Genomic DNA, 65,089 nt, shown 5'->3' on the forward strand with positions numbered 1-65,089 from the left:
AGGGTCACTGGTTTGATTCCTAGTCAGGGCACATGCCTGGGTTGCAGGCTGAGTCCCTGGTGGGGGATACATGAGAAGCAATCACATGTTGATGATTTCCTTCTCCCTCCCTTCTCTTCTGTCTAAAAATAAATAAAAAAAATTTTAAATATATTTTATTGATTATACCATTACAGTTGTTCTATTCCCCCCCTTCATTCCCCTCCACCCGCACACTCCCTCCCTCACCATTCTCTCCCCCTTAGTTTATAACCATGTGTCTCAAGTTCTTTAGATTCTATATTTCCCCCACTATTCTCGCCCTCCCCCTATCTATTTTCTACCTACCATATATGCTATTTTCTGTGCCTTCTCCCCCCTTCTCCTCCTCCCACTCCCCTGTTGCTAACCCTCCATGTGTTCTTCATTTCTATGGTTCCACTCCTGATCTAGCTGTCCTCTTGGTTTGCTTTTGTTTTAGGTGTGGTTGTTAATAACTGTGTGTTTGCTGTCCTTTCACTGTTCATATTTTTCATCTTCTTTTTCTTATATAAGTCCCTTTAGCATTTCATATAATAAGGGCTTGGTGATGATGAACTCCTTGAATTTGACCTTATCTGAGAAGCACTTTATCTGTCCTTCCATTCTAAATGAAAGTTTTGATGGATAAAGCAATCTTGGCTGTAGGTCTTTGGATTTCATGACTTGGAATACTTCTTTCCAGCCCCTTCTTGCCTGTAAGGTCTCTTTTGAGAAATCTGCTGACAGTCTGATGGGTACTCCTTTGTAAGTGACTGTCCCCTTATCCCTTGCTGCTTCTAGGATTCTCTCCTTCATTTTAGTCTTGGCTAATGTAATTATGATGTGCCTTGGTGTGTTCCTTCTTGGGTCCAACTTCCTTGGCACTCTCTGAGCTTCCTGGATTTCCTGGAAGTCTACTTCCTTTGCCAGACTGGGGAAGTTCTCCTTTATTATTTGTTCCAATAAGTGTTCCACTCGTGGCTGTTTCTTTCCCCCTTCTGGTACCCCTATAATCCGGATGTTGGAATGTTTAAAGATGTCCTGGAGGTTCCTAAGCCTCTCCTCATTTTTTTTGAATTCTCATTTCTTCATTCCTTTCTGGTTGGATGTTTCGTTCTTCCTTCTGGTCCATTCCATTGATTTGAGTCCTAGTTTCCTTTCCATCGCTATTTGTTTCCTGTGCATCTCCCTTCATTTCAATTAGTTTAGCCTTCATATGTTCCTCTAATTTGTGAGTATAATCAACCAGTTCTGTGAGCATCCTGATAAATAGTGTCTTGAACTGTGCTTCTGAGAGGCTGGCAATTTCTCGGTCACTGAGAGTTATGGGCTCTGGGACTTTGAGTTCTTTTTGAGCCATCTTTTGGGCTGTTCGTGTCTGTTCCATAGCAGGATCGGAACCCTAAAGTGTTCACTAGAGGAGGGCAACTAAGTCGCTGGGTTGTGATGTTGTATGTGGGGGCGGGGTCAAAGAGGGACAATGGCTTCCTGTCTGCTGCCGAGAACCCCACCGGCGCCGCAGCCACCACCGTCACCAGGCCCACGCGTTTCATTCCACTGCACGCGAGTGTGCCACTGCGTCAGCCCTCCACCACTGGGTTCGCCCCCTGGGGGCAAACCCCCCGCGCAGGGGGCGAACCCCTGCGTGGTCTGTCTCACTCTGCGCGAATGTGCGACCGCGGTCAGTCTGCCCCACACCCCGACTGGTTCCGGGCTACCTGCGCATCTAGGTCGGGGGGATCTGTCCTGCCCGACCCAGCTCCGCTGCTGGCTTCACCTCTCTTACCGTCCCCGTTGAATGGTTCGTAGTTGTCGGACTTCTGTATAATTCAGTTTTCCGTATAATTCAGGTTCTCCAAACCTTTGTTGTATTCAAACTTGGTTGTGGGAGAAGGCATAGTGTTTCCACCTATGCCTCCATCTTGGCGGAAGTCCTAAAAATAAATAAAATCTTAAAAAAAAACAAGTAGAGAATAAGAAAACTCTGGGACATCTCCAAACATGTCGACATCTGAATCATAGGGATGCCAGAAGAAGAAGTGGAAGAGCAAGAAACAGAAAACTTATTTGAAAAAAATAGTGAAAGAAAACTTCCCTAATTTGGTGAAGGAAATAGACATACAAGTCCAGAAAGCACAGAGAGTCCCAAACAACTTGGACCCAAAGAGGACTACACCCAGACACATCATAATTAAACTGCCAAAAGTTAAAGATAAAGAAATAATCCTCAAAATAGCAAGAGAAAAGCTGAGAGTAACCTACAAAAAAGTTCTCATAAGACCATCAGCTGATTTCTCAAAAGAACCTTTGCAGGCAAGAAGGAGCTGACAAGAAGTATTCAAGAATAAGGTCCTACAACCAAGATTACTCTATCCAGCAAAGCTATCATTTAGAATGGAAGGGCAGTTAAAATGCTTCCCAGATGAGGTAAAGCTAGAGGAGTTCATCTGATGAGGACACAGGCCCACAGTGTCCGCATCATTATGAATGAAATGAGACATTCCTGTGGACTACTGAGTCCAGTGGAGGAAAAGGGACAGCATGGCTTTTCTCTCAAGGGGAACAAAAGCCTGTGACCTCTGCCATGACCAGCCATTATTGGGTTTCTCTGCACAGTATATGATGGTCCTCATTGACTATGCACAGGTTGCTTTAGGTGGTTACCTTTTACAGACAACAAAGGAGCCAGTGTTGCTAAACACAGCACAGAGGAGGGATATTCGCAAACGAAAAGGGCAAAAGTGGTTGGACCGGTTATACTGGTCCTAGGAAGGCTTAGCATGGATTTTAGGAAGTTACTTTGCAGTAAATGTTTGCCACAAATCTGGGTGAGGGAGTTTTTAGCAAAAAGCAAGACTCAAAGTGGCCTAGGCATATTGCAGGCCTGATTACCCATGGAAGAACCTATTCATGGGCGTCGGTCCTATGCATCTTTGAGTGGGAGCTGGGCCCACACCACACAGAACGGTCTCTTACATTCATCATCACCAAGCCCTTATTATATGAAATATTAAAGAGACTTACTTAAGAAAAAGAAGATAAAAACTATGAACATTAAAATGACAACAAACACATAACTATCAACAATTGAATCTATAAAACAAAAACAAAAATAAACTAAGGAAACAGTCATAAAGAAATAGTTATAGGTATGGAGATCATCTAGAGGGTTATCAGCGAGGAGGCGGAAAGAAGAGAAAGAGGGGGAGTATACAAGGATTAAGAAGCATAATTGGTAGGTACAAAATAAACAGGGGGATGTTTCCTAAACATTATAGGAAATGGAGAAGCCAAAGAACTTATATGTACAACCCATGAACATGAACTAAGTCGGGAGGGATTGCTGGAGGGAATAGGTGTGCTGAGAAGAGGGAGCAAAGGGGGAAAACTGGGACAACTCTAATAGCATAATCAATAAGATATACTTAAAAAACAAAAACAGCCCTGGCTGGTATAGCTCAGTGGATTGAACGCAGGCCTGCGAGCCACATGATCGCGGTTCGATTCCCAGTCAGGGTACATGCCTGGGTTGCAGGCCAGTTCCCAGCAGGGGATTCATGGGAGGCAACCATACATTGATATTTCTCTCCTTCCCTTCCCCTCTAAAGATAAATAAATAAAATAAAAAAAAACAAAAACAAAGACAAAAAAATTAATGATAAGGAAAGAATTTTCATGGCATCTAAATAAAAGAAGATGGCATTTTATAAAGAAAATCCCAGTAGATTGTTATTGGATTTTTCAGCCACTATATACAAGTCTGTCCAGAAGGTATCCAGCCATATAATATGAAAAAGAGACATTTATTAAAGAAGATACAAGATAGAAGAAACACTGTACATAGGATGCCTCAGTCCCCTTCAAAGTCGACACCTTGGGACCTCACACAGTTCTCCCAGCCACCATTGGTTGCTCTGTCGTATGTTCCTGAATCTCATCAATGGTTTGAAATCTCTTCCCTTTCAAAGGTGATTTTAGTTTTGGGAAAAGCCAGAATTCACAGGGTGCCAAATCTGGGCTGTAGGGGGGCCAGGTCACCTAGGTGATTTTATGTTTTGCCAAAACACTCTGTATGTCATGTGATGCATGAGAGGGTGTATTGTGATGAAGCTGCCAATCACCAGTTGCTCACAGCTGCAGCCTTCTGAATCATCTGAATAGTTTTAGCAGAGGAATGTCCAAGCTTAATGCAAAATCAGATGCAGATTTGTTGCTCTACTTTCTCAGTCATATTGAATGCGAGGGCCACACAGTATATATGTTCACTCAGCGGTATCTGTTGCTCCCACTGGCTAGTACAATGAAGCCATTATTGTTCACTCACATGCATTCTAGTTCACTCTCCTTGGATACCAGGTTACATTGATGTCGTGCAAACCATTCTTGTTATATTGACAATGACGACTTTTTCTGGACAGACCTCATAAGCTAAGAGAGAGTGGAAGAAAGTATTCCACCATTGAAACTATTGAAAGAGAGAAATTACCAGCCAAGAATAATATGTCCAGCAAAGTTATCCTTTAGATAAAGGAGAAACAAAGACTTTTCCAGATGTACGGAAGCTGAGGGAATTTGCTACCACAATACATGCATTACAGGAAGTACTGAAGGGGGTTATTCTACCCGAAAGAAAAAATGAAAGGATACAAAACCATGACTAAGATCACCAATGGGCAGAAAGAAGCAAGATATTACAACCCCTTTTTCAGAGTAGGGCACTGTATACTTGGATATCACATAAAGGTTAAAGGAGGTGAAAACATTTAAAAAAAGAGAGGAAGAAGACAACAGCTACTGCATTTCAGAAATAACATCACAGCATTAAAAGGAATAATTTGTGACAACAAAACATAAAAGGGAAGGGGATAACATTTTGAATTTATACAGGGGAATGGGAATTAGATGCAGTGAGAGGATAAAGGATTACTATAAATAGGAAACCTTCTTTTACATAAATCTAATGGTAACCAAACACAAAAATCTAGAACTGAGACACATAACATAAAACAAGAGAAGACAGGAGAAAAATAACAGGGGGAGTTCTGGCCATGATGGAGGCCTAGATAGAAATGATTTGCTTCCTCGCACAAACAAAAGGAGGATAGCAACTGATCTAAAATCAATAAACAGAAGTGCCAGAAAATCAAACTTCATGGAACTCTGACAACCAAGGAATTAAAGAAACAGTCAACCAGACTAACTAGGCTGGTAAGACAGGCAGAAGGAGAGAACCTGCAGCAAGGTGGTGAACCACATGCGTAGGGCTGACTGAATGGGAAACTGAGACTCAGTCCACTGATTGTGGAGTATGGTGGGGTTGCCATTGTGGGAGAAACTCCTAGTCTCATACAAGCATTCTTTGGAAGGTGCAGCTAGAGCTGAGCAGGCCAGCTACATTGTTCCCTCTCTGATCTCTCCCCTACAGACAACGCTGCAGAACAGCAAAAAGGGTTGCCCTGTGTAGGTGAATATCTAAGGTCCCACCCTCTACAACTTAATGGGTGCACCAAGATGAAGAAATAGGGCCCAACTGAAAGAACAGAGCAAAACTCCAGAAAGAGAGCTAAGCAATGAGGAGATAGCCAACCTACCCGATGGAGAGTTCAAAGCCACAGTAATCAAAATGCTCACAGAACTGATTGAGCTTGGTTGCAGATGAAAGAAAAAAAATGAAGGATACCCATAGTGAAATAAAGCAAAATATTCAGGGAACCAACAGTGACATGAAGAAAACCAGGACTCAAAGCAACGATTTGGAACAAAAGGAAGAAATAATCATACAATCGAAATGGAATGAAGAAATAAGAATTAAAAAAAAAAAGAACTTCCGACCAAGATAGACATACTGTGCCTCCTTGCAAAACCAAAATAAGGACAACAAAAATTTAGAAACAAAATAACAACCAGAACTGACAGAAAATTGAACCATATGGAACGCAGACAGCCAAGGAGCTGAGATAGACACATTCATCCAGACTGGTAGGCGGGGCGGAGTCAGGCAGCTGAGAAGAGAGAGGTTGCAGCACAGGAAGCGGTGACACTGGACGTGCAAGGCACCCCAGGAGGGTGCGCAAAATGCAGCAGGTGGACCCTGCACGCACAAGGCGGCTGGCTGACTGGACGGTCCGACATTCCTGTGCAGATAACTGGGGAGCGAGACAAACTATNTGAGATAGACACATTCATCCAGACTGGTAGGCGGGGCGGAGTCAGGCAGCTGAGAAGAGAGAGGTTGCAGCACAGGAAGCGGTGACACTGGACGTGCAAGGCACCCCAGGAGGGTGCGCAAAACGCAGCAGGTGGACCCTGCACGCACAAGGCGGCTGGCTGACTGGACGGTCCGACATTCCTGTGCAGATAACTGGGGAGCGAGACAAACTATGCAACCCAGTGTCCTAGCTCTGGGAAATAAAACCTCAAAACACTGGTTCGAAATACCTGTGGGGGTTGAGGCATAGGGATAGAATCCCAGCCTTACAGGAGAGTTTGTTGGAGAGACCCACAGGGTCATACAAGGCACACAAGCCCATCCACATGGGAATCAGCACCAGAAAGGCTCAGTTTGCTTGGGGGAAGCAGCACAAAAAACTGAGGTCCAACAGAGAGCAGAGAAACTGCCATTGTTTCCTCTGAAACCCACCCCCACATACAGTGTCACCACCCAGTGACTGGGTTGCCCCACCTAGGTGAACACCTAAGGCTCTGCCCCTTACTATGTAAAAGGCATGACAAGACAAAAAAAAGTGGCTGAAAAGAAAGAACAGATCAAAGCTCCAGAAATAATACAATTAAGTGGCCAAGAGATAGCCAGCCTATCAGATGCACAGTTCAAAGCACTGGTGATCAGTATGCTCACAGAACTGGTTGAATTTTATCACAAATTAAATGAACAAATGAAGGCTACACTAAGTGAAATGAAGGAAAATGCACAGGGAACCAATAGTGATGGGAAGTAACTGGGACTCAAATCAATGGAGTGGACCAGAAGGAAGAAAGAAACAACCAAACAGAAAAGAATTCAAAACAATGAGGAGAAGCTTAGGAATCTCCAGGGCATCTTTTTTTTTTTACAGAAATTAAAAAAAAATTTTTATTTATTTATCTTTAGAGGGGAAGGGAAGGAGAGAGGGAGAGAAACATCAATGTATGGTTGCTTCTCGTGAGTCCCCTGCTGGGAACTGGCCTGCAACCCAGACATGTGCCCCGACTGGGAATCGAACCATGATCGTGTGGTTCAATCCACTGAGCTACACCAGCCAGGGCCAGGGCATCTTTAAACGTTCCAACATCTGAATTATAGGGGAACCAGAAGTGGAAGAGGAAGAGCAACAGGTGGAAAACTTATCTGAACAAACAATAAAGGAGAACTTCCCATATCTGGCAAAGGTAATAGACTTATAGGAAGTCCAGGAAGCTCAGAGAGTTCCAAAGAAGTTGGACCCAAAGAGGAACACACCAAGGCATGTCATAATTACATTAGCCAAGACTAAAATGAAGGAGAGAATCCTAGAAGCAGCAAGAGATAAGGGGACAGTCACCTACAAAGGAGTGTCCATCAGACTGTCAGCGGATTTCTCAAAAGAGACCTTACAGGCAAGAAGGGGCTGGAAAGAAGTATTCCAGGTCATGAAACCCAAAGACCTACATCCAAGATTGCTTTATCCAGCAAAGCTTTCATTTAGAATGGAAGGACAGATAAAGTGCTTCTCAGATAAGATCAAATTCAAGGAGTTCATCATCACCAAGCCCTTATTATATGAAATGTTAAAGGGACTTACCTAAGAAAAAGAATATAAAAAACATGTACACTAAATTGACAGCAAACTCACAATTATTAACAGCCATACCTGAAACAAAAACAAACTAAGCAAACAACTAGAACAGGAACAGAACCATAGAAATGGAGATCACATGCAGGGATAGCAACAGGGGAGTAGGAGGAGGAGAGAGGGGGAAAAGATACAGAGAACAAGTAGCATAGACGGTAGGTAGAAAACAGACAGGGGAGGGCAATAATAGTATGGGGAATGTAGAAGCTAAAGAACTTAAGACACATGGACATGAACTAAGGGGGTGGGATGCTGGAGGGTTGGGGGCTTTAGGGTGGAGGGGAGAAAGGGGGGAAATTGGGAAAACTCTAATAGCAGAGTCAATAAAATATACTTAAAAGAAGAAAAAATAACAGAAAACCATCAAAGTAAAATAGCAGACAGAAATGCAAGGGAAATTAAACAATGGAGACTCACACAAAAAAGATAAAATGGTATAGGAAATCATCATACATCAATTGTCACCCTAAATGGAAATAAACTGAACTCACCAATAAAAGGCATAGAGTAGCAGATTGGATCACAAACCAAATCCAATCACATACTGCATTCAGGGGACACATCTCAGCTGTAAGGACAAATATAGACTCAACATGAAAGGGTAGAAAAATGATACTCCAAGCAAATATCATTCAGAGAAAAGTGGGTGTAGTTGCACTTATATATGACAAAATATTAAAAAATATATGTTATAGCCCTGGCTGGCGTAGCTCAGTGGATTGAGTGCAGGCCTGTGAACCAGAGGATCACGGTTTGATTCCCAGTCAGGGCACATGCCTGGGTTTCAGGCCAGTTCCCTGCAGGCCAACTCCCAGCAGGGGACACACAAAAGGCAACCATACATTGATGTTTCTCTCTAAAGGTAAATAAATAAAATAAAATAAAAAAATATATGTTATAGATGATGCTATTGTATTTGTCCCATTTTTTTCTCTTTGCCCCTTCCATCCAGCACCCTCTACTTCCTCCAGCAATCCCCCCTTCATTGTTCATGTCCAGGGGTCACGCATGTAAGTTTTTTGCTACTCCATTTTCTATACGGTACTTTATATCCCCCTGGCTATTCTGTAACTACCTATTTGTACTTTTTTTTATTTAAAAAATATTTATTTACTTTTAGAGAGAGGAGAAGGGAAGGAGAAAGAGTGGGAGAGAAACATCAATGTGTGGTTGCCTCTCATGTGTCACTCACCAGGGACCTGGCCTGCAACCCAGGCTTGTGCCCTGACCAGGAGCAGAACCGGTGGCCTCTTGCTTCAGAGGCCTGTACTCAATCCACTGAGCCACACCAGCCAGGGCCTGTTTGTACTTCTTAATCCCCTCACCTCTTCGCCCACTGTCCTCTGCACACCTCCCATCTGGCAACCATCTGGTAGCTAACTTCTTTCCTCTTGCTGCTTTCAAGAGTCTCTCTTTTTAAAGAGATTTTGTTTATTTTTAGAGGGAGGGGAAGGGAAGGAGAAAGAGGAGAGAAACATTTATGTGTAGTTGCTTCTCATACACCTTTTACTGGGAACATGGCATGCAACCCAGGCATGTGCCCTGACTGGGGATGGAACCAGCAACCCTTTGGTTCACAGGCCGACACTCAATCCACTTAGTCACACCAGTCAGGGCAGTGGTCTCCCTTTATCTTTATGCCTTGGCCTTTAAATTATGATGTGTCTTGAAGTGGGTCTCTTTGCATCCATCTTGTTTTGGACTCTCTGTACTTCCTGGACTTAACATGTCTATTTCCTTCACTAAATTGGGGAAGTTTCCTTTCACTATTTTTTCAGATAGATTTTCAGCTTCTTGCTCTTTCTCTTCTCTTTCTGGTACTCCTACAATGTGAATGCTGGACTTCTTGAAGTTGTCCCAAAGGCTGCATATACTATTCTAATTTTTTTTGAATTTTTTTCTTCTTGTTTTGTGTGGTTGTTTTTTGCCTCCTTATGTTCCAAATCATTGATTTGATTCTCAGCTGCATCCACTCTTCTCTTCTGTAAATTGTTCTTTATTTCAATGAAGTGTATTCTTCATTTTTGACTGAGTCTCTTATGCTGCTGAGGTCTTCACTAAGTTCCTTGAGCATCCTTATAAACAGTGTTTTAAACTCTGCATGTGATAGATTACTTATCTCCATTTTGTTTAGCTCTTTTTCAGGAGTTTTGATCTGTTCTTCTATTTGGACAATGTTTTTTTGTCTCCCCATTTTGGCAGCCTCCCTGTGTTTCTTTCTGTGTATTAGGTAGAGCTGCTTTGGCTCCATGTCTTGGTAGCAGGGCCTAATGTAGTAAGTGTTCTCTCGGGACCAGTGGCACGGACTTTCCTGTCACTCAAGCTGGGTACTTGAGGTTCACCCTTTGTCTGGACTGAGTACACCCTTCTCTTGTGGTTGAGCCTTGGTTGCTGTTGACAGATAAATGGGAGGGATTTACCCAGTTCAGTAAGCTGCAAGGACTGGCTGCGACCATTGACCACCAACCTCCATTGTCTGTGGAGGATCAGCTGTGCATGGGGTGGGATGTGGTGCTCTGATATGTTCTGTAGCTGTCTACTGGGTGTGCTGGCCCTAGGGTTATCGGGTGCTGTAGATCAACATGAGCCCCCACCCTTTTTTGTTGCCTGGGGTTCCCTGCTTGAGCTGTAAAGCAATCTGAGATTCTGCTACTTGTGCTGGGCTAGGAGATTCCCAGGTGAAGCCAAGCTGTGAATCTAATCTGGCTGCTACTAGGACTCATTGAAGCTAGCTGTTGCTTGTTTGATAGGATTAAGGAGACAAGATCAGCCATTATCATGGAAATGCAGATTGGGTGGGTCTATAAATTGGGTGGAGGAGAGCCTTTGGGGATCTCCGAGACAGGTCAAACATTGTCAGTCAGGTTGCTGAAGTCCTAGACGTGACACCACCTTATCAGCTCTGTGGTGTGAGGGTTTAGCAAAGGGACAATGGCCTCTGCTTGCCTTGATATGAGACACTTCGTTTTCTCCCTGTATAGCATTGGTGCCTTTTAAGCTGCTACCCCAGAGCTGGAGTTCAGAGGGAGTGAGCCTGTGTAGGTGAGTCCATGTGTGTGTTCTATAAGAGGAAGTGCTTGGGGCTTCAGCAGTTTCTTACACCAACTCAATCCATACTGTTTTTTTTGCAGCCAGAGGTTGTGGAGATTTACATGTCTGGCACTGGACTCCTGGGCTTGGGGGCCTGGTGTGGGTCGGGGACTCCTCACTCCCAAGATATCTCTCCTGAATTTTTACCCACATAGGTGTTGGACCAGCCTGTTCCACATCAGTGCCCCTCCTACCAGTCTGGATGGATGTGGTTTCTTTAATTTTATAGTAGTCATACTTGCATTCAACTCATATTCATAGTTGTCAAATTTCCATTCCACTTGATTTCTGATGGTTCTGAGTGATGATTGCTCTATGTTTTAGTTGTAATTTTGATGTGGTTATGTGAAGAGGCAAGCCATATCTGCCTATACCACCATCTTGACTGAAAGTCAGGAAGTTTTCTTTCATTATTTTTTCAAATAAGTTTCCATTTTTTGCTCTTCCTCTTCTTTTCTGGTGTCTCTATAATTTGGATGTTGGTACATGTGGAGATGTCCCAGAGTCATCTTATTCTCTCCTCGTTGTTTTGAATTCTTATTTCTTCATTCTGTTCTGGTTGATTGTTTATTTCTTCCTTGTGTTCCAATTTTGCTATTTGAACCCTGGCTTCCTTTTTTCACCATTGGTCCCCTGTGGATTTTCTTTATTGCACTAAGTGTAGCCTTCATTTTGTCTTGTATACTTTTGCTATATCCAGTGAAATCTCTAAGCATCCTTACCATCAGTGTTTTAAACTCTGCATCTGATAGGCCTTCAATCTTTGTTTCTCTTAGTTCTTTTACTGGAGTTTGTTCTGTTCCTTCATTTGAGCCATATTTCTTTGTCTCCTCAATTTGGCAGCCTCTTTGTGTTTGTTTCTGTGTATTAGGTAGAGCTGCTTTGATTCCCTATCTAAGCACACCTGTTACATTGTATGGCTCAGAGTGTTAAGTAATCAGCAGGGTAAGCGCAGCCTGCTTCACTGCTTCGTGGCTTTGCTTGTGGGGGAGGGGTCAGAGAAGAAGCAATGCTGCTGCATGACTACTGGAGCCTTTTTTGGCACTTGCCCTGCTTCCAGTCACTTATATGACTTGAGTGCATCTAGCTATTGCCCTGGTGGTGATTTCCAGAGTGAGCGAGTTTGCCTGTGGGCCCTTTAAACAGACTCTCCTGAGAGACATGTAGTTTCTTCTGCTGCTCCAACCCTGAATAGTTTTTATAGCCAGGAGTTATGAGGCTTTATTTTCCCAGCATTGGAACCCTGGGCTGTGCAGTCTGGCCTGGGGCTCACTCCCCTGGTATTCCTCACGAGGGACCTCCATTCTGCCAGCCACCACTGGAACTCCCTGGTCACCACCACCTTTTTGCCACCACACCACATCATCTCTGTCCCAGTTCTCTTTCTCCTACCCCTCCTACCGGTTTGGATGAATATGCCTTCTTTAAATCCTTGGTTGTTAGACTTCCATACAGGTAGATTTTCTGGCAGTTCTGGGTGGGTTTTTTCTTTTTGAGATAAGTTTTAATCTTTCGTATGGTTACCCAGAGGTGAAAGCAAGCCCGCCTACACCTCCATCTTGACTGGAACTTGTACAATTTATTTCTTTTTACACTGTTTAATCATTAACAAATTATTGTAGCTATAGTTATTTTAAATACCTTAGTCCTTTAACCTTTAGGCTAGATTTCAGTGATTACCAAACAACTGTATTACAGTATTAGAGTGTTCAAATTTGACTATATGCTTACATTTACCAGTATGTTTTATATATTCTTATGTTTTCATGTTATTAATTAGTATCCTTTGATTTCAGCCTTTCCTCTAAGTCATGTCATGTGGTAATAAACTTCCCTAGCTTTGGTTTGTTGTGTGGGAAGGCCTTTGTCTCTCTTTCATTGCTAAAAGACAACCTTACCAAGTAAAGTATTCTGGTTGGCAATTTTTTCTTTTGGCACTTTGAATTCTACTCTCTCTGAGTCTGCAAGGCTTGTGCTGAGAAATATGCTGAGAGTCTTATGGGGTTTCCCTAGTATGTGAGGATTTTTTTCTGCTGCTGCTTTTAAGCTTCCTTCCTTGTTATTGATCTTACAATTTTATGTAATGTGTATTGGAGAAAATAATTTTGAATTTTTCATTTTTTTGAAAAATTCAAAAAATTTCGAATTTTTTTTGGAACGTCTAAGATTAATGAACTTGGATGTCCATGACTCTCTCCAGATTTGGGAAGTTCTCAGCCATTAACTTTTAAGATTTTTTCCCCACTCCCCTCTCTTCTTTTTGAGACTCCAGTAGTGTGTACATTGTTTTTCTAAAAGGTATCCCCTAATTTACATAGGCTTTCTTCACTGAATTTCATTCTTTTTTTTTGTTTGTTTGTTTTTTGGCTACTCTGAATTTTGAATTTAAGTAATGAGAAGCCATCAGAAGGTTTTAAAGACAGTGAAATGATAGGATTTGTATTAAAAAAAAAACGTGGGAAATTGTCCTCCTCATTGTTATTATAGCCTTCATTGCAGTAATTTACTTGCCAATTTCCCTTAGACAATCTCGTTTACAACTTTGTTGTTATTTGGAAAGAATGTCACATATTCTACCTTAGAGAGTTTTCTAACCTTTTGCACAAAACTTCTCATGGTTTCTTTTCCTTCTATGTGTGTGTGTGTGTGTGTGTGTGAGAGAGAGAGAGAGAGAGAGAGAGACAGAGAGAGAGAGAGAAAAAAAATCTCCCTTCTTGGATCCATTGTAGTTGTTAACTCACTTTGGCCAGTGGGTTTTAGGTGGAGTATTTAATTGCAGGTTTCAGACATTCCAGCTGTGTGCATTTCCTGTTGTGGTGACCCTTGAAGCATTATGTGGAGATGGCAGCATAACAAAATTATGTGAAAAGATCACATGGAGCTGAGTTAGCTGCTGACCCACATTGGACATATAGTAGGAGAAATCATAACTTTTTATTATTTAAGCCACTGGGATTTGGATGATGTTTGCCATTATAGCGTACCAGTATGCCACTTCTCTTAATTGCATTTTAATAGGAAGAGCGACTTCAAATAAAATAAATTAATTCCTAATAGTAGATTAGGAATTCCTAGTAGATTAGGAATTCCTAATCTACTATTCCTAATAGTAGATTAATTCCTAATAGTAGATTGTAGATCTAAAAGATAAATTGATGGGAAAAACATTTTAATAAAGGGTATGTATGTCTTTTAGAGTTCTGAAAACATGCTTAGACTGTCTTTGTGAAAATGCAGTTCTATTTTTACTTTATTTACCTATGAATATCCCTGAGAAAAGGAGGAAATATCTTTTAGAATAATTTTAAGCAAGTTAACATTAACAGAGGAGTTGTTTGTGTGTGTCTTTACAATAAAACAATTGTGTGGTCCAAAATATTCTTAAAAGCATCTAGAAGGGAAAGAGTTGGTGCCTTAAAAAAGAAATAGGTGCCCTGGCTGGTTTAGTTCAGTGGATTGAGTGCAGACCTGAGAACCAGAGAATTGCAGTTCAATTCCCCGTCAGGGCACATGCCTGGGTTGCAGGCCACTTCTCAGCAGGGGACGCACGAGAGGCAACCATACATTGATATTGCTCTCTCTCTCTCCTTTTATTCCTCTCTAAAGATAAATAAAATCTTTTTAAAAAAGATTATGAATAGAGAGGCCAAATCTATGGGTCCCCTGCTGAGAGGCCACTTCTCAGCAGGGGACGCAGGAGAGGCAACCATACATTGATATTGCTCTCTCTCTCTCTCCCCTTCCCTTCCCCTCTAAGATAAATAAATAAAATCTTTTTTAAAAGATTTTATTTATCTTTAGAGAGGAATAAAAGGAAAGAGAGAGAGAGAGAGAGCAATATCAATGTATGGTTGCCTCTCGTGTGTCCCCCGCCGGGAACCGGGAACTGGCCTGCAACCCAGGCATGTGCCCTGACTGGGAACTGAACCGCGATCGTGTGGTTCACAGGCCTGTGCTCAATCCACTGAGCTACACCAGCCAGGGCAAGATAAATAAAATCTTAAAAAAAAAAACCCAAAACCAATAGGTGATAGAAAATTTATGAAAATTAGTTAAACTTTATGAAATAAAAATGTCATTCACTCATTCATTTACTCTTTTACTAATGGAACTTACTGAGTGCCTATTATGGGCATGACACTGTGTTATATGCTATAATGCCATCATTCCTGTCCTCAAGCCTGGGAACCAAAGCCATTGACCTGAAGCTCAGAAATAAGAATAGGGAGGAGGGTCTGTGAGTTAGTAGTGGATGTGAGCTTCCTTGTTCATAACGTAATCCTAATTGGAAGCTTATAGGAGATGAGAGTGGAGGAAATATAGTGCCTTCTCTGGTCCTATGCTCTTATTCTACTTTCGCTTAAAGAGAAAAAGAATAAGAGACACACATACATTGGAACAGATATGGATACAAAAAGCAGAACCTTCTTATGAGAAGTTAAAAACCATGGGTGGAATAATACGGGATTTTGTATACTTTCAACTTCCTAAAGAGATTTATGTCACAAAGGCATCTAAAGCAGAACTTGGAAAAAGTGAGAAACAGGCGTAAGTCCAAGGCTACTTTAAGATATTAACAAACACTTAGAGGAGTAAACTTTAAAACCAGTTAGAATGGGTAGAAGGTTGTATTGCTCATCAGCCAAACAGTGGGACTCTGATTTCTGGTGCTAGTTCAGGCACTCAGCTGTGTTATCTTATATAAACTATTTCACCTCTTTAAGCTTTAGTTTCCTTATTTGTAAAATAGAATAAAATTTCCAGGCAGTTCTAAAAAGTTTGTATGACACATGACTTGCTAATTCATTGCTCTCATTATATAAATTCTCAAGTGATCAGGGTTCTTTACTAAAAAAATCAATTCTGGGCTCCCTCATTTATTTGTGTATCCATCCATCTACCCATCCACTATTTATTCATCCATTCAACAACTAATTTTTGAGCACCCACCATTGCTTAACATTATAGATGGAATTGTGATCAAGAAAATATTATCCCTGCATTCCTGGATCTTATAGATTATAGGCAAATACAGACTTTAAGTGTATAATTAAGTGTATATTACATTACTGTGTTATACTAATAATGAGAAAGCATGGAGAACATAGCTTGGAGGTTGTTCTTCTCATTTCTCTACTCTTGAAATTCCATTTTACCATTTCCAACTTTTCAGCAGTCACCCACCAGCATCCCACAACAGCCTGACTTCTTCCTACTCCACCCCAGTTTCCACATTTGCTGAAAATGGCTGAGATCAACAACACCCTTTTGTTAATTCTCAGACTTTTGTTCTTCATATTAATTTCTGTCTGCAGTGTTTTACATTGCCAACCGTGTTTCTCGAGACATGAATTTTATAGATCTATTGCCTTATCATTTCTTCTGCTCTTAAAAATGTGAGAGGATCTCTAGAGTTTATTATTTAAACTTCATCTCTACTAGCTTCTATTTGTGATTTCCTCTATTCCCACATAAATTATCATCTCCATGTGAGGATTGCTAAATATGTAGGTCTGGTCCCAGATCCGGGTGCCCAATTCAAAACTAAATCTATCATCTCCACAACTTCTCCTTTTTATTTCATTGGAATTAATGACAACATTTATTCAATCCTGTTGAACTTAAATTTTGTCCTACCAACAATATGCTTTCAATCCAAGTTTCTTGTTCTCTGTTTTTGCTTGCTTGGCTTATTACACTTGTTAAGGTGCAGTTTAAATAGCATCCCTTCTGAAAACATATACTGACTCTTTAATTCAGATTGAACTTATTTATATGAACACTTAGTGGGTTGTAATTATTTATTTTCAAGTATCTCTCACTGGCCTGGAGTTTAACTATTTATTGGATACCTAGTAACTTGCAGAGAGCTTGGTACATAGTAAGGACTCATCTATTAAGGCTTTAATTCTGTTATTCTTTAAAGATTCACAAGCTTTTTGACCATATCCTTGAAGGCTTGTTTCACCTGTTGGTTCCTTAGGGTATAAATGAAGGGGTTTAACAAAGGTGCAACTGAAGTAAAGATCAGAGCTACTCCCTTGTTAAATTTGTCTCCTTCTTTCGTTGAGGGCTTAATATAAATGAAGAAGCAGCTTCCATAAGAGAGGGAGATGACAATCATGTGGGAAGAACAAGTGGAAAAGGCTTTTTTTCTTTGCTGGGCAGAGGGGAGCTTCAGAATAGTCCTGATGATGAACATGTAGGAGAGAATCACTAGCACCAGAGTGACTACCAGGGTCACAGATGCCACAAGATAGACAACTTTTTCTACGAGGCTTGTGTCTGAACAAGAGAGTGCTCGAAGAGGCTCATAGTCACAGTAATAATGATCAAGCCTGTTGGATGCACAAAAGTCCTGCTGACTCATCAGAGTGATTGGTGGTATAATAACCATTAACCCTGCTAGCCAAGAGCACAGAACCAGCTGGGTGCAGACTCTGCTGCTCATGATGATCCTGTAATGCAGGGGTTTACATATGGCTATGTAGCGATCGTAGGACATGGCAGCCAGAAGAAAAAACTCTGTTGCCCCAAGGAATATGGCAAAGAAGTACTGAGTGAAGCAGCCAGCAAAACTGACACTCTTGTTTCCAGTTGTGATGCTGATGAGGACCCTGGGGATGAAGGTGTTTGTGAAGGAAATTTCCAGGAAGGAGAAGTTCCGAAGAAAGAAGTACATGGGAGTCTGAAGGTGGGAGTCCAGCAAGGTGAGGATGAGGATAGTCAGATTTCCAATGATGCTGAGCAAATAGGTGAGAAGAAAAAAGGTGAAAACCATCACCTGGAGTTCAGGGACATCTGTCAGACCAAGCAGGATAAACTCAGTCAACACGGTTTTATTTTTCATTGCTGAAAAATTTTGAGTTTCAAGGTAAAAAATGATAGTAATAAAAGGTGAGAAAAGAAGAGGTGCTCTGAAAAGAAGAGGTAAAATCTGAAAAGAACAAAAGGAAATGGACCATGAACTTTCCTCTGGTGACAGGACCCAGACAAGTGACCCATTTGAATGATGTTGGATCCTTCCTGGGCCCATTTGCCCTGTATAGAAGAGTCCTTGTCATTATTTCCTCACATGGTACTTTCCTCACTGCCTACATAAAACAAGTGTCTGCCTTATAGATGATCAAAAAGTTGGTGAAATGAGTTAATAAAAGAATGTTTCCAGCAGCTTCCTACTTCCAGAATAGTTACTAATTTTCTTTTCCCTGTATTCACTTTCCTTACTTACCACTGATTCCATCCATGGCCCCACATTCTTTGTCAGCCTAACTTCTCAGGATTGCTGTTTTTCTTATTCTTCCCTGCTGTTTTTGTTTTTATTTTTATTTTTCATATAATTGTAGCAGCCATTCATTTTTCTTGTGGTTCAACTCTCTTCATTCCCTTGATGCCAAAAAGTACCAATTCCTCAATTCTTCTTGATGGACCCTCCAAGCTTCTCTGCCCATATCTGTTTGTTAGAATTTACAGTAGTCTTCCTTTACTCATGGTTTCACTTTTACACTTCAGATTTGTAAGTTTCTTGAAGGCATCCCGCATGAATAAGGGAGGACTAGTGTATTAGGATTTTGTAATTCTGTCCTTTGAACCATTCAACATATCTTCCTAGAGTTAAGTAAATATTAAATTAAAGTAAAAACCTGCATTTACTTACACAAATGCATTTAGAACTTTAGATTTAGAGTCTTGCTTACCCACAAAAATAGGGTGGTATTATTATGTCCCAAGAAAATTTATGGAGCTTACAAATATTTAAAGCAAGTTCTAACTAGAGATTCATTAATTCTTAGATCGGATTAACCATGTCTATGAATACACTAAATCGTATGTGGAATGTTCTGTGTATGTGGGTATAAAAATTTTATGGGTAAAATACATAAAACTATAATTCAGGGTTTTCTAAGAGACTCTATATTTAAGCACTTCAAGAATATTTTGTTTTGCCCTTGCTGGTGTGCCTCAGTGGGCAGAGTGCCAGCCTGCAAAGCAAAGGGTCGGCAGTTTGATTTCTAGTTAGGGCACAGGCCTGGGTGTTGGGACAGGTCCCCAGTTGGGAGCACATGAGAGGCAACCACACATCGATGTTTCTTTCTTTCTCCCTCCCTTTCTCTCTTTCTCCCTTTCTTTCTCTCTCCCTTCTTCCCTCTCTAAAAATAAATAAATAAAATCTTAAGAAAAAATAAAAAAGACTATTTTGTTTTCTACTGCTTTGTGATCTAATGTGGTTAAAAGTCACATCATATGGGGACGTCCTTACTGATTCATTGCAAAATTTTTCTATGTATTGTTTTTATAGACATTAAAAAAACTTATTTACTTTTAGACAGAAGGGAAGGAAGAAACCTCAATGTATGGTTGCCTCTCACATGACCCCTACTGGGAACCTGGCCTGCAACCCAGACAATGTGCCCTGACTGAGAGCCAAACCAGTGACCCTTTGGTTGGAAGGCTGGTGCTCAATCCATTGAGCCACACCAGCCAAGGCTTTATAGACATTTTTAAGGCAGCAGCTTTAAAGCATGTTGGATCATAATTCACTCTATATTTTATATAATTTTCTGGCAAACATGCATATATATATATATATATATATATATATCTTTAAAAAGTTTTTATAGAAGACTTCTTGCTCACTACATGAAACAATTTTATATTTTAAATTTTATTTTATGAAAAAAATTTTTTCAAATGTTCTTCACAGTTCACTAAATTGATTTCATAATACATTAGTAGGTTGCAATCCACAGTTGGAATCAGGGATCAAGAAAAGTTACACGATGTTCTAGATGCCCTTGCCCTCCTGGTTACCAACCTGGAATCTTCAGGGAGTGATTGAGTAGTCAGTCACATCTGCATCAGTTTCAGGCTTCACAACCACAGAGAGTAAAATCAATGAAGCTATAAACAGGAAATATACCTCCTCACCTGACTATCCAAATAGGTATAGTGGAATTTTAGTCTTAGCTATGCTAGAGGTAAATAAAAATTATAAGGCCACATAATTACAAAATAATATAAAATTTATTGCATTTTCTAGTTATCTGCCACCAAATCCTATCCTGCAGCTTCTTATGGTAAGAAGTAGTTATCTGTGATCCCTCCTCAATTTAGTAGAAATGTGCCTATTCTGTCCTTCTACTAATTCAGAATGGAATGGAACCAGAGGGTATTTTTTTTTTAATATTCTGTCATTTTCAATTAGAACCAGTAAATAAGAGAATAAAAGAGGAACTTTGAGGAGCAGAGTAGTCCTGGATTTTTCTGTTCTGGGAGAAATCAGGTTGAAGACCTCAGAAGGCAGAATATGAAGCCTCCTCTCACCCCAGAGTATCCTTTATCCAGTGTGACAAAGGTTGTATTTGCTCTATTGAGAGCATGCACCTGGGAATCAATTGAGTGAAGAAGCACAAGTTGCCCTGGGAATCCTTATTTGGAATAGGCTAATGAATGTCCTTTGTCAATAACATTGGGAACAAATTTTAAATATATGGCTACGGGATGAGGGCCCAGAGAGACTAGCTTGGGGGTGAGGTGGTGGTGGTGTGGAGTAGCAAGAGAGTATCAGCAGCAGAGAAGAGGAAGACTATGGAGTCAAGAAGGTAACATCGCTCAGGGGGTGGGCATGGCTGGATCTGGCCTAGGAAAAGCATGTAGGCGGGACTGTTTGCAGGTCAGGAAGGTCCTGAAAAGTCCCATTTTCTGAACATCACTTGCCTGGTTCTAATTAGCCCAATTATAGAGTGCTGGCTAAAGACACTAAGCAGTCATTTTCATTTTTTTAGAGTGCTAGTGCAGAAATGAAATGTAAAACAGGTAAGAGTGAAGTGCTCAGATTGAGATAAGAGAGGGAGCCCATATTGGTGTGTCAGTCACTTCTGAGGAAACAATCGCAAATTTTCAATTTAAGGTAGTGAAGCACTTGTCTAGGTATGTATTGTATATATTGTTTCAGAGGATTAACCCTTTGCCATCCAAAGACACCTTTACAGCAGTTAATTTGACAGCTTAATCACCTACTTATCAATGCAGCACAAGCACAAGGAAAACTAATGTTAGCCTTGCAAACAAAATACCAGAATTAGGGACAAAATACCCACTACACAAATGTCTTACGAGTGCCTTCCTCATACATGGTTTAATACAATTCTTACAACAATGGTGGGGCCCAGAGAGGAATTGTGGTCTACCCAAATATAAAGCCCTAATTAACTCCATTTTGAATGACACAAGAAACTTCGTCTCTCTTAATCTCTCTGAATCTCACTTTCCTGTTGTTAAAATGCGGATCACAATGCCCATTAAATAGATCTGTTATTAGAAAGGACATAAGAAAGTACCTGGTACATAGTATATGCCACATAAATATTTTTCATTTTCTCTTCTCCATAGAGGGAATTACTATAAAACTGTATTAAGCAATAGTTCAGTGGTTTCTTTAAAATGTGGTCATAGAGAAGAAGGGCAAAGTCACCAATGGAAACCATTTGGTTCTGGCAGAGTGCAAATGTTCTGTTTGTTTAGAGAAATCTCTTACCTTGAGAGGATCCTTCTTCAAAAAGAAGAAGGGGCCATAAATTGAGTGAGGGATCATATCTTATTGATGAGTCAGTCTAGTCTGCAAATATTGCAGGCTTGGAATCTAGGAACAAGAATCAATAAAATAAGGCAAGGAGGTCAACTTATAGGTGAGATCATATGGTATTTGTCTTTCACCATCTGGCTTATTTCACTTAGCATAATGCTCTCCAGATCCATCCATATTGTTGCAAAGGGCAGAAGCTCCTTCTTTCTTTCTACTGATCTCACCTATAGGTGGAACCTAATCAACAAAACAAACAAACAAACAAGCAAAACATAACCAGAAACATTGAAATTAAGAACAAACTGACAATAACTAGAGGGAAGAAGGGGGGGAAGAGGGGGAAGTGTTGTCAGGAACATGTATAAAGGACACATAGACAAAGCCAATAGGGGGTAGGATTGAGGGTGGGAGGTGGGGATGGCTGGGGTTGGGGGCAGTGGTGGAGGGAAAGTTGAGGCAACTGTACTTGAACAACAATAAATAAATAAATTAAGAAAAGACAAGGAGGTCAAGAGGTGGAATCTTCCTAGGAAGTAATTCATGAAGAAAATTATTTTATAATAAATTATTTGACAGGTTATGCTGCTTTCTAAAATTTAGGAAGTACCTAGGTAGCATAATAAAGAAATGATTGAGGTAAATATGACTGATGGAAGATAGAGAAAGCATTCTAATATCAGAAGTTTCTACTATACTCTCACTTATATGTAGAATCTAAAAAAAACAAAAACCCAACTCAAAAGCCTTGAAGCAGACTGATGGTTGCCAGGGAGTGGGGGTGGGCAAATGGATGATGGGAGTCAAAAAGTATAAACTTCTAGTTATAAAATAAGTATGTCACAAGGATGTAATTACTGCATGGTGACTATTGTTAATACTGTATTGCATATTTGAAAGTTGTTAATAGAGTAGATTTTAGAAGTCCTTGTAAGAAAAAAATTTGATAACTGTATAATGATGGATTTTAATTAGATTTATTGGTGTGATTATTTTATAATATAGGGTCTGGCACAAATAACACCCTTTTAATTACAAAATCTTTTATTATAAAATCATAAGCATGTAATTCTGTAACAGCAATATCACACTCAAGCATACCATATGATATTTTAGGTGAAATGTTAAAATTAAAACTATATCCTACCAATCACACTCAAGTAGGTGTTCCTTCTGCTGGACCCTGTATATACAAATAACAAATCATTATGTTGTACACCTGAAGCTAATATAATGTTATATGTCAGTTATACCTCAATTAAAAAAAGGATCATTAAAATATTTGACCAATTCTAACCTGACTTCAGAATATTTTAGTTCATACTGTTACTAAACATTTAAAGCTTTTGAATTAATAATGATTAGTGCCCTGTACTTAGTAAACAGATCTTGATAGATAATAAGGTAACCCATTCATTTATTCAGTGAATATTTAATGTGCAGGAAATTTTCTAGTCAGTGGGTATACAGCTGTCACCAAAACTGCTGAAGTCCCTGTCTAGAGGTAGCATATGGGCAATAAATAAAACAAAAGGTAAATAGAAGTGAGATGATGGTAAATGTGATAATAGTTAAGCAAGGTGCTATGGGTTAAACTGCATGCCCCTGCACAAGTCTTAATTCCCAGGCCTAAAATGTGACTTAGTTGGAGATAGGCTCTTTAGAAAAGTAATACATTTAACATGAACTCATTAGAGGGGGGTCTAACAGAATATGACTATTGTCCTCATGAAGAAAAGGAAAACTGGTGACAGCTACGTACACAGAGAGAACACCATGTGAAGATGAAGGCAGAAATGGGCAGGGATGTTTGTGAAACCCAAGGAATATGAAAAGTTGCCAGCAAACTACCAGAAGCTAAGAGAGAGGCCTGGAAGAGATTCTCTCTCACAGGTGCCAGAAGGAACCAACACTGTGATCTCAGGCCTCCAGACTCTAGAACTGTGAGGCAATACATTCTTGTTGCTTAAGCCACACAATTTGTGGTGCTCTGTTACAGCAATCCCAGCCAACTAACACACTGGCAAGAGTGCAGAAGAGAGCTGTCATGGTAGGTAATGAAAATGACATTTGTGGGAAGTAAGGCAGCATATCATGCAGTTATTTAGTAGAAGAGTATTCTAGGGAAAGGAAGTAACAGTGCAAAGGTATTGAGATAGGAGCATGCTTGATGTGTCTGAGGATAAGAAAGAATAACAAGGCCAATAACAGTGAGCAAGGGAGGAGGGAGATGAGGTCAGAGAAGCAAGGACTGTGCAGATCATGCAGGGTCTTTCAGTCACTCTGAGGACTTCAGCCTGTACTGCCAGTAACTTGGGAAGCTTCCAGAGTGTGTGAGGATATGAACAATATGACCTGATTTTTGGTTTTGAAAGTATCATTCTGGATGCTGTGTTGAGAGTAGACCACAAAGAACAAGGGCAAAAGCAGAGAGATAGTCTGGAAGCTGCTGAAATAATTGAAGTGGGAAATGATGACTGTGTATAGCCCCAGGATGGGAGTATTGGAGGCTTGGGAATGGTCAGATTCTGGCTATATTTGAAGGTAGAGGCAGCAAGTTTGGCTGCTGGATTGAATATTGGGTGTAAACAAAAAAGAGAGGTTAAAGATGACACCAAGGTTTTTGGTCTGAATAATTAGAAGGACGGAATTTCCATATACTAACCTGGAGATAACTGGAATTTTTTTTTGTGGGGTGAGCCAGAGTTTGGGGTGGCTATATTAAGTTTGAGTTGTCAATTAGAAACCCAAGTAGAGGTGCTAAAATAGGCAACCATTTTGTCAGTCTTGGAGGAGATGGACCAGGGAAGGCATTGAAGTCTTACTTGAATTTTAGGAGAAGCAACTAAAGAAAACTAGGCAGCAGTTCAGTGTTAGCTAAGAAGGCTTGTGCTATACTATAGCTTCATATAGACTGGAATCGAATGTGCATATCCTGACATAGAACACAGTGTGGGAAGTCTGAGGAAAGGGTTATTGATAGATATTTTTCTTTAACTGCACCTGAAAAGTAAGCCTATTTCATTACTAAACTGATAGTCTTAAAATTTCTCAAATCTGGGCAGCATCTGGTGGGGTTAAGGACTAGAAGAGCCCTGGCTGGTGTGGCTCAGTGGATTGAAAGCCAGCCTGCAGACCAAAGGGTTGCCAGTTAGATTCCCAGTCAGGTTAACATGCCTGGGTTGTGCGCTGGGTCCCCAGTGGGGGGTGCATGAGAGACAACTACACATTGATGTTTCTCTCCCTCTCTTTCTCCCTCCCTCCCCTCTCTGAAGATAAATAGATAGAATCATAAAAAAAAAAGAAAAAAAGAAAAAAAAGAAGGACTAGAAGAAACTGTTTTTCCTGCTCTCTATTTCTTTGGTTAGTACAAGACACATTGCAATAGTAGTACTTAAAAAGAGGTGGATGGTTAAATTTTGTTAATGTTTATTTAGCATTATTCATTAGAATTATGTATTGCATACTTGAAATTTGTTAAGAGGATAGATCTTAAAAATTCTCACTACAAAACCAAAAAAAAAAAAAAGGGTGAGGGTGACTGGGTTGGGTTGGTCCAAAACTTCACTTAGCTTTTTCCATAGAAGACACATTTTTCATTTTCACCAATAACTATTGATTTGGATATTTTGAGTATATCAGCTGTCTCCTGCTACTGGCTTCTACTGGGTAGAGGCCAGGGATCCTGCTAAAAATCTTCCAATGCATAACACAGCCTCACAGCAAAGAATTATTCTGCTAAAATGTCAATAGTACTGAGAAACTTCACAAACCACTTTTGACCTGCTCTATCAGTCACAGCACCTTCTCCATACACTTCACAACACAAAGTTTTTTTTGTGTTTCAGTTGTGTTTTTACCTTTCTTGAAATAGCATAATATGTATGCATATCTTCTTCCATTTTCAATATTAAAATGGCTATACAAAAATTCACCAGTTTTGCTATGTTTTTTTAAAAAAAGCATGCTGGAAATAGGGGAGGGATTTAGAGAAACATATATAAAGGATACATGGACAACAACTGAGAAGGGTAGAAATGGGAGGGATAGGGGGAGCACGGGGGTGGGATGGGAAGGGAGTAATAGACAGAAAACTGTACTTGAAAAATAATTAAATAAAAAATTGGAGAAAAAAACGCATGCTGGCATGATAGCTGTCACAATACAATCTAATAAAATTATTTTGAATGAAGTTAAAGAAATCTAAGCAGACTTCTGGCCAAGATGGAGGTGTACGTAGACACACTGTGCCTCCTCACTCAACCAAAATAAGGACAACAAAACTTTAGAAACAAAATAACAACCAGAACTGACAGAAAATTGAACTGTATGGAAGGCAGACAGCCAAAAAGCTGAAATAGACACATTCATCCAGGCCTGTAGGCAGGGTGGAGTGGGGCGGCTGAGCAGAGAGGGGTCACGTCACAGGAAGTAGTGACACTGGGTACAAGAGGCACCCCAGGCAGGAGCGCTAGATGTAGCAAGTGGACCCTGGGCCTGCAGGAGGTGGCTGGCAGACCCCAGGAACAGGGTGGCAATGGACAGACCCAGCGAGGCGGCAATTGAGAACTGGGGCACCACACACAAGGCAGCTGGCTGACTGGATGGCGGTCCCACATTCGTGTGTTGATAACTGGGGAGCAAAACAGACCACACAACCCAGGGTGCCAGCTCCGAGAAAAAAAGCCTCAAAACATGGATGGAAAATACCTGTGGGGGTTGAGGCTCAGGGAGAGACTCCCAGCCTCACAGGAGAGTTCGTTGGAGAGACCCACAGGGTCCTAGAATGCACACAAACCCACCCACATGGGAATCAGCACAGAAAGGCCCAGTTTGCTTGGGGGAAGCAGCACAAAGGACTGAGATCTGACAGAGAGCAGAGCAACTGCCATTGTTCCCTCTGGGACCTGCCCCCACATACAGTGTCACAGTCCAGTGACTGGGTTGACCAGCCCTGGTGAACACCTAAGGCTCTGTCTCTTACTATGTAACAGGCCCATGAAGACAAAAAAATGGCTGAAAAAAAGAACAGATCAGAGCTCCAGAAATAATACAATTAAGTTACGAGGAGATAGCCTATCAGACGCACAGTTCAAGGCACTGGTAATGAAGATGCTCACAGAATTGGTTGAATTTGGTCACAAATTAGATAAAAAAATGAAGGCTATGCTCAGTGACATGAAGGGAAATGCACAGGGAATCAATAGTGATGGGAAGAAAACTGGGTGGGACTCAAATCAATGGAGTAGACCAGAAAGAAGAAAGAAACATTCAATCAGAAAAGAATGAAGAACAAGAGTTCAAAAAAATGAGGAGAGGCTTAGAAACCTACAGGACATCTTTAAACGTTCCAACATCCAAATTATAGGAGTACCAGAAGGGGAAGAGGAACAGCAACAAGTGGAAAACTTACCTGAACAAACAATAAAGGAGAACTTCCCCAATCTGGCAAAGGAAATAGACTTCTAGGAAGTCCAGGAAGCTCAGAGAGTCCCAAAGATGTTGGACCCAAGAAGGAACACACCAAGGCACATCATAATTACGTTAGCCAAGATTAAAATGAAGGAGAGAATCCTAGAAGCAGCAAGAGATAAGGGGACAGTCACCTACAAAGAACTTCCCATCAGACTGTCAGCCAACTGCTTAAAAGAGACCCTATAGGAAAGAAGGGGCTGGAAAGAAGTATTCCAAGTCATGAACGGCAAGAACCTACATCCAAGATTGCTCTATCCAACAAAGCTTTCATTTTTTTAAATCTTCCCTTTTTAAAAAAATTTATTTAATTCTTTTTCAAGTACAGTTTTCTGTCTATTACTCTGATCCCATCCAACCCCGCCGTGCTCCCTGCCCCTCCCATTTCCACCCTTCTCAGTTGTTGTCCATGTATCCTTTATATATGGTCCTCTAAATCCCTCCCCTATTTCCCCTGAAATTCCCTCCCCTCTTCCTTCTGGTCACTGTCAGCCTGTTCTCTATTTCAGTGTCTTTGGTTATATTTTGCTTGTTTGTTTGTCTTGTTGTTTAGCTTCCTGTTAAAGGTGAGATCATATGGTATTTGTCCTTCAACACCTGGCTTATTTCACTCAGCATTATGCTTTCCAGTTCTATCCATGTTGTTGCAAAAGGTAGCAACTCCTTTCTTTCTGCAGAGTAGAATTCCATTGTGTATATGTACCATAGGTTTTTGATCCATTCAAAAGCTTTCATTTAGAATGGAAGGGCAGATAAAGTGCTTCTCAGATAAGGTCAAGTTAAAGGAGTTCATCATCACCAAGCTCTTATTATATGAAATAGTAAAGGGACTTATCTAAGAAAAAGAAGATAAAAATACAAACAGTGAAAGGACAGCAAACTCACAGTTATTAACAACCACACCTAAAACAAAAGCAAACTAAGATGACAGCTAGATCAGGAGTGGAACCATAGAAATGGAGATCACATGGAGGGTTAGCAATAGGGGAGTGGGAGGAGGAGAAGTGGGGAGAAAGTACAGAGAATAAGTAGCATAGACAGTAGGTAGAAAACAGATAGGGGGAGGGAAAGAATAGTATGGGAAAAGTAGAAGCTAAAGAAGTTAAGACACATGTACATGAACTAAAGGGGGGAATGTGGGTGACAGAGGGTGTGCAGAGTGGAGGGGAATGAAGGGAGGGAAATGGGACAACTGTAATAGCATAATCAATGAAATATATTTAAGAAAAAAGAAAGGGAAAATCATAAAAGCTGCTTTTTGTACTTGGATGATGTAATTTTTCCTACCTCAATTCAGAGACTAGTAAAAGCAGGTCTTTCCATTAAAAGAAAGAAAGAAGTCTAAGCAGTACTAGAGCCATAGTACAGGAAAAACTAAAGGAAGTTTTTGGCCCACCCACTATATGAAGTGAATAATGTGTTAATTGGCCTTGTGGTAATTATTTCACAATATATATGTGTATCAAATCACCACACTGTACACCTTAAATGTACATTCTTGCATGTCAGTTATATCTCATTAAAGCTGGAAAACACAGAACTCCAGTGATACCTTGGTATTGGTTGGATTCAGAACTCATCAAACCTTGTGCTCCTTGCATTTTAACAAGAAAAAAAAGTTTCAGCACTCGGTGCCTGCTTGGGACTCGTCACAATTGCTGCCCCACAAGAGAAAATGCTTCATCCTTATGTATTTGTGGGTTTTGGCACTTGTTACAAGTCCTGGAACAAATTAATGATGAGTACCGAGGTACCACTGTACTTTGTGGTTTTCCCCTTGTAGACACCCACATCACTAACTTATTTTATTTATTATGTATAGTTGGTACACAATATTATATTAGTTTCAGTTGTATAACATAGTGATTTGACATTAATATACCTTGTGATATTATCACTGCACTACATCCTGTAATCATCTGTTGCCATGCAAAGTTGTTACAGTTTTATTGACTATTTCCTCTTCACTTCTTCATCCAATCCTCACATCCATCCCTTCTGGCAACCATCAATTTGATCTTTTTGTTTTTATTGTTTTTTTGTTTGTTCTTATTTTATTTTATTTATTTTTTAAAAATATTTATATATCTTTAGAGGGGAAAGGAAGGAGAGGAGAGAAATATCAATGTATGGTTGCTTCTCATGAGTCCCTTGCTGGGAACTGGCCTGCAACCCAGGCATGTGCCCTGACTGGGAATTGAACCAGGATCATGTGGTTCGCAGGCCCCCACTCAATCCACTGAGCTACACCAGCCAGGGCTGTTCTTATTTTATTTTTAAAAAGATTTTTCAAAGAGATGCAAATTAAAACCACAATGAGATACCACTTTACACTGGTGAGAATGGCTATTATAAACAAAGCAATAAACAACAAATGTTGGAGAGGGTGTGGGGATAGGGGGACTCTGGTCCACTGTTGGTGGGATTGCAGACTGGTACAACCATTATGGAAAACAGTATGGAATTTTCTAAGAAAACTAAAATTGGACTTGCCTTTTGACCCAGCAATTCCACTGCTAGGATTGTATCCTAATAACCCTAAAACACCAATCCCAAAGAACCTATGCACCGCAATGTTCATAGCAGCACAATTTACAATAGCCAAGAGTTGGAAGCAACCTAGGTGCCTGTCAGTAAATGAATGGATCAAAAAACTATGGTACATATATACAATGGAATTTTATGCAGCAGAAAGAAAGAAGGAGCTCCTACCTTTTGCAACATCATGGATGGAATTGGAAAGCATTATGCTGAGTGAAATAAGCCAGGTGTTGAAGGACAAATACCATATGATCTCACCTTTAACAGGAAGCTAAACAACAAAACAAACAAGCAAGCAAAATATAACCAAAGACACTGAAATAGAGAACAAGCTGACAGTGACCAGAGGGGAGAGAGGAGGGAATTTCAGGGGAAATAGGGGAGGGATATAGAGAAACATATATAAAGGATACATGGACAACAACCTAGAAGGGTGGAAATGGGAGGGGGGGGGAGCACGGGGGTTGGATGGGATCAGAGTAATAGACAGAAAACTGTACTTGAAAAATAATTAAATAAAAAATTTGAAAAAAAAAGATTTTGCATGTAAGTGAAGACACAGTATTTGTCTTTCTCTGTCTGACTTTCATTTAGTATAATGCCCTCTCAGTTCATTCATTTTGTCATGTATGTCAAGATTTAGTTCTTTTAAAATATATTTTATTGATTATGCCATTACAGTTGTCCTATTTCCCCCTTCATTCCCCTCCACCCTGCACACCCCTCCCCCACCATTCCCTCCTTTAGTTTATGACCATGTGTCTCAAGTTCTTTAGATTCTATATTTCCCCTACTATTCTTGCCCTCCCCCCATCTGTTTTCTACCTATTGTCTATGTTACTTATTCTCTGTACCTTCTCCCCCCTTCTCCTCCTCCCACTCCCCTATTACTAACCCTCTATGTGATCTTCATTTCTATGGTTCTGCTCCCGATTTGGCTGTCCTCTTAGTTTGCCTTTTTTTTAGGTGTAGTTGTTAATAACTGTGAGTTTGCTGTCCTTTCACTGTTCATATTTTTCATCTTCTTTTTCTTATATATAGTCCCTTTAACATTTCATATAATAAGGGCTTGGTGATGATGAACTCCTTGAATTTGACCTTATCTAAGAAGCACTTTATCTGCCCTTCTATTCTAAATGAAAGCTTTGCTGGATAGAGCAATCTTGGCTGTAGGTCTTTGGATTTCATGACTTGGAATACTTCTTTGCAGCTCCTTCTTGCCTGTAAGATCTCTTTTGAGAAATCAGCTGACAATCTGATGGGAGCTCCTTTGTAGGTGACTGTCCCCTTATCTCTTGCTGCTTCTAGGATTCTCTTCTTCATTTTAATCTTGGCTAATGTAATTATGATGTGCCTTGGTGTGTTCCTTCTTGGGTCCAACATCTTTGGGACTCTCTGAGGTTCCTGGATTTCCCGGAAGTCTGTTTTCTTTGCCAGATGGGGGAAGTTCTCCTTTACTATTTGTTCAAATAAGTTTTCTACTCGTGGCTGTTTCTTTTCCCCTTCTGGTACCCCTATAATTCGGATGTTGGAGTGTTTAAAGATGTCCTGAAGGTTCCTAAGCCTCTCCTCATTTTTTTGAATTCTTGTTTCTTCATCCTTTTCTGTTTGGTCATTTTTTTCTTCCTTCTGGTCCACTCCCTTGATTTGAGTCCTGGTTTTCTTCCCATCACTAGTAGTTTCCTGTGCATTTCCCTTGATTTCAATTAGTTTAGCCTTCATTTTTTCCTCTAATTTGTGACTAAAATCGACCAGTTCTGTGAGCAGTGTTTTGAACTGTGCATCTGGTAGATTGGCTATTTCTTGCTCACTTAGAGTTATTGGCTCTGTGGCTTTGAGTTCTTCTTGAGCCATAATGTTTCAGTCTGTTCACACCTGTTATGTATGAGGGGCAGAGCCCTAGGTGTTCACCAGGGCAGGGCAACTTAGTGGCTGGGTTGTGACGCTGTATGTGGGGGCAGGGTCAAAGAGGGGCAATGGCGGTCTCCTCTGCTGCTCTTGCAGGTGGGGCTTGCATGGTTTGTCTCACTCCTCGCTCCTTTGCCTGGTTTATCTGCATATAAAGGTGTGACCATGGTCAGCCTGCAGCCTTGAGCCCTCACTGGGTCTGCTCGTTGCCACCCCATGCCTGGGATCTGCCAACCACCGCCCACCTGCCTGGGTCGGGCAGGCTGAGTTTTTCTTCCCAACCCAGCTCTGCCCCTCTTACCGGTCTGGTTGAATGATTCGTTGTTGTCGGACTTCCATATAGTTCAATTATCTGTGTTTTTGTTGCTAAAATTTTGTTGTTTTTAAACTTGGTTGTGTGAGGAGACACAGTGTTTCTACCTATGCCTCCATCTTGGCCCAAGATTTAGTTCTTTTTTGTTTATAAATATATAAACATCTTTATCCAATTGTTGATTGATGAACACCTAGGTTGCTTCCTGTCTTGGGTATTGTAAATAATGCTACAGTGAACATATATCTTCTTGAATTAGTATTTTCTATTTCTTAGAATAAATACCCAGAAGTTGAATTGCTGGGTCTATGGTACTTTTATTTTTAGTTTTTAAAAAAATTTTCTTTTTCAAAATATATTTTATTGATTATGCTATTACAGTTGTCCCATTCCCCCCCTTTATTCTCCTCCACCCTGCACAACCCCTCCCACCCACATTCTCCCACTTTAGTTCATGTCCATGTGTCATAAGTTCTTTAGCTTCTACATTTCCCATACTATTCTTTCTTTCCCACTGTCTGTTTTCTACCTACTGTCTATGCTACTTATTCTCTGTACTTTCTCCCCCCCCCACACCCCTCCCACTCCCCTTTTGGTAACCCTCCATGTGATCACCATTTCTGTGGTTCTGTTCCTGTTCTGGTTGTTTGCTTAGTTTGTTTTTGTTTTTGTTTTAGGTATGGTTAATAATTGTGAGTTTGCTGTCATTTTACTATACATGCCTTTTATCTTCTTTTTCTTAGACAAGTCCCTTTAACATTTCATATATTAAGGGCTTGGTGATGATGAACTCCTTGAACCTCACCTAATCTGGGAAGCACTTTATCTGCCCTTCCATTCTAAATGAAAGCTTTGTTGGATAGAGCAATCTTGGATGTAGGTTCTTGCCGTTCATGACTTGGAGTACTTCTTTCCAGCCCCTTCTTTCCTATAGGATCTCTTAAGAAATTGGCTGGCAGCCTGATGGGAAGTTCTTTGTAGGTAACTGTCTCCTTATTTCTTGCTGCTTCTAGAATTCTCTCCTTCATTTTAAGCTTGGGTAATGTAATTATGCTGTGCCTTGGTGTGTTCCTCCTTGGGTCCACTTTCTTTGGGACTCTCTGAGCTTCCTGGACTTCCTAGAAGTCTATTTCCTTTGCCAGCTTGGGGAAGTTCTCCTTTATTATTTGTTCAGGTAAGTTTTCCACTTGTTGCTGTTCCTCTTCCCCTTCTGGTACTCCTATAATTTGGATGTTGGAACGTTTAAAGATGTCCTGTAGGTTTCTAAGCCTCTCCTAATTTTTTGAATTCTTGTTTCTTCATTCTTTTCTGATTGAATATTTCTCTCTTTCTTCTGGTCCACTCCATTGATTTAAGTCCCAGTTTCCTCCCCATCACAATTGTTTCCCTGTACATTTTTCTTTATTTTACTTAGCATAGCCTTAATTTTTTCACCTAATTTGTGACCAAATTCAACCAATTCTGTGAGCATCTTTATTACCAGTGCTTTGAACTGTGCACCTGATAGGGTGGCTATCTCTTCATGGTTTAGTTGTATTATTTCTGGAGCTCTGATCTGTTCTTTTCAGCCATTTTTTTTGTCTTAATGGGCCTGTTACATAGTGAGGGGTGGAGCCTTAGATGTTCACCCTGTGAAACAATCCAGTTGCTGGGTTGTGATGCAGTATGTTGGGGGGCGATCCGAGAGGGAACAATGGCAGTTGCTCTGCTCTCTGTCGGATATCAGTCACTTCCGCCACTTCCCCCAAGGAAACTGGGCCTTTCTGGTGCTGATTCCTGTGTGGGTGTGTTTGTGTACATTCTAGGCCCCTGTGAGTCTCTCCAACAAACTCTCCTGTGAGACTGGGAATCTCTCCCTGTGCCTCGACCCGTACAGGTGTTTTCAATCAGTGTTTTGAGGTTTCATTTCCCGGCTCTGGAATCCTGGGTTGTGTGTCTGTATTGCTCCCAAGTTTAGCCTGGTTTATCTACACAGGAACATGGGACAACATGGTCCACCCGCTGCCTTGTGTGCTGCACCCCTCCACAATTCACCGGGTCACCCACCCCCCGCTGCCACCTGTGTGCCTGGGGTCCACACGAGACTGCTTTGCAGCGAGTCCTTTCCACCCAGCCACCTGACTTCTCCCCTCCTACTGCTCTGGATGAATGTTTCTTCTTTAACTCCTTGATTATTGGACTTCCATAGAGTCCAATTTTTTGTCAGTCCTTATTGTTGTCCTTATTTTGGTTGTTCAAGGAGGCACAGTGTGTCTACCTATGCCTCCATCTTCGCCAGAAATCCTTCCAAATCATTACTTTGAGGTCTGATTTCCTTTCTGTCATTGTTGGTTCCCTGAATATTTTGCTCTAGTTTTTTTTTTGGTATCTTTCATTTGTTCTCATTTTTAGACCAAGCTCAATCAGTTCTCTGAGCATTTTGATTACCAGGGCTTTAAATTCTCCATCAGATAGGTTGGCTATCTCCTCATCACTTAGCTCTTTTTCTGAGATTTTGCTCTGTTCTTTCATTTGGGACATATTTCTTTGTCTTGGTAGCCTGATAAGTTGTAAGGGGGTGGTGCCTTAGGTATTCACACACACAGGGCAACCCTCCTTACTGCACTGCCTGTAGGGAAGGGGCCAGAGAGGGAACAATGCAGCTCACCTGCTGGTCTCTAGTCACTTTCCAAGGAATGCTCATGTGAGGCTGGAAGTTTCTTCCAACACTGTAACCACTGTAGTCCACAATCAGCTCTGATCTCAGTTTTGCCTTTAGCCAGCCCTGTCTGCATAGCGCCCCCCCCACCCCGACCTTGCCAGGGTTTCTTGTTGAGAGTTTTCTTAAAATCATAAGTGGATTTTGAATTTTGTCATGCTTTTTCTGCATCTATTGAGATGATCATCCTATTTTTATCCTTGTTGTTGATATGGTTTGTCACATTAATTGAGTTGTGGATGTTAAACTGTCCTTGCATCCCTGGGATAAATGTCACTTGATCTTGGTGTATAATCTTTTTAATGTATTGTTGAATTTGGTTTGCTAGTATTTTGTTCAGAATTTTTGTATCTGTGTTCATCAGTGATATTGGGCTTTAATTTTCTTTTTTTGTAGTGTCTTTTTCTGGTTTCACTGCCTAATTTTATAATACTCTTTTCATAGACAGTTTCATTGATTTCTACTTAACAGATTATATGGAAAACAATAAGTCATTGATGAGAAGCCACAGAGCAGTAACAACGTTCATCCTAGTGGGACTACACAGTACTTACACTTGAGATTTTGTTTTCAATTTTCCATTTTCACCTACATGTTGAGTATGTTTGAAAATCTTACCCTGAACTTCCTTACCTTGGTGGATTTTTCTTTAAATAGTTATGCATTTTTCCTTCAAATATTTTTGTTAGAAATATTATTTACAACTGATTGTGTTTCTAAATTTTTTTACATTCCTTTATATCAGCATTACATAACAACAGAATCTGTGGGATGCTCATCCTTTACCTTCGAATATCAGCCTTGGTGGCTGGCCTTCAATTATTAATGGTTCTCTGTTTGGGATTTGTGATTCTACAGTCGCTGACCATTTTGTCTATGATGTCTCTTCAACCCTAAAAGCTCATTCTCTGACACATGGTTACTAGGGCCAAAAGTTATTTTTTGTGCTGTGTTCACCTTAATCATAATCAATTCAAAAATTTCCTCTATTAAGTAAAGGGAAAAGGTCTTTTTATAACCATCATTTTCACATGATTGCAGCCATTCCTAGAAGATGCATACTTTTCTATATCAAACTTTCAGTATGTTGTTATTATTGCATCTTTTTCTCTCCAAGGATATTACTCCATAGGTACTTGGTTTAGGATTTTTTTTGGCAAAGTAAATTATATTTTAAATCCATTAGAGACTTTTAAATCAGAGCCTCCAAGGACTTTTTAATTCATTTGTTTTCTGCACATACTGCAGCTGGAAGAAATAAACAGGGTTGTAAGTTAAAAAACCCTGTTTGTCCAGAGAAAATCAGAACACCCAATTTTGCAGAGCTAGAAGGTCTTTATTATCTTCTTTCCAGCTACTCAGAATGCACAGGAATTTTTTCTAATTTTAAATTATCATGACATTTCTTATCAATTCAGAAGCAACATGTATATATGTGGTGAGTTTAAGTTCTTAGGGGCAGGCAGTTAGTATAACGCTTAGGTCATCTGAGGTCATTTGAGGTATAGCTTTCTGGTAAAACAATGAAGGATATCAAAGGTAAGTAAGGACAGGGGTGTTTTTAAGGCAGGTTTGCATCTATAGGTAATTTGTACAGAAAGTATTTGTGATGAAAACAAATAAATTACTAGTTTCAAAATTTATTTTTTGTATTTTGTTGAGTCATTCCTTTTTCTTTTTTTATTGTTGTTCAATTACAGTTGTCCCCATTTGCATCCCACTACTCTCCCCTGCTCTCCCACCCATACATCCTATATTCAATCCTTCTCCCCCCATCCTCCTGTTGTCTTGTCCGTGGGTTCTTTGTACATCTTCCTTGGTGACCCTGCCCCTTCTTTCCCCACTATTCCCCTCCCTGCTCTCCTACAGTTACTGTCAGTTTATTCTTTATTTCCATGTCTCTGGTTATATTCTGCTTGCTTGTTTGTTATGTTATTTAGGTTGCTGTTAAAGGTGAGGTCATATGGTATTTGCCTTTCACCGCCTGGCTTATTTCACTCAGCATAATGCTTTCCAGTTCCATCCATGCTGCTGTGAAGTGAAGAAGTTTCTTCTTTCTTTCTGCTGCATAGTATTCCATTGTGTAAATGTACCACAGTTTCTTTTTTAAATTTTATTTTAATTGTTGTTCAAATACAGTTTTCTGTCTTTTACTCCCATCCCAGCCCACCCACCCATCCCTTCCTACCTCCCTCCCATTTCCACCCCCCCTATTTTTGGTCCATGTGTCCTTTATATTTGTTCCTGTAAACCCTACCCCCTTTCCCCTGAGATTCCACCCCCCTCTCCCCTCTGGTCACTGTCAGCCTGTTTTCAATTTCAGTGTCTTTGGTTATATTTTGCTTGTTTGTTTGTTTTGTTGTTTAGCTTCCTGTTAGACGTGAGATCATATGGTATTTGTCTTTTCCCACCTGGCTTATTTCACTTAGCAAAATGCTTTCCAGTACCATCCATGATGTTGCAAAGGGTAGGAGCTCCATCTTTCTTTCTGCTGCATAGAATTCCATTGTGTATATGTATCATAGTTTTTTGATCCATTCATTTACCGGTGGGCACCTAGGTTGCTCCCAACAATTGGCTATTATAAATTGTGCTGCTATGAACATTGGGGTGTATAGGTTCTTTTGGATTGATGTTTCAGGGTTCTTTTGGATCGATGTTTCAGGATTGATGTTTCAGTGAAATTTCTGGGTCAAAAGGCAGATCCATTTTTAGTTTCCTTAGAAAATTCCATACTGTCATCCATAGTGATTGTACCAGTCTGCAATCCCACCAACAGTGCACTAGGGTTCCCTTTTCTCCACAACCTCTCCAACACTTGTTTTTTATTGCTTTGTTTATGATGGCCATTCTGACCAGTGTAAAGTGGTATCTCATTGTGGTTTTAATTTGCATCCCTCTGATAGCTAGTAATATTGAGCATCTCTTCATGTGTCTCTAGATCCTCTGTATGTCTTCCTTGGAGGAGTGTCTGCTCAAGTCCTTTGCCCACTTTTTAACTGAGTTGCTTCTCTTCTTAGAGTGGAGTCATGTAAGTTCTTTGTATATTTTGGAGATTAACTCCTTGTGTGAGGTATCATTGACAAATATGTTTTCCCGTACAGTTGGTTCTCTTTTTATTTTAATACTGTTTTCTTTAGCCATGCAGAAGCTTTTTATTTTGATGAGATCCCATTTGTTTATTCTTTCCTTTATGTCCCTTGCTCTAGGGGACATACCAGTAAAAATGTTGCTGCATGAAATATCTGATATTTTCCTGTCTATGTTCTTTTTTAGAACTTTAATGGTGTCATGGTTTATATTTAAATCTTTTATCCACCTTGAATTTACTTTTGTGTATTGTGTAAGTTGGTGCTTGATTTTTATTTATTTTTTTTGCACGTAGCTGTCCAGTTCTCCCAACACCATTTGTTGAAGAGGCTGTTTTTACTCCATTTTATGTTGCCGGCCCCTTTGTCGAATATTAATTGACTGTAGAGACTCGGGTTTATTTCTGGGCTCTCTGTTCTGTTCCATTGGTCTATGTGCCTGTTTTTATGCCAGTACCAGGCTGTTTTGATTACAGTGGCCTTGTAATACAGTTCGATATCAGGTATTGTGATCCCTCTTACTTTGTTCTTCTTTCTTAAAATTGCAGCAGCTATTTGGGGTTGCTTATTGTTCCTTATAAATTTTTGAAGTGTTTTTTTTTCTATGTCTGTGAAATATGCCATTGTGTACCACAGTATTTGATCCACTCATTCAATGATAAGTACTTAGGCTGTTTCCAGGACTTGAGTATCATAAATTGTGTTATTCTGAACATGGGGGTGCATAGGTTCTCTTGAATTAGTGTTTCAGATTTTTTTTTACCATTTTAAAAAATTTATTTAACTCTTGTTCAAGCACAGTTTTCTTTCCTGTATTCCCAGTCCTGCCTCCCCAAGTGCTCCCCACCCCCCTCCCATCTCCACACCCCCACCCTAGTTATTGTCCATGTGTCCTTTATACTTGTTCATGTGAGTCCCTCCCCTTTTCCCCTGTGATTCTCTCCCCTCTCCCCTCGGGACCCCATCAGCACGCTCTGCATTTCAGCGTCTTTGGTTACATTTTGTTTGCTTGTTCGTTTTGTTGTTTAGATTCCTGTTAAAGGTGATATCATATGGCATTTGTCTTTCACTGCCTGGCTTATTTCACTCAGCATAATGTTTTCCAGTTCCATCCAAGATGTTGCAAAGGGTAGGAGCTCCTTCTTCCTTTCTGCAGCATAGAATTCCATTGTGTAAATGTACCATAGTTTTTTGATCCAGTCATTGACCGATGGGCATCTAGGTTGCTTCCAACTCTTGGCTATCGTAAATTGTGTTGCTATGAACATCGGGGTGCATAGGTTCCTTTGGATTGGTGTTTCAGGGTTCTTAGGATATACTCCTAGCAGTGGAATTGCTGGGTCAAAAGGCACGTCCATTTTTAGTTTTCTTAGAAAATTCCATACTGCTTTCCATAGTGGTTGTACCAGTCTGCAATCCCACCAACAGTGAACTAGAGTCCCCTTTTCCCCACAACCTCTCCAATACTTGTTGTTTGTTTCTTTGTTCATGGTAGCCATTCTGACTGGTGTTAAGTGGTATCTCATTGTGGTTTTGATTTGCATCTTTCTGATAGCTAGTGATATTGAGCATCTTTTCATGTGTCTCTGGATCCTCTGTATGTCCTCCTTGGAGAAGTGTCTGTTCAAGTCCTTTGCCCATTTTTTAATTGGGTTGTTCATCTTCTTTGAGTGGAGTCGAGTGAGTTCTTTGTATATTTTGGAGATTAAACCTTTGTCTGAGGTATCATTGGCAAATATGTTTTCCCAAGCTGTTGCTTCTCTTTTTATCTTGATACTGTTTTCCTTGGCCATGCAGAAACTTTTAAGTTTGATGAGATCCCATTTGCTTATTCTTTCCTTTATGTCCCTTGTTCTAGGGGACGTATCAGTAAAAATATTGCTGCATGAAATATCTGAGATTTTCCTGCCAATGCTCTCCTCTAGGGCTTTAATGGTTTCCCGGCTTATATTTAAGTCTTTTATCCACCTTGAATTTATTTTGGTGTATGGTGTAAGTTGGTGCTCGAGTTTCATTTTTTCGCATGTGGCTGTTCAGTTCTCTCAACACCATTTGTTGAAGAGGCTATCTTTACTCCATTTTATGTTACTGCCCCTCAGAATTCTTATGGTATAATTCCAGCAGTGGAGCCATCAGTACAAAAGGCAGTTCCATTCTTTGTTTTTTGAGGAAATAGCATAATGTTTTCCACAGTGGCTGCACCAGTCTGCATTTCTACCGACAGTGTACTAGGGTTTCCTTTTCTCCAAAACCTCACCAGCACTTGTTTTTAAAAAAATATTTTTATTGATTATGCTATTACAGTTTTCCCAATTTCTCCCCCTTTCTCCCCCCTCCACACTGCCCTCTCAACCCTGCAGCATTCCCCTCTCCTTAGTCCATGTCCATGGGTTGTACAGATAAATTCTTTGAGTCCTCTGTTTCCTATACCATTTTAATCTCTCCCTGTCTATTTTATGCCTACTAATTATGCTTTTTCTACCCTGTACCTTCCCCATCTATTCCTCTCTTTCCTCTCCCCACTGAACTCCCACCATGTGATGTCCATTTCTCTGATTCTATTCCTGTTCTAGTTTGCTTAGTTTTTGTTTTTCTTGTTTTTTTTTCTTTTAGGTTCATTTGTTGATAGTTGTGAGTTTGTTGTCATATTACTGTTCATATTTTTGATCTTCTTTATAAGTTTCTCATTATTTCATCTAATAAGGGCTTGGTGATAATGAACTCCTTTAACTTGACCTTATCTGGAAAGCACTTTATCTGCCCCTTCATTCTAAATGAAAGCTTTGCTGGATAGAGCAATCTTGGATTTAGGTCTTTGGATTTCATGACTTGGAATACTTTTTTCCAGCCCCTTCTTGCCTGTAAGGTCTCTTTTGAGAAATCAGCTGACAATCGATGGGAGCTCCTTTGTAGGTGACTGTCTCATTTTCTCCTGCTGCCTTTAGGATTTTCTCTTTGTCTGTACTCTTGGGCAACTTAATGATAATGTGCCTTTTGTGTTCCTCTTTGGGTCCAACTTCTTTGCAACTCTCTTGACTTCCTGGAAGTCTATTTTCTTTGCCAGATTGGAAAAGTTTTCCTTCATTATTTACTCAAATAAGTTTTCAATTTTTTGCTCTTATTCTTCTCCTTTTGGCACCCTATAATTAAGATATTGGAAGGTTTCAGGTGGTCCCAGAGAATCCTAAGCCTCTCTTAATTTTTTTAAATTCTTTTTTCTTCATTCTGATCTGGTTGCATGTTTCTTTATTTTGTTCCAAATTATTGCTTTGAATCATAGCTTCCTTTCTGTCACTGTTGGTTCCCTGAATATTTTGCTTTATTTCATTTTGGGTATGTTTCATTTGTTCTTTAATTTTTTGTAAGGCAGTATAGAACTTTATTGGGGTTTGCACACCTGGGTGAGGTTTTCCGGTCTGCAAAGTGGGGCCAAATAAGCTGCATATTCTTTCATTTTTTGACCAAGCTAAATCAGTTCTGTGAGCATTTTGATTACCAGGGCTTTGAATTCTCCATCAGATAGGTTGGCTATCTCCTCATCACATAGCTCTCTTTCTGAGATTTTGCTCTGTTCTTTCATTTGGGACATATTTCTTTGTCTTGGTGCAGCTGTTCAGCGCTTGTAGTTCCTTGATTTTTTTATGATAGCTACTGTGACCAGTGTGGTATGATATCTCACTGTGGTTTTTATTTGCATCGCTCTGATGGCTAGTGCTGCTGAGCATCCTTTCATATGTCTCTGGGCCCTCTTAATATCCTCCTTGGAGTAATGTCTGTTTAGGTTCTTTGACCATTTTTTAATTGGATTGTTCGTCTTCCTGGAGTAAAGTTGTATGAGTTCTTTATATATTTTGAAGATCAAACTCTTGTCTGAGGTATCATTGGCAAATATATTTTTCCATATGGTTCATTTTCTTTTCATTTTGCTGATTTTTTAGCCATGCAGAAGTTTTTTTAAAAAAATATTTTATTTATTTAACTTTAGAGGGGAAGGGAAGGAGAGAGGGAGAGAAATATCAATGTATGGTTGACTTTCGTGTGTCTCTTGCTGGGAACTGGCCCACAACCCAGGCATGTGCTCTGACTGGGAATCGAACCGTGATACTCTGGTTCACAGGCCCACGCTCAATCCACTGAGCTACACCAGCCAGTGCTTCCATGCAGAAGTTTTTTAATTTGATGAAGTCCAATTTGTTTATTCTTTTTTATGTCCTTTTCTCTAGAGGATATATTGGTGAAAATATTGCTGTGTGCGATATCTGGAGTTTTGCTGCCTGTGTTCTACTCTGGGACTTTTATGGTTTTGCAACTTAAAGTCTTTTAACCATCTTGAGTTAATTTTGGTGTATGGTGTAAGTTGGTGGTCTAGTTTCTTTTCTTTTTTTGCATGTAGCTGTCCAGATCTCCCAACACCATTAATTGAGGAGCCTATTTTTAGTCTATTTTATGCTCCTGCCCTCTTTGCAATGTATAAATCTACCATAGAGACATGGGCTTACTTCTGGTCTGCATATTCTGTTCCATTGATCTATGTGTCTGTTCTTATGCCATTACAAGACTGTTGTGATTACAGTGGGCTTGTAGTATAGTTTGATGTCAGGTATTATGATACCTCCTATTTTGTTCTTCTTTTTCAAAATTTCTGTGGCTACTTGGGGTCATTTATGGTTCCATATACATTTTTGAAATGTTGGTTCTGTATTTGTGAAACATGTCACTGGTATTTTAATAGGGATTGCATTGAATCTGTAGATGGCTTTGGGTAGTATGAGCATTGTGATAATGTTAATTCTTCAAGTCCATGAACATGGTAGATGTTTCCATTTATCTGTCTTCCATAATTTCTTTCTTCAGTGTTCTGTAGTTTGCTTAGTAGAAGTCTTTTACCTCCTTGGTTAGGTTTATTCCAAGGTACTTTATTTTTCTTGCTATAGCAAGTGGGATTTTCTCCCCTGGTTTCTGTTTTCAGTATTTCATTGTTGATGTACAAACATGCCTTCAATTTCTCAATATTGACTTTGTATTCCGCTGTTTTGCCAAATTCACTTATTGGATTGAATAGTTTTTTTGGGGGAATCTCTAGGGCTTTCTATGTACATTATCATGTCATCTGCAAACAATGACAGTTTTACTTCCTCCTTTCCCAATTTAGATGTCTTTAATTTCTTTTTCTTGTCTGATTGCTGTGGCTAGGATTTCCAATACTATGTTGAATAGAAGTGGTGAAAGTGGACAACCTTGTCTTGTTCCTGATCTTAGTGGGAAAGCTTTTAGTTTTTGCCCATTGAGTATGATGTTAGCTGTAGTTTTCTTGTGTATGGCCTTTATTATGCGAAGGTATTTCCCCACTACTCCCATTTTGCTAAGCGTTTTTATCATAAATGGGTGCCGTACCTTATCAAATGCTTTTTCTGCATCTATTGATATGATCATGTGTGTTTTGTCTTTTCTTTTGTTTATGTGAAGTATTACATTTATTGATTTGCAAGTATTGAACCATCCTTGCATCCCTGGGATGAATCCCACTTGGTCATGGTGTATGATCTTTTTAATATACTGGTGGATGTGGTTCATCAATATTTTATTGAGAATTTTAGCATATATTTTCATCAGTGGTAGTGGCCAGTATTTTTCTTTCTTTGTTGTGTCTTTATCTGATTTTGGGATTAGGATGATGCTGGACTCATAAAAAGTGTTTGGTTGTCTTCCTTCTTCTTCCTCCTTCTGGATTTTTTGGAATAGTCTGAGAAGAATAGGTGTTAGCTCTTCCTGAAATGTTTTTTAAAAATCTCCTGTGAAACTGTCTTGCCCAGGGCTTTTGTGTGCTGTGAGTTTTTTGATTACTGCTCCAATTTTGCCACCTGTTATTGGTCTGTTCAGGCTTTCTGTTTCTTCTTGATTCAATCATATCTGGAATTTTTTATAAAGCAATAGAAACTCTCAGCAGATCAAAAATGTAGCCAGGACTCATTTTATGAATCATTAAATTGGTATAATCCCATGTGTAGAGATTTGATTGACACAGAGAAAAAAATTCCCTGATCTCTCTGTCTCTATCTGTCCATCTCTCTCTTTCTTTGTCTCTCATTTATCTATCAAGTATCTATCAACTTATATCCCATTTATCTCAATTACCATTGGTAAACATTCCATATTTTTATATCCCCCTGATTGCAGTACCAGTATCAGCTACTTTCAAACTGTTTGTCTGATAACCCCAAATTAATGTTTGTTTTTTGTATCATGATGTTGGTAACCAGGCAGTGTACTATAGTAAATCTGTAGTTAGTGAGAATGTATAATAGCCACCTCAAAAAGACAAAAAATAACTATTTTTTTCAGTTTTAAGGAGTCTATACTACATAGATATTTGTGGAGCATATTTAAAAAAGTATTAAAGACTTTAGAAACAACCTAATTTACCTTATGAGGAGATTGTTGAAAAAAATCACTAATGGCCCAGTCTTGTGTGGCTCAGTGGATTGAATGCTAGTCTGCAAATCAAAGGGTTGCCAGTTCAATTCCCAGTCAGGGCACATGCCTGGGTTGTGGGCCAGGTCCCCAGTAGGGGACTGTGAGAGGCAACCACACATTGACATTTCTTTCACTCTCTTTCTTGCTCCCTTCCCCTCTGTCTATAAATAAATAATATCTTTAAAGAAAAAATGACTAATGATCCTGGTTGGTGTAGCTCAGTGGTTTGGTCATTGTCCTGCAAACCAAAATGTTGTAGGTATGATTCCTGGACAGGGCACATGCCTATATTGTGGGCTGGGTCCCTGGTTGGGAGTGAGTGAGAGGCAACCAATTGATGTTTCTCTTGCACATTGATGTTTATTTTCCTCTGTTTTTCCCTCCTTTCCCCTCTCTCTAAAAATAAATACATAAAATCTTAAAAAAATTTAGTAATGTGATGGAACTTTACTTTCACAGTAAAGGTTTGTGAAAGGAAACTTTAAAAAAGTTCTAGGTATACTTCAATAGTATACTCCAATATACTCCAATAGTGATGTAGTGTGAGCCAAATTTGTGATCTTAAATTTTTTGTAGTATCATGAAAAAGGTAAAGAGAAATAGGTGTACTTAATTTTAATGATACATTTTATTTAACTTTATATATCCAAAGTATTGCCATTTCAATATGCATTCAGAATAAATGATAAATGGTATATTTTATGTAATTGTTTTCTAATTCTTTAAATTTGATATGTATTTCACAGTTGTAGCATATCTCAATTTGAACTAGCCACATAGCAAGTTGTCAATAGTCATACATAACTAGTAGCTAGTCTTTTGGAGAGTTGATGCCTAAAACAATGAATGAAGATAGCAAATAGTTGAATAGACTAACATGCTAATTAGGTTATTTCAAGAACAACTAGTATATATTGTTGTTGCTCAGACCCTGAGTTACCATGTATTATCATGTGCCATGTGATATCACACTAGAAGATAAAGTGAGCAGATAGAAAGTGTATTAATAAAGGTCAACTATCTTGGCAGATATGATATTTTTAAACATGTAGATTAATATGTTTCATAAAATTAAAACTGCATAAAGTGTATGCTGATGGAAATGTCATTCCTTAATTGTATGGTTGTTCTTTTTTTTAATATGGGGAGTAGCAGAGGATGTCTGTATGCTTATGAAATAAATCTAGAAAAGAAGAAGAAATTGATGATGCAATGGGGGGAGAGGGGAGAGATACAAGAGAGATTGAGCTGTTCCTTGTACAGCAAAGTGCCTTTTTGAGGTGATGAGATTGTCTTCAGAAAATAAAAAAAGTATAATACCAAGTATGTATATAATGTTAGTTATGTGCTATGTTCAGTTATAGGCATGTTAAATGATTTATTTCATTTAAACCTCATAGTAACCCTCTGATATAATACTTGTTAATTCCATTTTACATATTAGAACACAGGGAGCACTGAAAAATTAAATTCTTGCTCAGATTCACTCAGACAAACTGAAGGTCCATGCACTTAATCTTTGTGCATTACTGAAACATGCATGTATCACACTTCTGTTGTCCTGAAGGAGGGAATACAATGTATGTATGTCTTGATATCCTTCAGCTATTTATATTTTTTACCCATGTGTTTTCAATTATACTAAAATAATCATGCATCAAAACCATCTTTTGAGAGCAGAGATGGAAAATAAAGGAATATGAGAGGAACTTAAAGAAAATCAAGAGAAAGTGTCATCAAATGACTATTTAAATTTTTTATTGTTTATTCTATTACAGTTGTCCCACTTTTCCCCCCTTTGCCTCTCTCCCCTTTGTCCCCTTTTCTCCCCCCACACTGTTATCAAATTGCTAATTTCTTGATCTTTAAATAATGCCCCATTCACTGGAAGAAGGATCTGGAGAGTCTAGGTAGAGCATCCTTTATATATTTTCATTTTATCAGGTACTATGACTTGAAGTGAAGGAATCAGGATTTCATTTTTCAGTACAAAAGTTTTGAAATAAAGTCACTCTAGGACCCATCAAATGATAGCATGAAAGTGGTTAACTTTTTTACATTAAAAAATTAAATTTATTGAGATGACATTGGTTAATAAAATTGTATAGGTTTCAACTGTACAATTCTGTGATATATCATCTGTATATTGCATTGTGTGTTTATCACAAAAAGTCAAATCTTCTTTGTGGTGGACTCTGGCCAGCAGAGTCCACCTGTTGTGGCTGATGACAAGAATAAATGCACAGGCCACAACAATCTTGTGGAGAAAAAGGGAATTGCATGTCTACTCTCTCAAGGGGAGAGTGCCTATGGATGCCATGGCCACTCCCTCAAGAGGGGGAGTTCCTTGACCCTTGCCTAGACAGGCTTTTATTGTTTTCCTCGGGTCTTACATCAGAGAAAGATTTATTATCTATTACATAGAATATTATTGTCTACATTTTAGGTACAATCAAGGAAATGAAAATAACATGCAGAGGGGAATGGCAGTGAGCCAATTAGCTCTGTCCTTGGGAAAATTTGCACAGGCTTTGGAAATTACCTTGAAGATAGACAATACACATTTGTTGTTTTAGACCATGGTGATGGAGTTTTAGCAAGAGCAAGCCATAACAGTCTGTATCTAGGCCTGATTCCCACGGGGAAATTTAGTTAGAAGGTTTGGCTCCTGCCCACTACTTCGCTTCTGTAGGTTTCCCCTACAGAGCTGAGTCACATTTGCCAGACTAAAACAAACCGGTCCCCTACACTCCTTCTGTCACCATATATTTGACTTACTTTACCCTTTACTACTCCCCACACCCTTTCCTTCTGGTAACCACCATGTTGTTGTTTGTGTATATGAGTTTTTGTTGTTTTTTTGGGTTCATTTGTTGCTTTCAGTTTTCTATCCCACATATGAATGAGATCATATAGTTCTTGACTTTTTCTTTCTGATTTATTTTGCTTAACATGATATTCTCCAGGTCCATCCATGTTGTCACCAATGGCACTATTTAATCTTTTCTTATAACTAGGTAGTATTCCATTGTATATATGTACCACATTTTCTTCATCCAGTCATCTATTGAAGGACACTTCAGTTGTTTCCATGTCTTGGGCACCATGAATAATGCTACAGTGAACATAAGGGTGCATATGTCTTTGCAAATAAATGCTTTCAATTTTTTTGAATAGATACCCAGAGGAGTGGTTAACTCTTGATCTCATAGGGGAAACCGTAACCAAAGAGGGAACTTGAAAAACAATAAAATTGGAGTTAGTGCTGGGAATTTGGAAACCCTGGAATATTTGAGACAATTCAGTAGCAATAATTCATAAGAGAAACTTCCCATAAGTTTAGCTTCCCTGTGGTACATTTCACTGGTGTTGAAAAATTACCTAGTTAAGGGGGAAAACAGAAGAAGGTCCATCAAGGAACATGTATAAAGGACACATGGACAAAGCCAAAGGGGGTAGGTTTGAGGGTGGGAGATAGGAATGGGTGCAGAGGAGGGCTATGATGGGGGGAAAATGGAGACAACTGTACTTGAACAACAATAGAGAAATAAAAAAATAAGAAATTACTTCATTAAAGCCAGATCATCCAGTTAGAGGAGGAAATGCATGTGACTGGGTTTGCTTTGTATTGATAGAGATTGAGAGATTGATTCTGTCATATTTTGATATTGCTCCTCAGATCCAATCTCTGTGACTTTTATGTGAAGACTGGCAATAGTACGAAGTCAATGATGAGAAATCATTCAGCAATAACAATCTTCACCATCCTGGGTTTGACAAATGACCCACAACTAGAGATAGCGGTTTTTGTTTTTCTGTTTATCACATATATATTAAGTGTAATTGGGAATCTGACCATAATTACTCTCATACTGGTGGATTCTCATTTAAAAACAGCTATGTATTTTTTTCTTCAAAATTTCTCTTTCTTAGAAATCTCAATCACAACTTCCTGTGTCCCCACATACCTGTACATGATATCGAGTGGGGACAAAACCATCACCATCAAAGCCTGCTTCAGCCAAATATTTTTCATTGTCCTCTTTGCAGCTTCAGATTTTTTCCTCTTGGCTGTGATGTCCTACGACCGCTACGTGGCCATCTGCAAACCCCTGCACTATGTGACCATCATGAACAACAGAGTCTGCAGGAATCTCATTCTGTGTTGTTGGATATCTGGCTTACTGATTATCCTCCCTCCCCTTGGACTGACTCTTCATCTGGAATTTTGTGACTTTGTTATTGACCACTTTTACTGTGATGCTTCTCCAATACTGAAGAATTCATGTTCAGATACATGGTTCATAGAGCAGCTGGTGATAGTTTGTGCTGTGTTGACCTTCATAATGACCTTTATGTGTGTACTTCTGTCCTACATGTACATCATTAGGACAATTCTAAGATTGCCTTCAGCTCAGCAAAGGAAAAAAGCCTTTTCTACCTGTTCTTCCCACATGATTGTGGTTTCCATCACCTATGGCAGCTGCATTTTTATCTATATCAAACCTTCAGCTAAGGATGAAGTGTCCATTAATAAGGCAGTTTCTCTACTCACTACATCTGTTGCTCCTTCGTTGAACCCCTTCATTTATACCCTGAGGAATAAACAAGTAAAACAGTCTTTCCATGAGACCTTCAAAAGAATTGCATTCCTTTTAAAGAAATGTTAAATTTTTACAGTGGGAATTTAAGTTAAAACAAAAGTAAGTTATTAGCATATTGGTGGAAACTGAGCCATGATAGCTGTGCAGTCTCATGAAGTTGAGGAGTAATAAAAAGAATTGAGAAGAAAATCTAGGAAACAACTGTGAGAGACCCAGCAGCATGCAGGTGGATATTCCTCTATTCTCTGAAACTTCTTTTCTTCCTAATTTATGTTTTAATAAACTCTTTCTAGTCTAATATATACATTAGTAATTGATCCTGTGTTTTGAATGTAATCTGTTCATGTTATTGCTTTCCTTTTCTTGCAACACAGCCTCTTATAAAGGGCTGTGGGAATGTAGGAACATTGATTTTTAGGAAATACAAAGCTGCCTTTATCTTTTTTTTGAAAGACTTTGTTTATTTATCTTTAGAGGGGAAGGAAAGGAGAAAGGGAGAGAAATATCAATATGTGGTTGCCTCTCATGGGCCCCCTTCTGGGGACCTGGCCTGCAACCCAGGCATGTGCCCTGACTGGGAATCAAACTGTGACCCTTTGGTTTGCAGGCTCATGCTCAATCTACTGAGCCACACCAGCCAGGGCAAGCTGCCTTGCTTGTCCTGCCTCACAGTGAGTATGTAGATTTGCCCAAAATTATTCTAATATCCCTTTCCTCTTTGAGCTTATTAATGCACACACAAAAACTGTTACATAAAATATAACCAAATAGTCTTTAATAATAATTAATAAACTTCACCATTTGAGTAATTGTTCCAAAAACAAATGGTAAAGTCAAGTAAAACACAAAGATCATTGACTTAAAGACATCAGACTGTGGCAAAATAATGAGAAGAAGAGGAGCTGAGCTTCTGAAAGATGTAGAGCTGTGGAACTATCTGCTTGTAGATATTATAAATATCTGCTTTTGATGGCTTTATCAGATTTGTGACTGTGCTGGATTAGAGATAATGGCAAATTCTCTGTTACTTTCCCAATCAGAAGATATATTTTCTTTCCTCTCTCCTTTAATCTTGACTCATTTTATGACTTGATTTTGACCATAGGATGAGGTAGAACTAAAGTTGTGTGACTTCAGAGGTTAGGTAATTAGAACCATGTAGCTTCCATGTTCTTTTTTTGGAACATATGATTGGGGGTAATCCAATGTCATGTGAGTAGTTCAAACACCCTGAGATTGCTATACAATGAGGAAGCTCAAGTTAGCTTGCAGAGAGGCTGGTAGAGAGAGAGATACTTGGTCAGTGCTGATTTCATGTAGCCATCTCAGCCGTGGTGCCACGTGATTAAAGAAACCATTGTGAATGCCAGCTCAGTTGAAGCTTGTCATGATTCCAAATCCAGTCACCATTGATTACAACTAAATGAAGACTCATATGAGAACCACTCAATTGCCCTGTCTACTTCTGGAACTCTGAGTGATAGAAAATTGTCTTACTCACTAAAATTTGGGATGATATGTTGCACAGCAGTAGATATTAAAAAGTAAGGCACAGGGAAAGTGCTTTGCCTGGGCAGTGGGCTACCAGGGAACCAGAAGAACTCTTGGTGGTCTTGAAAGGCTAGAGAAACTGTACTGCACATTTAAGAGGTCTGCATGAAAAATCGTCAACCTGTAGAATTTTGAGTTTTTTTTTCTTTCTGTATGGTATATTCCAAAAAGTGTTAACTCAACACTTAGAAAAACTTCAAAACTTATGTATAAAAAATAATTTGAGCCTCCCCTCATGTCACCTCAATTATATGTGGAATCTAATAAACAAAATAAACTGACAAACAAAATAGAAACATAGACGGGGATACATGGAGAAGACTGACAGCTGTTTGAGGGGAGGGAGAACAGGAGGACTGAATGAAAGAAGGTGAAAGGATTAGCGAAAGGGGACTTATTTATTTCTTTCAATAATTTTTATTATGTTAGAATACCATTGTCTCCATTTTCCCACCACCTCTTTCCCCTGCCCCATCCACCCTCACCTCCCACCCTCAATCCTATCCACCTTTGGCTTTGTGCATGTTCATTGACAACCTTTTCCCTCCTTTCCCCTGTTATTTCCCTGACCCCTTTTATGGTATCGCAACTTATATTTAATTCTTTAGCCAAAGGACATTTATATGCATAACCCATAAACACAGACAAAAGTTTGGTGATGGCCAGAGGGAAGGAGAGGCAGGGATTGGTGGAGGTGGGCAAAGGGAAAGAAAATGGGGACATTTGTAATAGTGTCAACAATAAACATCAAGTTGAAAAATAAGCTGAGCCTTAATGGAAATATATTGCATTTCCAAAGTATATGATGAGAATTATATAAGTCTGGAGGGAGTATATGTAATGGAGAGATTCTAAATTGACTAAGAAGGCTAGTCTTTGGTCACATTGTTAAGTACTCAACATTTTATATATTATTGTCTTACTGATAATTCTCAAAACTTTTGAAGGTTCTAATACACACACACACACACACACACATCTCCATACTGTTTTCTTTTTTTTAAATGAGCAATTACAGTTGTCTCACTTTACCCCATGCTCTCCCCTGCCATGTCCTCACTCCTGCTCCCACAGTCAATCCCCATCCCATTGTCCATGCCCATGGGTACTTTATACATATTCCTTGACTTGCCATTCCCCTATCTTTCCCCCATTATCTCCCTCCCTCCTCCAATCTTGTCACTGCCAGTTTGTTCTTTATTTCCATGTCTCTACTTCCATTTTGCTCATTTGTTTATTTGTTGATTAGGTTCCACTTATAGGTGAGATCATATGATATTTATCTTTTGCTGCTTGGCTTATTTCCTTAGCATAATACCCTCCAGTTATATCCATGCTGTTGCAAAGGATAGCAGTTCCATTTTTCTGCTGCATAGCATTCCATTGTGTAAATGTACCATAGGTTTTTGATCTACTCATCTACTGATGAGCACTTAGGCTGTTTCCAGCTCTTGGCTATTATAGATAATGCTGTTATGAACATAGGTGCATAGGTTCTTTTGAATTGGTGTTTCAAGATTCTTAGGGTATAAACCTAGCAGTGGAATTGCTGGGTCAAAAGGCAATTCTATTTTTAGCTTTCTGAGGAAATTCCATGTTGTTTTCCACAGTGGCTGCACTATCCTGCATTCCCACCAAGAGTGTACTGGGTTTCCACAACCTCGCCAGCACTTATTGTTTGTTGATTTGTTCATGATGGCCTTTCTGATCAGTGTGAAGTGGCATCTCATTGTTTTACTTTGCATCTGTCTGATGGCTAGTGATGCTGAACATCCTTTCATATTTCTCTGGGCCCTCTGTATGTCCTCTGTGGAGAATTGTCTCTTTAGGTCCTTTTCCCATTTTTTAATTGGGTTGTTCACCTACCTGATGTGCAGTCATGGGGGTTCTTTATATGTTTTGGAGATCAAACCCTTGTCCAAGTGGTCATTGGCAAACATGTTTTCCCATAGAGTTGGACCCATTTTCACTTTACTGATTTTTTTTTTAAGCTGGGCAGAAGCTTTTTAATTTGATGAAGTCTCATTTTTTATTCTTTCCCTTATATCCCTTGCCCTTGGGGTCATATTGGTGAAAAGATTGCTGTGTGGGATATCCAAAGTTTTGCTGCCTATGTTCTGCTCTAGGACTTTTATGGTGTCATGACTTATATTTAAGTCTTTTATCCATCTTGAGTTAATATTGGTGTATGGTGTAAGTTGGTGGTCTAGTTTCTTTTTTCTTTCCTGTTTTTTTTTGCATGTAGCTGTCCAGATCTTCCAATGCCATTCATTGAAGAGCCTATTTTTAGTCTATTTTATGCTCCTGCCCCCTTTGCTGTGTATTAATCTACCATAGAGACATGGGTTTACTTCTGGGCTCCATATTCTGTTCCATTGATCTACATGTCTGTTCTTATGCCATCATCAGACTGTTGTGATTACAGTGGCTTTGTAGTATGGTTTGATGTCAGGTATTATGGTACTTCCTACTTTGTTCTTCCTTTTCAAAATTTCTGTGGCTACTCAGGGTAATTATGGTTCCCTATAAATTTTTGAAATGTTTGTTCTGTATCTGTGTATTATGTCATTGGTATTTTGATAGGGATTGTACTAAATCTATAGTTCCTTTGGGTAGCATGGACATTTTGGTGATGTTAATGCTTCCAATCCACGAACATGGTACATGCTTCCATTTGTTTGTGTCTTCTTTAATGTCTTTCTTCAGTGTTCTATAGATTTCTGAGTACAGGTTTTACTTCCTTGGTTAAGTGTTTTCCTTGGTATTTTATATTTCTTGTTGCTACAGTAAATGGAATTATTTTCCTAATTTCTGTTTTTGATATTTCATTATTGGTGTAGAAATAATCCTTCACTTTCTGTTTTTTAAGTATATTTTATTGATTATGCTATTAAGTTGTCCCATTTACTCCTCCCATTTATCCCCCTCTGCTCTGTATCTCCCTCTCTCCTGCACTCCCCCCTTACTTAGTTTATGTCCATGAATTGTACAAATAAGTTCTTTGGTTTCTCCATTTCCTATACTATTCTTAGCCTCCCCCTGTTTATTTTTTGGCTACCAATTATGCTTATTATTCCCTGTACCTTTTCTCCCATTCTCCCTACTCCCCCTTCCTGCTGGTAACTCTCCATGTGATCTCCATTTCTGTGATACTGTTCCTTTTCTACTTGTTTGCCTAGTTTGTTTTTGTTTTTTAGGTTCAGTTGTTGATAGTTGTGAGTTTATTGTCATTTTACTGTTAATAGTTCTGATCTTCTTCTTTTTCTTAAATAAGTCTCTTTAATGTTTCATGTAATAATGGCTTGGTGATGATGAACTCCTTTAACTTTACCTTATCTTGGGTGTGCTTTTAAATAATAGTTTTGCTAGATAGAATAATCATGGTTGTAATTTCTTGCTTTTCATCATTTTGAATACTTCTTTCCAGTCCCTTCTTGGCTGCAAAGTTTCTGTTGAGAAATCAGCTGATAGTCTTATGGGAACTCCTTTGTAGGTAACTGTCTCCTTTCCTCTTACTGAGGAAAGAAATCTCTACAAAGATTCTCCTTGTAGAGAATCTTAAAGGCAGCAAAGGAGAAAAAGGAAGTAACATACAAGGGAGCCCCAATAAGGTTAGCTACTGACTTCTCAATGGAAACACTTCAAGGAAGAAGAGAATGGCAAGAAATATTTCAAGTAATGAGAACCAGAGGCCTACAACAAAGGCTACTTTACCCAGCAAGGTTCTCAATCAAGATAGAAGGACAAATAAAGAGCTTCCAAGACAAAGAAGTCTAAAGGAATACACCTCCATCAAACTAGCTCTACAAGAAATACTAAAAGGACTGCTTTAAGGAAAGAAAGGAAAAGAGAGAGACAGAGAGGAACTGTGGTACAAAAATGGCAATGAATAGGGACCTATCAATAATAACCTTAAATATAAATGGATTAAATGCTCCAATCAAAAGACATAGAATAGCTGAATGGATAAGAAAGCTTGACTCACAAATATGCTGCCTACAGGAGACCCACCTCAGGACAAAAGACCATCACAGAATAAAAGTGAAAGGATAGAAACAAATTTTCCAAGCAAACACACAAGAAACAAAAGCCTGGGTAGCAATTCTAATATCAGACAAAATAGACTTCAAAAAAAGAGCCATAAAAAGAGACCCAGAAGGTCACTTGATAATGCTCAAGGGAAGAATCCACCAAGAAGACATTAACATCATAAATATATATGCACCCAACACAGGAGCACCCAAATATATAAGAAAAATCCTAGAAGACTTCAAGAAAGATATTGACAGCAACACAATTATAGTAGGGGATTTTAACACCCCACTGTCAAAAATGGACAGATCTTCCAAACAAAATATCAACAAAGATATAGCTGCACTAAACAACACCCTAGATGGAATGGACCTAATTGATATATATAGAGCCCTCCATCCCAAAGAAGCTAAATATACTTTCTTTTCAAATGCACATGGAACATTTTCAAAGATAGATCACATGATAGGACACAAAATGAGCCTCAACAAATTCAAGAAAATTGAAATCATACCAAGCATTTTCTCTGACCACAAGGGACTGAACTTAGAAACCAACCCCACAGGAAAAAACCCCAAACACCCCAAATCATGGAGACTGAATGGTATGCTATTAAACAACGAATGGGTCAAGATTGAAATTAGGGAAGAAATCAAAAAGTTTCTGGAAACAAATGAAAATGAACTCACAACAGCCCAAAACTTATGGGACACAGCGAAGGCAATCCTGAGAGGGAAGTTCATAGCAATACAGGCTTACCTAAAGAGAATAGAAACATTTCATACAAACAGCCTAATCCAACGCCTGCAAGAACTTGAAGAAGAACAACAAAGACAGCCCAGAGCAAGTAGAAGGAAGGAATTAACCAAGATCAGAGCAGAGTTAAATGACATAGAGACTAAAAGCACAATTATAAGGATCAATGAATCCAAGAGTTGGTTTTTTGAAAAGATAAACAAAATAGACAAGCCTTTAAGTAGGCTCATTAAGAAAAGAAGAGAGAGGACCCAAATAAACACAATCAGAAATGAAAGAGGAGAGATTATAACTGATACCACAGAAATAGAAGGGAATGTAAGGAATTACTATGAAGGACTCTATGCCAAGAAATTTGAAAACCTAGGTGAAATGGACAAATTTCTAGAAAAATATAATCTTCCAAAACTCAATGAAGAAGAAGTAGAAAGCCTGAACAGACCAATAACAGCAGATGAAATTGAAGCAGTAATCAAAAAACTCCCATCACACAAAAGCCCCGGACCAGATGGTTTCACTGGAGAATTCTACAAAGCATTTAAGGAAGAGCTAGCCCCTATTCTTCACAGACTATTCCCAAAAATCCAAAATGATGGAAAACTCCCCAACTCTTTTTATGAAGCCAGCACCATCCTAATTCCAAAACCAGATAGAGACACAACAAAGAAAGAAAACTTCAGGCCAATATTGCTGATGAACATAGATGCTAAAATTCTCAACAAAATATTGGCAAATCGCATCCAACAATATATCAAAAAGATCATACACCATGACCAAGTGGGATTAATCCCAGGGATGCATGGATGGTTCAATATCCGCAAATCAGTAAATGTAATACACCACATAAACAAAAGCAAAGACAAAAACCACATGGTCATATCAATAGATGCAAAAAAAGCTTTTGATAAGGTACAACACCCATTTATGATAAAGGTACTCAGCAAAGTGGGAATAGAGGGAGCATTCCTCAGTATAATGAAGGCCATATATGAAAGACCTATAGCCAACATCATACTCAATGGGCAAAAGCTAAAAGCTTTTCCACTAAGATCAGGTACAAGACAAGGTTGTCCACTTTCACCACTTCTATTTAATATAGTATTGGAAGTTTTAGCTTCAGCAATCAGGCAAGAAAAGGAAATAAAAGCCATTCAAATTGGAAAGGAGGAAACAAAACTGTCATTGTTTGCAGATGACATGATCATGTACATGGAAAATCCTATACACTCTACTCAAAAACTGCTCGAACTAATAAATGAATTTTGCAAAACAGTGGGTTACAAAGTCAATATCCAGAAATCAAAGGCATTTTTGTATACTAACTATGAAACAGCAGAGGCAGAAATCAAGAAAAAAATCCCATTTGATATAGCTAAAACAAAAATAAAATATCTGGAAATAAACCTAACCAAGGAGGTAAAAGACCTGTATGCAGAAAACTACACAACACTGAAGAAAGAAATCAAGGAAGACACAAACAAATGGAAACATATACTGTGTTCATGGATTGGAAGAAATAACATCATCAAAATGTCCATACTACCCAAAGCAATTTACAGATTCAATGCAATACCTATTAAAGTACCAATGGCATATTTCACAGACATAGAACAAACACTTCAAAAATTTATACGGAACCATAAAAGACCCCAAATAGCAGCTGCAATGTTAAGAAAGAAGAACAAAGCAGGAGGGATCACAATACCTGATATCCTGTATTACAAGGCCACTGTAATCAAAACAGCCTGGTACTGGCATTAAAACAGGCACATAGACCAATAGAACAGAACAGAGAATCCAGAAATAAACCCAACTCTCTACAGTCAATTAATATTTGACAAAGGGGGCAGTAACATATAAATGGAGTAAAGATAGCCTCTTCAACAAATGGTGTTGGGAGCACTGGAAAGCTACATGCAAAAAAAATGAAACTCGAGCACCAATTTACATCATACACCAAAATAAATTCAAGGTGGATAAAAGACTTAAATATAAGCTGTGACACCATTAAAGTCATGGAGGAGAACATTGGCAGGAAAATATCAGATATTTCACGCAGCAACATTTTTACTGATATGTCCCCTAGAGCAAGGAATAAAAAGGAAAGAATAAACAAATGGGATCTCATCAAAATCAAAAGCTTCTGCGCAGCTAAAGAAAACAGCATTAAAGTAAAGAGACAACCAACTGTATGGGAAAACATATTTGCCAATGATACCTCAGACAAAGGTTTAATCTCCAAAATATACCAAGAACTCACACGACTCCACTCTAAGAAGACAACTAACCCAATTAATAAATGGTGAAAGTACTTGAACAGACACTTCTCCAAGGAGGACATACAGAGGATCAAGAGACACATGAAGAGATGCTCAATATCGCTTGCTATCAGAGAGATGCAAATTAAAAGCACAATGAGATACCATTTACTCCGGTGAGAATGGCTATCATAAACAAAGCAATAAACAACAAATGTTGGAGAGGGTGTGGGGAAAAGGGGACTCTGGTCCACTCTTGGTGGGATTGCAGACTGGTACAACCATTATGGAAAACAGTATGGAATTTTCTTATAAAACTAAAATTGGACCTGCCTTTTGACCCAGCAATTCCACTGCTAGGATTGTATCCTAAGAACCCTAAAACACCAATCCCAAAGAACCTATGCACCCCAATGTTCATAGCAGCACAATTTACAATAGCCAAGAGTTGGAAGGAACCTAGGTGCCCATCAGTAAATGAATGGATCAAAAAACTATGGTACATTTGCACAATGGAATTTTATGCTGCAGAATGAAAGAAGGAGCTGCCCACTTTTGCAACATCATGGATGGAATTGGAAAGCATTATGCTGAGTGAAATAAGCCAGGTGTTGAAGGACAAATACCATATGGTCTCACCTTTAACAGGAAGCTAAACAACAAAACAAACAAGTAAGCAAAATATAACCAAAGACACTGAAATAGAGAACAGGCTGACAGTGACCAGAGGGGAGAGGGGAGAGAATTTCAGGGGAAATAGGGGAGGAATTTAGAGGAACATGTATAAAGGATACATGGACAACAACTGAGAAGGGCGGAAACGAGAGGGAGGGGGGAGCATGGGGGGTGGGATGGGATGGGAGTAATAGACAGAAAACTGTACTTGAAAAATAATTAAATAAAAAAAATCAGAAAAAAAGATTCTCTCCTTGTGTTCAATCTTGTGTAATTTAATTATGATATGCCTTTGAGTGGTTCTCTTTGGGTCCAGATTCTTTGGGACTCTGATCTTCTTGGACTTATTGGGAGTATTTCCTTCACCAGATTCAGGAAGTTTTCTTTCATTATTTTTTTGAATAAGTTTTTAATTTCTTGCTCTTCTTCTTCTCTTTCTGGAACCCCTATGGTTCAGTTATGGAAATGTTTAAAATTGTCCCAGCAGCTCCTAAGCCTCTCCTCATTTTTTCTGAAATCTTGTTTCTTCATTCTGTTCTGGTTGAATACTTATTTCTTCATTTTGTTCCAAATTGTTGATTTGATTTCAGTTTCCTTCACTTCACTGTTGGTTTCCTGTGTATTTTTCTTTATTTCACTTTGCATAGCCTTCACTTCCTGCTTTCCACTATATGCAACAATTTCTGTGAGCATCCTGATTACCAGTGTTTTTTAAATAATTATTTTATTGTTGATCAATTACAGTTGTCGCATTTCACCCCAACCACTCCCCTGACCCCAGCCAAACCCACCTGCTCCTCCTTGCTTCCCTCCTCCCCCCAGTTTTGTCCATGTGTCCCTCATAGTAGTTCCTGAAAACCCTTCTGGTTATCCCTTCCCATCTCTCCATGGTTACTGTAAAATTGTTCTTAATTTCTATGGCTCTGGTTATATTTTGCTTGCTTTTTTCTTTTTTTGATTATATTCCAGTTAGAGGTGATATCATATGGTATTTGTTCCTCAATAGCTGGCCTATTTCACTTAGCATAATGCTTTCCAGTTCCAGCCATGCTATTGCAAAGGATAGGAGCTCCTTCTTTCTCTCTGCTGCATAGTATTCCGTTGTGTAAATGTATGGTAGTTCATGGATCCACTCATTTGCTGATGGTCACTTAGTATGATCTCAGAACTTGGCTATTGTAAATTGTGCTGCTATGAACATTGGGGTGCATAGGTCCTTTTGGATTAGTGTTTCAGGGTTCTTGGGATATAATCCTAGCAGTGGAATTGCTGGGTCAAAAGGCAATTCCATTTTTAGTTTTCTGAGGAAATTCCATACTGTTTTCCACAGTGGTTGTACCAGTCTGCATTCCCACCAACAGTGCAGTATGGTTCCTTTTTCTCTGCATCCTCTCCAACAGTTGTTTGTTGATTTGGGTATGATGGGCATTCTGACCAGTGTGTTTTAGTATCTCATTGCGGTTTTAATTTGTATCTCTCTGATGCCTAGTGATGCTGAACATCTTTTCATATGTCTCTGGGCCCTCCGTATGCCCTTCGAGAAATGTCTGTTCAGGTCCTTTGCCCATTTTTAATTGTTTTTTGTGTCTTCCTGGAGTGGAGGCATGTGAGTTCTTTATATATTTTGGAGATCAAAGCCTTGTCTGAGTTATCATTGGCAAATGTGTTTTTTCATATAGTTGGTGTTCTTTTAATTTTAATGTTTTTTCCTTTTGATTACCAGGGTTTAGAACTCTGCATTTGATAGGTTGCCTATCTCCTCATCACTAAGCTGTTTTTCTGGAGTTTTGATCTGTTCTTTCATTTGAGCCATTTCTCTTAGTCTCAGCATACCTATTACATAGTAGGGGGTGGAGCCTCAGGTATTCACCAATGTGGAGCAACACACTTCCCTGTATTATGTCACTGTATGTTTGGGGAGGTCAGAGAGGAAAGAATATCCTTTGCTCAGCCCTTGTTCCACTTTCAGGCACTTGCCCTGCTTTTCACAAGTGAATTGTGCCCTTCCTGGTGATGCCCCAGTGCTTATTCATGGGTGTGTGGGCTTGTGAATGTTCTAGAACTGCCTGGGCCCCTCCTACAGTCTTACTTTTGAGACTAGCAGTTCCTTTCTCTGCTGCAACCCCCAGAGGTTTTTACTGCCAGAGGTTTTGAGGTTGTATTTCCTGGCACTGGAACTCTGAATTGTGTGGTCTCACTCACTCTCCAGTTGCTCTTCTTGGTTTATTCACATGTGAATGTTGGACTGCCTGTACCACCAGCTGTTGCATCACCCTCCTGTTCTGCTATCCACTGCCTTGCCACATGTCCTCTCTGTCTGAACTTTTCATCTCCATCCCTCCCAACGGTGTGGATGAATGTTTGTTTAACTCCTTGGTTATTTGATCCCATACAGTTTGATATTCTGGCAGTTCTGGTTGTTTTTAGTTTGGAATTGGTTGTTATCCTTCTTTTGGTTGTGCAAGGAAGCAAATCATATCTCCCTACACCTCCATCTTGTCCTGAAGTGCTTTGCCTGTTTTTAAAAGAATTTTATTTATTTTAATTGTTGTTCAAGTATAGTTTTCTGTCTTTTACTCCCATCCCAACTCATCCCCCCAGTGCTCCCCACCTCCCTCCCATTTCCACCCTCCTTAGTTTTTGTTCATGTAAACCCTGTAAACCCTTATACTTGTTCCTGTAAACCCTTCTTCCCCTTCCCCCTGAAATTCCCTCTGCCTGTTTTTTTTTAAATTGGGTTGTTTGTTTCTTTGGTGTTGAGTTTTGTAAGTACTGTGCAAATTTTGGATATTAACCACTTATCAGATATATGGCAAATATGTTCTCCCATTCCGTGGGTTTTCTGTTTATTTTGTTGATGATTTCCTTTGATGTGCAAAACCTTTTTACTTTGATATATTCTCATTTGTTTATTTTTTTCTTTTGCTTCGCTTGCTTGGGGAGATATATCTGATAAAAAATTGCCGCAGGCAATGTCAGAGATTTGGTTGATTATGTTTTCTTCTAGGGTTTTTATGGTTCCTGGTCCAACACTTAAGTCTTTGATCCTTTTTGAATTTATTCTTTTGTGTTGTATAAGAAGGTTGCCTAGTTTCATTTTTCTGTATGTATCTGTCCAATTTTCCCAGCACTATTTATTGAATAAGTTATTTCTAGCCCTTGTATGTGCTTGTCTCCTCTGTCCAATATTAATTGACTATAAAGGTGTGGTTTTTTTCTGGGGTCTCTATTCTTTTTCATTGAACTATGTGTCTGGTTTTATGCCAGTACCAGGCTGTTTTGATAACTATGGTCTTGCAGCATAGTTTGATATTAGGTAGTGTGATTCCTCCAACTTTTCCCCTAATATATATTTTCCTTATCTATCTGTTTCAGCATACTCACTAATATCCATCTGTCTCTATTATTGGAAATGTATTATTTCTTTCTTTCCCCCTGCCCTTCTCTTTATCTGTAACTTATCTTGATTTATTGTGGTATCTGCAGTTGTCTTTTGAAACTTATGTATCTGTCTGTCTATCTATCTATCTACCTCCCTCCCTGTCTAATACTTTTGTTTTCTGTTGTTCATCTAATCTCTATTGCTGTCTGTTGCTTTATGGGATTGTTTACCGAATGAAATCTTCCAGTTCATTATTTTTGTTCTGGTTCTATCTCCCCTCATATCAGCTTCATCTGTTTTATTCTTTATTTCATTTATTATGCTTTCATAGTATTTTTACCTAGTTATTTTTGTAATTTTTTCTTCATTTTACCAGTATAGTTCTTATATTTTTGAGGACATTATATTTATTTTGCGTTCTTCGTATTTCTTCTATGATTCTTTTTTTAAAATCGTATGCTGTCTAGTGCATCACCTTGTCTCCCTCCACCCCTACCCCTAACCCCAGTGGATATGTTCCTCAGATGGATGGTTATTTTGTCTTCTGAACTCATGATCTCTTCATCAATACTGTCTAGTAATGTGTATGGGCAGAATTTAAGCACTAGTTTGTGACCTTCTGGATAAGTTGAAAGAAGTGACAAAGGTGATCCTCAGGCCAGAAAAGCCAAGTCATTATAGAACCATTCTTACCTTACTTGGCTTCTAAAAAATTGTCTTTTTACCTTTTAAATTTTATTTTAAATTTTTTGCAAGAAGCAGAACTGGAAGAAGACTACCTGTTTAGGTTTATAACACATAAGTGTGCTTCTGAAGGCTCAGGGAGAGAGGACAGAAAAATGATGTCCCAAGAGTAGGAGACCAGTCACTGTTTTTATCTCCTGACTCTAGCATTATCCCAATACCATCTTTAGAATACTAGGTAGGTAAAGCTGTTTCTTTGGATTCTATTTTTTTAAACGATTTATTTATTTATTTATTTATCTTTAGAGGAGAAGGTAAGGAAAGAGGGAGAGAAATGTCAATGTATGGTTGCCTCTCATGTGTCCCCTGCTGGGAACTGGCCTGCAACCCAGGCATGTGCCCTGACTGGGAATCGAACCGCGATACTCTGATTCACAGGCCTGTGCTCAATCCACTGAGCTATGCCAGCCAGGGCTGTTTCTTTGGATTCTTGTCCACGGTAATAAGAGCAGAGATAAATCCCACCAACTTAATGCATTTGCTACTTTTTCCAGTTTATGCATTTAGAGAGTGGACATTCCAAGAGCTTAGCTGTAGAATCAGTAGTTTTATTTCTTTTCTTACTTATAACTTGTATAATGTTCAAAGTATGTATCAACATAAGCCAGTTTAAACAAGGAGCATAACTTGTATTTTTTTGGATAAGATCATTTAGAAGGAGATGCATTGCTTTTCAAATTGATTCCTAAATTCTTATATGATAAAGCATTTGTGAAGCGTTGGCTAGTATTCTTAAACTTAGATGCCCACCAAATAACCTTCTTACCTCAGCACACTCAGGAATATCTGGGGTACATGCTTTCTGATGGTTTTCCAACCCTAATAATCTGCTACTAAGTGCTGTTACCTTTGCTTGAAATGTGGCTATCCAAAGATGCAACTGGACATAGGAGGAATGGATATAAGCTGGTATTGCTGCCAAGGAATTTCAAGTAGAATGGTCAACATTTTTAGAGTCTCAGTTATATTCAAATAATTTAATACCTATGCTTGCCAGTTAAGCTCCATTTTTTTGAAAAAGATATTTTAACAGTGTTATAATAGATATCATTTATTGGATACTTAATAATGACTTTTAAATATATATTTTTTAACCAAATATCTCATTTAATGTTCAGTGCTACTCTGTAAGATAGACACTGTTATCACATTTTAAGGTTGAGAAAAGTGAACTTTAGAGCAAACAAGGAACTCTCCCAAAGCAACTCTGATAGAAGGCTAAGTATCCAGGATTTGAACAATAGCATGTGTATATATACATATATACATATATATACATATATATGTATATATATATATACACACGCACACACATACATATATATGTTCTAGTGGTTTAATTTATTTTATTTTATTTAAATCATTTTCAATTGCAGTTTACACTGAATAGTATTCTGTATTAGTTTTACATGTACAGCACAGGGGTTAGGAAATCATGTACCTAAAGCCTATATTTTTATCCACTATTTGGCATTACCTTCCACTTTACTGTAGGTTCTGGTAGAAATGTGGATTTAGGGGAACTTAATGATTCAGACGGGGCTGTGTCAGTACATTTCCATATCAATTAATAGTCAGCTCAATGAATTTGGAATAAACTCGAAGTCATCACTATTCTCCAGCTTAGCCACTAGGGAAATCCAGATATTCAAAGTAGCAATGGCTTTACATAAAAGTCCTTTTATTAAAATAATATATCTTCAGTATTTTCTATGGTTCTAGAAATATTCTCTGATGATCAGTTTAATACATCTTGTTCTTTAAATGCCAGAGAAGCATATTCCATTCAACACCATTACTACATATAACGCAGTGACTACACCAGATGATGTTCCACTTGAACCCCAAACAGTAACCAGCATTGTACAATGCATCAGGATATCACTAAATTATGTGCAAGTGCTCAGATTTTCAAAGTTTTCTTAGTTCCATTGAAGTCGAGCCCCTTCTACCACCTATTCAGATATGAATACATGTGTGGAGTTCTTGGTAGGGTAGATAGTCTATTTGTAAGTGGTTGCTAAGACTCATAATTTGGGACATTCTGGATATGGAAGACTATTGATACTTTATATCCTTTTCTACTTTATGAAACAGGCTTCCATGGCCTGTGTTGAAAACAAAAGCAGAAATTTGGGGAAAAGTTAAAAGAACGAAGCCATACCGCAGAATTTGTTTTTCTAAAGTCTAACAAAAGTAGACAGAAGGGTGAAAATAAAATCACAATGAACAAAAACATAATCACCAGAAAATACTATACAGAGAGAGTGCAAGATGTTATCTATTAACTTAAAAAGATGTCAGTGAAGAAAAGCAACAATAGGTCCTTTTGAGACATGTAAAAGTCTGGCAACCTTGCATCTAGAAACCACTTTCAACCATAACTTCTAAAAAAAGACATGTGAGTTGACAAAAATCTTGATAATTTTTATTTTTAAAATACAAAAATAAATAGTATTTGTTTTTATGGCTGAACCTTGAGAGTATCATGCTAAGCAAAATAAGTCAGTCTGAAAAACTTAAGAACCATATGATTTCTTTTTTTTTTTAAATATAATTTTTATTTAATTCTTGTTCAAGTACAGGTTTCTGTCTTATAATCCCAACCCTGCCCGCCCCCCACCCCATGCTCCCCGCCTCCCTCCCCTTTCAACCCCCCACCCTTAGTTATTGTCCATGTGTCTTTTATACTTGTTCATGTGAGTCCATTCCCTTTTCCCCTATGATTCTCTCCCCTCTCCCCTCTGGGCCCTGACAGCCTGTTCCATATTTGAGTGTCATTGGATGTATTTTGCTTGCTTGTTTGGTTTGTTTAGATTCCTGTTAATGGTGAGATCATATGATATTTGTCTTTCACCGCCTGGCTTATTTCGCTCAGCATAATGCTTTCCAGTTCCATCCATGATGTTGCAAAGGGTAGTAGTTCCTTCTTCCTTTCTGCAGCATAGAATTCCATTGTGTAAATGTACCATAGTTTTTTGATCCAGTCATTGACCGATGGGCATCTAGGTTGCTTCCAACTCTTGGCTATCGTAAATTGTGCTGCTATGAACATCGGGGTGCATAGGTTCTTTTGGATTGGTGTTTCAGG

The 65,089-nt window shown here is 39.0% G+C and overlaps 2 protein-coding genes across 2 annotated transcripts; one reads left to right on the forward strand and one right to left on the reverse strand.

The window, feature by feature from the left end:
* Nucleotides 1-16,839: 16,839 nt before the first annotated feature.
* On the reverse strand, nt 16,840-17,769 carry LOC118975924 (olfactory receptor 2AP1). The gene has a single exon (XM_037030156.1). It carries the CDS (start codon nt 17,767-17,769, stop codon nt 16,840-16,842), a length of 930 nt encoding a protein of 309 aa, XP_036886051.1.
* Nucleotides 17,770-47,724: 29,955 nt separating this feature from the next.
* LOC118975945 (olfactory receptor 6C2-like) lies at nt 47,725-48,666 on the forward strand. Its single transcript, XM_037030177.1, has one exon. The coding sequence runs from the start codon at nt 47,725-47,727 to the stop codon at nt 48,664-48,666; it is 942 nt and encodes a 313-aa protein (XP_036886072.1).
* Nucleotides 48,667-65,089: the final 16,423 nt, after the last annotated feature.

The sequence above is a fragment of the Sturnira hondurensis genome, unplaced genomic scaffold (genome assembly GCF_014824575.4).
Source record: "Sturnira hondurensis isolate 20B ecotype Veracruz unplaced genomic scaffold, ASM1482457v3 Scaffold0020601, whole genome shotgun sequence".
Lineage (NCBI taxonomy): Eukaryota > Metazoa > Chordata > Mammalia > Chiroptera > Phyllostomidae > Sturnira > Sturnira hondurensis.

Coding starts and splice junctions, on each gene's coding strand:
- LOC118975924 (XM_037030156.1), bottom strand. CDS start 17,769: ATGAAAAATAAAACCGTGTTGACTGAGTTTATCCTGCTTGGTCTGACA.
- LOC118975945 (XM_037030177.1), top strand. CDS start 47,725: ATGATGAGAAATCATTCAGCAATAACAATCTTCACCATCCTGGGTTTG.